At 36.7% G+C, this 54,970-nt stretch overlaps 2 protein-coding genes and 1 pseudogene across 2 annotated transcripts; 2 read left to right on the top strand and 1 right to left on the bottom strand.

Moving 5' to 3' along the window:
- Window positions 1–8,123: 8,123 nt before the first annotated feature.
- LOC149140328 (uncharacterized) lies at window positions 8,124–27,714 on the bottom strand. The gene is made up of 4 exons (XM_089450951.1): window positions 27,672–27,714; window positions 9,740–10,114; window positions 8,842–8,869; window positions 8,124–8,757 (listed from the first exon to the last, which is right to left on the bottom strand). Exons 1-4 carry the CDS (start codon window positions 27,712–27,714, stop codon window positions 8,580–8,582), a joined length of 624 nt encoding a protein of 207 aa, XP_089307077.1. The 3' UTR covers window positions 8,124–8,579.
- A 65-nt stretch (window positions 27,715–27,779) lies between these two features.
- LOC149140327 (alcohol dehydrogenase-like) lies at window positions 27,780–28,649 on the top strand. Its single transcript, XM_089450950.1, has 4 exons — window positions 27,780–27,824; window positions 28,003–28,098; window positions 28,196–28,357; window positions 28,530–28,649. Exons 1-4 carry the CDS (start codon window positions 27,780–27,782, stop codon window positions 28,647–28,649), a joined length of 423 nt encoding a protein of 140 aa, XP_089307076.1.
- Window positions 28,650–48,902: 20,253 nt separating this feature from the next.
- LOC149140326 (F-box/kelch-repeat protein SKIP4-like) lies at window positions 48,903–49,682 on the top strand (annotated as a pseudogene).
- The last annotated feature ends 5,288 nt before the right edge of the window (window positions 49,683–54,970 follow it).

Raw genomic sequence — 54,970 nt, 5'->3', positions numbered from 1 at the left:
ATTTTGAGTATTTTAGTCCAGAATGCCAAAATCTTGGAAAAGCCTTAACATAATTTCAAAAAGGTAAAAGAGAAACAGAAAATAACTATTTGGAAAAGAACATAAAAGTAAAAAGGAAAAGTTGAATAAAGATGAGGGTCTCTTGTTGACTTCCATTTCTGTAGAAAAATTCAAAGAATTTTAACATAACAATCCAGCCTCACTGTAAAGCCAGATTCTCAATTTCCAAATAAAAAAACTGAAACCCCAGGTAGAGTCTGCTTGGATCAGGCATATCTTTACCACATCTTAAAAAACGCTACGTAGGAAAATTTGTGGCTAACCATCTATTCAGTCAATACCATGAATACCGTTTTGTTCAAATTAAATGGCAATCTGCTTTTGCACAATACTACACAAAATAGCTCAAATCATTTTCCAATTACTGGTATTTCCCCTCCAATAAGGATTCTTTTATTTTATCTTATAACTAACTGGTGTATTAAATTATCTTGTGATTCGTTTAAATTATGAAGGGGTGACATTGCCATACATCAAGAGAGATGACCCATTACTTATGTTGTAATCAATTGATTAATAGGCACATAACAAAGGCCCTTCAAACACTGTAAAACTCTAGATGGTTAAAATCCTTACCAGAATTACTAGGAGGCTCTCCATAAATGTCTCGCATTGCTTCCTCAAATGAACTATCACTGTGATTCTGATTCACTACAGCAAAATACAGGAAAATGCATCAATCCACAAGCCTAAGTCAAGTCAGTGATATGAAACTGTAAAGAAATATACTTATATCCTCAACAAAACAAAATGAAAATAATGGATGACATACACTCATCAAAGAGAGAGTATCTATAATATTGGCTGCAACCAACAAGCAGTAAATCAACTGCAACTCTATCCCTTGTGGTGAAATATACAGCAGTTGAATCAAGGTTCTGTGTATCAAGAAAAATACCTGCAAGCTGACAGTTGTAATTTCCTCAAAGACTCAACAATGAAAATAAGAAAAATGCAGATGTGTCCGAGACTCAAAAGCTCACAAAGATTAGAACGTTGCGCACAAAATACTGAAGACTCTTTGCCTTGCAAATGTTTCCATAGACATTAAGAACAAAAGATAAAATACATAATGGAGAATAAAGATGAACTGTGTACCAAAATTTTCCTTATATAAGGAAGTCGCAAGAGTTCATATGCATGTTCTTTGTATTCTTCAACGAGGATAGTGCATAGTGAAGCAACCTGATCCAACAATAAAAATTAAAATTTTTAATAAGAAAGCAGTATCCCCTAAAGAATACAGTTATAACGACTTTCTTCCAGTTAAGGAAAGATTAATTATAAACAATTTACCCTTCTTGGATTGAATCAAGAGGCTACATATTTACAAGTAAAAAGGAATTCACCTCATCTTCAAGGCATCTTGTCCAATAACCATAATGCTAAGTTGTCGAGCATGAACAAGACTCTCCAGGTCCACCTGTCACCAAATCAGAGAGACATTTATGATCATCTTAATCAAGCAGTACTTCATTCTCCATTGCACTCTATCCCTTCAGTATGAAACTTTTGCAGAGAGCATCAAAAAGTACAGCATTGTCTTTCAACAGGGACAGCTCTAGAACCAAAATGTTTGTCCAGTACTTTAATACAAATAAATTAAAAATAGCATGCATCTAAAGAGAAACAGGGTAGCAATAACTAATTTAAAACACATTAATAGAGGTCAGTAATACAGAACCTGCCATGACAAAGGCTCTGTGACTGATTCTGTTTAGCACAGTTATTGTTAGGAGGAACAATAACCCCCTGAACTTTCATACTCTACCCCTATTGCTATACTAAGAACCAGAGAAAACACCAAATTTCATCGCGGTAGCCATACATTAGAAAGTAACTTTAAATTGCAATGTTGCACAAAAAAGAAACATAGTCTCAATTAAAATTTATGTCCACCTGTACGGACAATGGGTGTGGATTTACAACATCATCCTGGTAAAATATATATCCTGTCTCTGCCATTATTCTATTTATTTGAATATTATATCTCACTTGTCTTGTATAGTTAAATGCTTCATGCTATTATTCTATTCCTTTGAATATCATTTTTCCTTGTTGTGTATGGTATATGATTCATTGCCTGGTAAGGAATGTCCATAAATATGAGATGCTAGCCCATGGACTGTAAGCTATCATAGCAGGCTGCAGAAGTTCCTGCTAGTGTGGGAAAACAAGAAAAGCAAAAGAAATTCATCAAAGAATGAACAACAAAGTGTAATTTGGTGTCATTCTGGCTACTAAAATTTTAGATAAAGCTCAATAACAAGAACTGAATCCAAAATGGATCCATGAAGTGGATGCTAAATCCATTGAGACTAAGGACTGAAGCGAAGACAAGATCAAGGCCCTTGTTTCCCAGTATTACAGCTCATATTAGTGGCATGAAGCCAATCCTTAATAAAACTATGGTAAAACTGGGACAAGTGCTAATGGCAAGTACCGAGTTGCACCAACAAAGAGAGGTACCGATGGGTCATCTAATCTTCATGTAAGGAAGCATAGAATAGACTGGGGATAAGCTTTATGGAAGAGACTGCCTCAATTAATTTCAATGAATAAGAAATTACTACATACTTCAATCCCATCAAGCCCATTCATCAAGCCCATTCTGATTGCATCACCCCAAATTACTACATACTTCAGCGGACTTGAACCCCAATCAGACCAGACCGTTCCCCTCTGTCATAAAGCCCTGCGTTAGTTTCTATTCTTTTAAAAACCTCATTGACCAAATACAAAAAGATGCTATTTACAGCCCAGAACATCAGCATCAAAACAGTGCACAGCATGAAAAGAATTGTTACACAAATTAGACAAAGGAACCATCAATTCCAATCTTATCAAAACAATCATATATATTTTATTTGTAGAAATTCAGACAAGTAAATAGAACATTTAAAATATTTGCATTGTTTTGCCTCTTAAAATGCTTGAAAATGAAAGTTTGAATTGTATCTTGAACAGAGCATAGATTAATAAGTGCTAAAAGCTTGCTTTGAGGGCCAGAGAAATACATAGTGTTTTGAATGGTGGGTTTGCCAAAATGGAATCTAAAACCACTATATTTGAGGACTTAAGTATGTAAAACAAAATACTTTGAAAAATACAATACATGAATTTAAAATCGGTTTCAAAATTTTAATAATGTTAATGTTTTACTTCTACTGTCAACCAGTAATGTAAGTGATTTGTTTTAACATTTGCAAATCACAAATTTCTCCACTTTTCATTTACCATGTACAACAAAGCATGCTGCCAATAATCTATTGAACCTATTGAACTTTAAAAGTATGAACCCTCCATGCATCTCAGTCCATTCTTCCCATTCGGACTCCTCATCTCATTCCTCTCCTTTTATTTCTAATATCTTGGATGATCACAATAGTAACAACAAAATTGTGATTAATAATACTAATAATAATAATAATAATAATCTATTTTCTATTGATTCCTGCAACAATATTAATAATAAAAACAAAATTTCTTTCACCCCTTTTAATAATAGAGTTGTTAATCTTTCTAGTTTTTCTTTTGATCCTCCTATTTATAGTCTTTTAGAGAAAGGTTTAAAATTTTCCGATGCTCCTAGAAAAATAACATTGGAAGAGATTATCTGTGACATTGAATTCGGGATAAGGGACTTACCGGATGCTACTAAGGATATCATAAGACAAGACTATGCAGTTTTTGGAGAAAGGCTAATCCCCCTAAGAACAACCTTAGCAAACTTGAGTTTGAGGCTCTCAAATCTTTGAACAATAACAAGGACATCGTTGTTCTTAAATATGACAAAGGGGGAGTTGTTGTTATCTTAGATAAGGATGATTACCAGATAAAAATGTTAGATCACCTTTGTAATAGCAGGAGCTACAAAACACTTAATAAGAATCCCTTAAAGAATATTTCTAAAACAGTTTCTCTAGCCATAAAATCTAGTAGCATTGTTAGCTCCCTTAGCTAGAAGCTAATTGAGAGTAGCCCTCTCAATCTTAGGATTTATGGTCTTCCAAATATCCATAAGGAAGGGGATCCCCTGCGCCCCATTTTCAACACCATTAAAGGGTCGACCTATCTTCTTGCTAAGTTTCTAGCCAATAAGCTAAAACCTCTTATTGGCTGGACTGAATCCTTTGTCAAAGATTCATCTTCGTTTGTCAACGAATTAAAGGGTATAAGTCTGGATCTAGGTGATAATTTGGTGAGTTTTGATGTGGTCTCCTTGTACACTAATATCCCCGTTAACGAGGCGATTGAAGTCATCAAGTGCATTACTGATATAGATACAACATATTTGGTTGAAATCCGTCTTACTTCTACTTCCTTAAGTTTTGTAGGTGAATTTTATGAACAAACTTTTGGCGTTGCCATGGGTTCCCCTCTTTCCCCAGTTGTGGCTAATTTATTCATGGAGGAATTTGAATCTAAGGCCTTGTACTCAACTCTATTCCAACCTAAGCTTTGGAAAAGGTTTGTGGATGACACTTGTGTCATCTGGTCTCCTGGTCGGGAAAAGTTGGAGCTCTTTTTCCAGCATCTTAACAATCAATCTAGTTCCATAAAATTTACTATGGAATGTGAAATCGATGGCATCCTACCTTTCCTTGACGTTCCCATTTAAAAAAGAGATGATGTTTCTTTCTCCTACCAGGTTTTTCGAAAGAAAACTCACATTGGACAATATCTTCATGCTAATTCACATCATTTCCTCGATCAAAAGTTAGGTGTTCTCAACACCTTAGCCACTCGGGCATTACGAGTTTCTAATGAAAACCACCTCAATGATGAAAACACCCATCTCCTTAATGTTTTTAATAAGAATGGTTATAGTAGGCAGCGGTGTCTTATAGCCTTCCTTAAGGCTAAAAAAGGTCATAGGATTAAAAAATATCTTAAAAATTAGTTTTTAGGGGTACATCTTCCGTTTATCCAAGGAACCACTGATAAGATTGCTAAGATCCCGAAGAAGCATAAAGTTCCTTCGACATTTAGGCCCCTAAACACTATCTGAAGCTCCCTAAGACTAGTGAAGGACCTTGTGAACCCTAAAGATGGAAAAGGTGTTTATGTCATCCCATGCTCCTTTGGGACTTCGTACATTGGTGAAACTGGCCGCTCAATTAATTACAGAATTCATGATCACACAACTGACATAAAAAATGGAAGGTCCCACTCCTTCGCTTTGGCAGAACATGCGGAAAAGACAAAACATCACATCTGCCTTGAATAGGCTAGGGTCATTACAAGGAATGATCATTTTCATCATCGTAAGTTTAGGGAGGCCTTGGAAATTGAAAGGAGGCATATCAATCTGAATAGAGATGTTGGTTGGAGTATTAGCAGGTGTTGGATCCTTGCCTTGTCCTCCTAAGTTTTTATAATAATTATTTACTTATTTAATCAGAATTTATGGTATTCCTTTATTTCATTTTTTGTTTGTTTGTCAAGTTGTTTGTGATCCTCCAGGCTTGACCTGTGGCTTGAGGAGCTATGACCTAGGGGCATCTAAGTCGTTAAAGTCACTCGGGGACCGCACGCAGCCTGGGCCACACCAGCCCTTAGCTGACTGGATATTTTAGCATGTATCCTCCCCCTAGCACAAGGCACAATCACCCCCCATGAGGTTTGATCCTGGGTGGCCTTGCTGACGAGGCCCATCCTTAACCAATTGTGCTAGCGAGATTTGATGTATTCCTTTATTTCATATTTATTTAATTTTTATTCAATTTATTTATTTAATTTAATTTAATTTTTAATTTATTATTAATATTATTTGAAATAATTAAATTTGACCTTATTATTTAACTTTCATTTTTCTATAAACATCTTCCTTTTGATTTAATTAAATTAATTCATTTTTTTGATTAATATAATTAATGTGTTTCACATTTAAAAAAATAAGCATCACATAAACTAACTTACAAAATAAAAACAAAGAGACCCAACACATTTAAGAAGTGGAATGCCTCAACATAACATAATTATATTTGATAGGAAAAAGAAGGCCACATAGTTTCTGCGTACATTCAATCAAGGAAATATTATATTTATATACGTAAGAGGTATTGACATTTCTATATACGAAATAAATCCCCAATTTCAAAACAATAAACCCGCACCCATACCCAATACCAACAAATCCTTTTAACCTTTATAAGAAACAAATTTTAAAAACGAAGTTGCACAAGGAAGCGAGAATGCCAAGGTGCCCCAGAATATTGGTTTATTGGCCTGTTTCTCAAAAGTTTAATAACCACATATAAGCATTTAAATGAAATGTATTGCTGAGCTTTAACTGAATTTTATGTCTGTAAGATTTAAAATATAATATAATAAAAACAGTCAGATATTCATTTGTTTGTCATCATTTAAATGTTAAATGAATATAGTGACAGTTAATTATTATAATAGAATTAAATACATAATTTACCATTCCAGATCAATTATTGTCTAAAAGTCCACCACCAAATCGAAAAGAAATCCAGCATAAAATAATATAGACAAGTTTATCATCAGTTAAATGAATATAATCGAAAAGAAATCCAGCATAAAATAATATAGACAAGCTTATCATCAGTTAAATGAATATAGTGACGGTTAATTATTATAATAGTACTAAATACATAATTTACCATTCCATGTCAATTATTGTCTTTAGATGTTTTGTTTATATCTATATTACAAGGAACACATTGAATGTCTTATTTCATTTCTGCTATCCTTACTAATATCCTCTCCGTGTTTTTTCTTGATCAATTTGATGAAATATTCCATTATCCTTTGATCAAAGTCCTAACCTGCATATTAGTGTACATCCTGGTAAGTTCAAAGCTCGAAAGCCAACCAAAAAAGTAAATCATAGCCAACATGCACGTATTCAAATTCATAATGTAAAACTGTTCACGTATTCAAATTCATAATGTAAAATTGCCAGACAGAGTTCAGACAGAGTACCTCCAAGATGGGTATCACCGTTTGTAGCCAAAACCTCAAAAGCTCTGTTGTCAATAGTTAGAACACTGACATCAAACGTGCCACCGCCAAGATCAAAAACAACAATATTTTCCTCTCCACCCTTCTTGTCCAAGCCATAAGCTATTGCTAAGGAAAAATATTTACAAAGCTAATAGTAAAACTGTACTTGCAGAGTGATAGTTCTACTTGATACAGAATGAAAGTTCTACATCATAAAAATTATGAAAGGCAAACCAAACTGCAAAAGGCCTGAGACCCAGTACTCTGAAAACCAACCAGATCGATACAACCTGAGACCAAGTACTCTCAATACCAACCAGATCGATACAACCTTTTGTATGAGCTGAATATCCATGTATAAGCAATGAAACAATAAAGCAAGAACTGTCCGACAAGGCTGCAATTTTTCTTATAAAAATATCTCCCACTGCAACGAGTTCATAATAGAAATTTAATGGCACTCGCCTGCACACACAATTTACATATTAATACTCCATTGCATGCATGCCTGCTTCTAAATGGTGTCCAGTCCACACTCTTTGCTTAAATGCCAATATCTATTAAGAAAAAACTACTGCACTATTACCATTATGTTGTGTTAACAACATATGACCAGGCAATTGGGTATTTAGATATAGCTGTTGGTTCCGGTGAAAAATACATCCCCACCGATAATGCACAGGAAAATGCAAAAGACAGCTAAAATAAATATTTGAATGAAGGTTAGCAAGAAGATGAGAATGAGATACCATTCTTTTAAAACAGTTTTATTATCAAGGTCCACATCTCCATAGTTGTCAATTACACTGTTTGATGATTGATCCATCCAAACAACAACATCCAGACCCCAAAAGATGAGCATGGCTTTGAATACAAGATGGATTTTAATAACAGTGATAATGATATACTTTGTTTGCTTGAGTACCAAGAAGCTCCTAGAAGAAATCTGCTACACTATATCATTTATTGGATTTTAATTGATACAGGCATTTAGGTCTTCAGAACTGGCTACTGCTAGCATTTTTGCTTCTACCAACAATGTTCCAACACACAGGAAGATGCAACTGAAATAAGTAGTTGTTGCCACATAGTGCTCACACCTCAGACACTCCTGAGGCAGGACAACTGCAGAGCTATTCTGCTGCCAAAGTTTGTTAATTAAATTCTTAATTCCGAAAACTAAGGAGTATAGCATGAAATCAGGACGCTGCAGAAAATGGACAATTGTTTGCTCTTGTAAAGCTTTTACTTGATAGTGAACTAAAAAATGTGGAACCAATTTGTCCCAGTGAAACCTGCATACCAACTATATTTAACCTCTCTTTCCTACAAAGTGAAAGAATTACCTGAACTTCACTGGTGTACCCATTTTCAAAGTCTCTCCTAGCGTTCCCCCCATTACATCAAAAAAAATGTTGGGACAAATGGGATCGAACTCCGAAGATTTTTTCCTGTACATCCTCTAGCTCTCTGTCTACACTAGCTATTCCAACTAAAACATCTTGATGTTTCTCCTCGATTCACCCAATAGAGATCGATATCATCTAAAGCTGTTTTCCGACCATCATAGATACAATCAAAGAAAACAAAGCAAAGAAAACAGGAACACAGAAGAATATGGATGTTGCATCACCATTATTGCCCGACGTTGGTGGAATACTAGTACCACCCAAGCCACCAGATGCAGGTATGCTTGTATTAAGAAGTGATGAACTGCTACTGCTGCAAGTAATTTGGAAAAATCAGAATGCTACAAAACTATAAGCTGAGATATAACATAAAATATATCAAAAATCCAGTATATACCTTTGTGGAAATGTGCATGTCCCAGTACCTGTCATCACAAAATCCATAAAGGAAGATTTGCATGAGTGCAATGCATTCTCCAGTCTCACACAATTTCAAGGCTCAATTTGTATATCATGTTAACCCATGAAGGGAAGATTTTCGAAAATGTATAATGTCAAGCATATTAATCACAGTCAAATATCTTGAATCTAGCAGAACCAAAACGGTGCACAAAAAACAAAAATGTCTTTTATATTCATATAAACTGGAACAGTAAAATTTGCAGAAGACAGAGTGGGTATAAAGGAAACTTAGTATGCATAACCTTAGCTTCTCATAACAAAATCAATAAAGAAAAAAATAATATGCAATATATCCAGGCATAAATGAAAGTTATGTTGTATGCAGAAGAGCAGATTGCCTACAAATATAACTCTCTGTTAATACATCACACAGTTCCATCATTAAACCAAAAGGAAATATCCTGAACAATACAAGTTATCCATAACGAGTGTTTACATTTGAAGGTTGCATGCAGTTTTAAGACAGACAACAGGCAGGAAATGGGTCTATAATCATGTCACTTACTTATCATGGTGGAACCTACAATGGGAAAATGTATATCAGCGGAGGATGTCTTTGCATTCAGATGAGCTCAACCAGGCATGGAAGTGGGTAGATGAATCATAAGAATGCAACTCAACTATCATCTAACACAATGTAAAGATGAGACTCAACGGAAGGTATCCAAGAAGTTGACGCAGTGAAACAAAACAAGTAGACAACAAACTATGTAAAAGTGGGTAAAACGTTTATCATCACCACAGGACCATAGGAATCCATATAAACTGAGAAATTCAATGAAAAGAAAAACAGGGGGCAAAAAACAAACTTCGCATAAGGGCATATAGCTTACTTGGATCTTGAGTAGTCACAATTGCATTGCCAGCAAAGTCACAAGTACCAGGGGCCATGCCATTCTTCTTGTAGTAGCTGTCAAAAGCATAGCAAGCATGAAAAAAAACAGTATCTGGGTTATAGCACGTGCCAATTTGTTGAATTGCTGTACAGTCTGCACCTCCAAGCCCGCAAGCATAGTCCAGAGCAACCTGCAAGCTTGAATCAGGGGTACCAGGCTTTGCTACACACCAACTTTGGCTTGAGCTGGTTGTCGGTGTTGTTGTGGTAGGTGTTGAGGGAGGGGTGTAAGGGGTAACTGTTGGGGTGGTAGGGGTTGTGATTGGGGTAGTAGGGGTTGTTGGTGTGATTGTTGTTGGAGGAGGAGTTATTCCTAACGCACAGGAAAATGCAAAAGACAGCTAAAATAAATATTTGAATGAAGGTTAGCAAGAAGATGAGAATGAGATACCATTCTTTTAAAACAATTTTATTATCAAGGCCCACATCTCCATAGTTGTCAATTACACTGTTTGATGATTGATCCATCCAAACAACAACATCCAGACCCAAGAAGATGAGCATGGCTTTGAATACAAGATGGATTTTAATAACAGTGATAATGATATACTTTGTTTGTTTGAATACCAAGAAGCTCCTAGAAGAAATCTGCTACACTATATCATTTATTGGATTTTAATTGATACAGGCATTTAGGTCTTCAGAACTGGCTGCTGCTAGCATTTTTGCTTCTACCAACAATGTTCCAACACACAGGAAGATGCAACTGAAATAAGTAGCTGTTGCCACATAGTGCTCACACCTCAGACACTCCTGAGGCAGGACAACTGCAGAGCTATTCTGCTGCCAAAGTTTGTTAATTAAATTCTTAATTCTGAAAACTGGTGGATGATTCGAACACGGATGATATAATTAAGACATATCAGCTGGTGGATGATTCGAACACGGATGATATAATTTCATGGAATGAAGCGGGTACAACGTTTATTGTTTGGCGGCCTGCAGAATTCGCCAGAGATTTATTGCCGAATTACTTCAAGCACAACAATTTCTCAAGTTTTGTTCGCCAACTAAATACATATGTAAGTATTTTGCATTTAAATAGTTTATTCATGTTAAGAGTATCAAGCACAACAATTTCTCAAGTTTTGTTCACCAACTAAATACATATGTAAGTATTTTGCATTTAAATAGTTTATTCATGTTAAGAGTATCATTTTGACAGAGCAAGCTAAATATGAAACGTATTTCGATTTGTGCAATTTGTTACACCTTTCTTTTTCGAAGTTTTAAGCATCCGCGAAGGATTCTGAGGTATTTGCCAAAGGGTTTCTTTCGATAAATTTTTGTTGATTTCAGCAACTATTTTGTTTGCCATCGCTTTTTCTTTTTCTTTTTCTGTCCGTCTTCTTAAAACCCTATCCTACTGGCTTATCTATCTTTAGGATTTATGAAGACACATAAGTTTATTTCGCTTAAGAACTCTGTAATGGTTTTTGGTTTGTTGAGTTTCGATAATGTTTTTACAGAGCTCTTAATAGCTACTCTTTATATATTCTTATTTTTGCAGAATACATATAATATGCTTGGCTAGTCCCTGCCTGTAAAGAGTTATATATGTGTGCGCCTGCCACAAGACAACTCTTAACATAGAGTAGCTACTAAGATATTATAACCAGAGCTCTTTCCTATATAAGAGAGTTGCCTTGTCTATAGAATATACTTGTGGCTAATCGCCTTAACGAGTTGTGTATAGATGAGACATAAGACAACCCTTAACAGGGATTAGCCATTCAGATATTATAACAAGAGTTGTCTTTTCTATGGCTCATACCTGTTTAGAGTATATATTAATATAAAAGATAGTAGACAATTTTTAACAGGGATATTTGTTTTTTCCCTCATGTCTAAATAGTTCCGTTATGTAATGCTACATATTAACTTTATTATTTTGGTTTTTGGATTGATTTCATTATCATTATTTTCCAAGGATGTATATCTACATTCGCAATAAGACATTACGAAATTGTCGCCTGTAGTGTATTGCTTTTTATCCATTGGTGGCAACGAAACGCCGAACCTTAATTTGATTAATCAAAATAAGGGCTGCTTCCGACCTTCTTATCAGTTAAGTCACAAGATCGTAAAAGAAACAGTCAAACGCTATAGATTTTAGTTAAAGTTTTGTGTTTTTAACTTCACAAAGTGCTGCAGAAGAATGTTGTGGGAAAGTAACGTGGATCAGTCCTAAATTTATTTGAACCTACCCTCCTCTGTAAATGGCTTATACAATCTCAACTCTGAATTGAACCCTTAATACATGCCAAACATACATAATGCTGGTTAAGAGTCTCAGTCCATTCTAACGTGCAATCCCCGACTTGGAGCCTTAAAACACGTATTGTAATCAGACAGGCATTCTTTGCTTGAAATAAGATGCATAATATTGGTCAAGAGTCTCAATCTACTGTAACATACAACCCCAGACCAAACAACAAACCTATGATCCATCAGAGATGTTTCGTGCCCAAGGTTCTAACTTATGCCTCCAATGATTTTGTAGATGTTTAAATTTCCATTTTAACTCTCAGCTATTTCTTTGAACTATGGATACTCTGAATTTGTTATTGTTGAGACTTTTGCATATTTCAAGTTACTACTTTTCTGTATATTTATGTACTACACTGTTGATAATTTTAATTTCTGGGTAATACGTATCATTAGAAGTATGAAAGAGTATCACAGGATGCTTCCTTACACTCAGGTGCCAATACCTGTCAAAAGGTGGGATGCATTGCTGCACCGTATGACAAATGCCATATCTGGCCCTATTTAATGTCTCTGTGACAACGCCACTATTTCATGGGGTGAAACATTCCATACACTTGGGAGGGAATTGAACCCTGCTGAAGGGAATATCACTACCCACTCTGAATCTGTTAGTCAAGCTCCTCGTGGTCTATCATTTAGAAGTATGATTTTGTAGGTTACATATTTCTGCACCTTTCTTCAAGCCTACAAATTTTATTTGAAATCCCAAACTTTTTGAAACCTACTGAACTTTTGGAAACTGATTACTATGATCTAAATGTTATTTTGCAAAAGATTATATAATTTTTAATATAATAGGTATATAAATTAAATTCTGCCATAGAGTATTTATTTCTTGTTGAATTTAGATGAGTATAAATTTAATGTTAAATAAATAGTTTGTTATAATAATCAGTTTTTTTAAAAATTATTTATTTTATTACAATGATTTCTCCTTTGGTGATTTTCTCAATATTTTTTCCTTGCTAATTTTTGTTATTTAATGGATTTGGTTAAATCATTTTCCTTAATAAACTTTACCTATATTATATATTTTCACAATTCAATTTTAAATCATGATGCGATAAAAAAATAAAATAAAATAAAATCAACACGACAATAAATAAGATTCTCTTTTGTAATTACAATTTGAATCACAATTTAAAATTATTAAAAAAAATTAAGAATATTTTTCACTCACAGTGTGTGTAACCAAATTTTTTATTTTAAAATATTAAACATTGTAATTTTTTATAATAGATATTTAGGCCTATAAACCTTTCTTTTGAATCTGTTAACCTCGCAATTTCATCTACCAATTTTACTAGCTCATGACACATGTACAATAACACATTCTCGTGACATCTGTGGTTACACCAATGATTTCCTCTAACTCCATTTTCGGAACTTCACATTCTGCGAGTGAGTGCCATGGCGGTGAGTTCGTTGGGATTATTTGTGGGTTTGTTTACAATATTTAGCCAAAAAAATACTAAAGCATATCATCATTTTAGCATATACGTGGAAATATATTACGTTGAGTACAAGCCAAAATTCAAAAGGTTTCAGTGTGCAGTACATTTAATTCAAAAGAGAAGAAACAGTAACTGCGAGAAGGTGGTAAGAGCATGACAACGGTTATTTACTTTTTACTAAACCATGAAAAGCAATGAGTAATTTCGTTACATTTACCATAACACTTTTTAAATGAAACTGTTGAATATTTATTTTATTACATATTTATTTATATATTTTCTGCTAAAATTAATTAATTAATTAATTATATATATATATATAAAAACCATTTTGACATTTCGTGTTTAATTCCAACAATTTGAACTACTTTCTCATTGCATATTAACTGGAACAACATTGTATTTAGCTTAAGTTTTATTTTAATTATTTTATCATAAATATTTTAGCCAAAGTATTAATGATTTCTATTTTTCTGTATTTTAAACTTCATTATTTGAATGGTGAGATCATGTTTATATTTAGGTTGATAGGCTTTTTTTTGAATCCGTTAACCTGGCAATTTCGTCTACCATTTTTACTAGCTCATGAAACCTATATAATAGCTCTAGCTCTATTCTCGTGACATTTGTTGTTACACTTATGATTTCCACTAACTCCATTTTCAGAATTTCACACTTTATGAGCGAGTTCCATGGCAGTGAGTGCACCGGGGTATAGCCTCAAAGAAGTTATTATTTGCTCGTTTGCTAAATAAAGGCGAGAACACAACTCTCAATTATAGTTAAAAGCAAACAAATAGAATTTTAAACCAAGTCTTCAAAGGCATCACATCCGCTCAATGTAATTCAAATTTCAAACTAGAATAGCCCACCAACCAAGGCGAGAAGCGATGGGGCATGTGTACAAGTGTACACTTGCATGCTTGCTCGGATGATTGTTCACCATGTGACATGAGAATCAAATGACTCAACCCCACTCACCATCTGTGGTATGGATGATATGTATTCATATTATCAAACACAACAAGAATCCCCATTTATGTATTATAATGTATGAGCCTTTCTAAACATGTGTGGGTCCCGCCCAATCCCAAAGCTCTAGTGCAACACCCTCCTCCTACATCTACCCAAGCAACTAGCCAACCAAGGTAAACATGCGACGAGAGGCCAGTATGATATGATTCGACCTCCTAAGTGTTGGCATTATGATACATATGTTGTACTTGATGGCAACCCACTCATCTCAGATGATAAATTATAGTGCAACAAAGTTCACGCACTTTCATGAAGATAAAAGTTTCTTTCATGTAGAGAAAAGTTCACGCACTTTCATGAAGATAAAAGTTTCTTTCATTTAGAGAAAATTTCACGCACTTTCATGAAGATGAAAGTTTCTTTCATGTAGAGAAAAGTTCACGCACTTTCATGCAGAGAAAAGTTTCTTTCATGTAGAGAAAAGTTCACGCACTTTCATGCAGAGAAAAGTTCCCTTCATGCAAGAGAAAAGTTCACGCACTTTCATGATTGGTTCATGGTATTAGTCCGATAGTTTTTGATCCTATGGTTTTGGTCTGTGGTATTACATCCAAAAGTGTTAATCTCACGCACTTTCATGGTTGGTTCATGGTGTTAGTCTGACAATTTTTGATCCTATGGTTTTGGTCCGTGGTATTGCATCCAAAAATGTTGATCCCAAGTATTGGGTCCGTGGTACTGTGTTATTATGGTTTTGGACCGTGGTATTGTGAAAGGCCTAAGACTATAAAAGAGGAAGGAGATCATTCGGCAAAGCATCATCTGAATTATTGAATATCTGATAAAGTGCTAGATCTGGAATACTGTGATTGGGTTATGGTGCAAATCTGGATCTAAGCTAAAGAGTGATCTCATCGGTTGATGGAGAACAAGATCTAAGGATAGATCGGGATCAAATTGCTTGAAATGAACTATCTCTATATAGTTGATTATGCTTATTCTAGATCTGTATACTAACGCTTGTAATGATCTGAATTGGGTATAACTTAAGTTTGAAATCACTGCAAGTCATTGTTGAATATTTATAGATCTGTACGCGGGTTGGCTTTGGTGAAAGCGCGTATGTACGCAGGTTTGGTTCATTGTAATAGCGTATACCATTTGAGCTATGATGTTTAAAGTTACAGGTGGTTCAGGTTGTTGATGTGTTCTGATGACTGTTTAATGGTGTCAGTATTCTACATATTCAGTTTGATTGATTGTGTTGATGGATGAGATCTAATAATGGATCAGGATCATAATGACTCATATTTATGTGATCTAATGGACTAGATTGGGTTGCTAACACACATATTATCCTTGATCTGGTGATTGGGTGATTCAGAAGATTGATTGATTATGTGCTTCAATGATATTTTGATGAAACGTGGCCTTTCAGATTATGTGTTGTGCTTCAGGAGTATCCAGTCTGAAAATGTATGAAACATGGTACCTGGAGGAGAGAAGATTGTAGGCCGGCGCCTACGTACTAGTATCTTAGCTAGTACAAGAGCTAAGGGGGAGTGGTAGCTCCCTTCTAGTAGCAGTTGAAAACTTTGGATCATTGTAGCAGGTAGCAGCCTGCGTACTAGTAAATGGATCGGCTAGTACAAGAACTATGGGAGTTGTAGCTCCCTTCCAAGAGGGACTGGAGAACGAGAGAGGGTTGTAGCTCTCTACAGGTAGAAGCCTGCGTACTGGTATAAGACTGCACCAATACAAAAATATTGTAAAAGGATTTTCTTATTAAGAAGAAGATTGAGATGACTTGCAGCAGGCGGTTTTCTTCCACATTGGGTTTCCACCTTATATCATGGCGTTCATGTGTGATGATCTGTTCTATTTTACTGCACCTGCTTGCTGTTAATATGGTTGATAATGTTCTAATGCACTCATTGAAGATCAATTAACTAAATCATAAGTTCACTGAATATACGTGGGTGTTCTTAACTGAAGCAGCATATATGAATCAGAGTATGGAAATGAAAAAGTTTTATTGACTTGATAATACTGATTCCCCCCCCCTCTCAGTATTATTTCCAACACTAAGTCACGTTAAGAAAGTGGAACCGATGAAAACACACCATTCAGACATTCAACATCAACATTAGGACCCTCAGGAACCAACCCAACCTTTTTGCTAGCCAGCCCCTGGGTCCCACTAAGATTTTGGACCACTTGACCTCTAGACGCTCTCATGCTATGGGCATGCTAGTGTCCATAGACCTCTGAATTCTCTCACATTCCTACAAGCCAGCGTCTAGAGACTATTTTGTACAATGCTATGGCAACGTCCCCAGGATTTGAGCCACTTTTTCAGGACCAGAGTTTAAGTCACTACCCAAAATTGAATGATATCTTCAGAACAATAAGATAACATGGAAATAACAGTACTAATGAAATTACTTGAATAAGACCTTAAATGGACCTCTACTAGCCATGACAAGCATTTTTTCAAACATATCATAAATATGTAATCTATAGGTGTAAACAACATATATAAGCATAGGGGTATTACTTATTTGAGATTTGCTATGAGGCATTGTTTCCTTATCATTTTAGCTACAATTTCATACATTACGCCATAGTTACATTGTTCACTCATATACAAGTAAAAACATGATGGAAGCCATGCATAGCCACAATCATAATACATATTCATAACCAACATAATAATAACAGAAATACCAAGGAGACAATAGCCATAGAATCCACATATAAACCAATGTAATACTCATGAGATAAAAATGAGAAATAACCTCATATTAATGATGCAAGATCCAACCTAGTATGGGACTAGCACGTTATACCCAACCGTAGAATGGCTAAACCAATTATCTCTTCATTCATTCACCCCCATGCCATATTCCAAGCATGAATGTGGGATCTCATAAAACTCACCAATCAAAACCATCCAGGGCTTCTAGAGGCCAAACCACCTCAACCCTTCAAACAATGATTCCACCTCATGGTTGAACATCACAAAACCTTCATTAGATTGGTCTCCATCCAAGCCTTCCAAGGCTTCCAGAGCATTTGTTCCAACCAAGGCTTCCAGGACTAGTAACTCAACCCACAGTTGTCGTCGGGCTTCTAGAGTGTTTGTCCAACCAAGGCTTCCAGGACTAGTAACTCAACCCACCAAGGGCTTCTAGAGCGTTTGTCCAACCAAGGCTTCCAGGACTAGTAACTCAACCCAAGTTGTTACAGGGCTTCTAGAGTGTTTGTCCAACCAGGGCTTCCAGGAACTAATAACTCAACCCAAGCTAAGGAAACATGAGAACCAACAAAAAAAAACAAGAAAATAAACCAACAATCTCCATGGCTATCTAGGAAATGGAAAGGCTAGGAAAATCCACTCTCAATCCAATAAATCCTCCATGCCCATGACAAATCATAACCAAAAAACCACATGCATATGTCATGCATGCCAAAACTAGTGAGAAAAACATACATTCAACTCGGTACCTACAAGAAAATCCTGCTATAGTTGTTGATCCTGATGTCCTCTTGCGCTTTCCTGCTCTTCCTTTGCCTTCTTGCTCTAAAAAAAGTATGCCACACCATCTAAGAATTCTCCAAGAAAACTCTAAGTATCCAAGAGTATGAGAGAGAGAGAATAGAGAGAGCTCCAAAACTGAACTGCCCAAGCTTACACTGACCAAGTCTGACCACTAATCCTCAAAAGGATTTTTATTAATGAGGCCTCTATTTCTTCATTTCCCATTACTTTCCTTCATTTTCCTCCTCACATGCAACCTGTGACCTTTCACCTTCCTTTTTTGCTAATTTCCTTTATTTCATAAATAATATGCCAATTAATGCCTCATGCCTTTCCAAAGCCTTTGCTAATTTCCTTAGCCATAATAAACCAAATGAACACCCACTAGGATGTTTTGCCCACCATTCAGCTTGGAATATGTGTCACATGACCGTGGTCTTACATATTTTACATGGATTTTTAACCAGGGATGTTATAGAAACCCTCCCCCATGGGGAAACACCATCCTCGGTGTTTAATGACACCTATAACTAGCAAGACCACTGAAAACAAAACATACTGCCCATGGAGCTTTATAACATATCTCGTTGCAATATTTACAATGACCATCTGCTAAAACATGAAAAACATGCCATTTAATGGAGATTTATAACCCATCTCATTACAGTATTTATAATAACAACCACATATACTTAAGCACATTTGCTTCAACCAACAAATAACCATACTGTCTATGGAGATTTATAAACCAGCTCGATACAATATTTACAATAATATACACATATGCACATTTTCTCAACCAACAAATAAAAGGATATGATGCCTGCATCCACAACAAGGGAATCCAGAGGCTCACACCTCCACCCTCAAAGTAGTACCAGGATTCACCTCCTTCCTAAGAAGTCTAAAATCCACTACAAAAGTCAAAGTCTGCATCCAATGTCCAGTGCTACAATCCTGCGCCACATTCCTCACAGCGAACAATTACTGACTCATTTTTCCATGGCGCACACCCAATGTGCATATGATTCCATATGGCAATGCTAATAACCAAAACAGGAAACCTTCCCTTCTCTATTACACAGTCCCTCAGGCAATCCGGTCACCACCTTCTGTGCAGTCACTCACCTTCCACGTTCCCCAACATCCCTTGTAATGTCCCAAATGAAGAAAATTTGGAACAGATAGTGATATAGGAAAGAAAATGTGATTCATACACAGAAAAATTAAACGAACAACAAATGCTCAAAACACAATAGAAATGTGAACCATCTAAGCCATTTTATTAATAGAGTGGAGCAAGTACAATAGTGTGGAAAATGTACTTGGGCTTACCTCAAGGGCAAGCTTGACAGAACTCAAGTGTCAAACATTAATCTCAATTTTGGAAAGAACTGCTCCTCTAATGATTTGCGTTGTCTCCTACTAACCACAATTGTTGGTTGGAAAGGATCTGCAAAAACCCTGCCTCAGATGCTCAAAAAGTGTTGAAAATTCAACCACAAACTACTTGGCCAAAACCCACACAAACCCAGAAATGGTTTGGCTTGATTTTGACCTCCCAAAATCGACCCCCAAAGGCACTCTGCAATCCCCAACAATTCTACATTGTCTGCTGCAAAGATATGGATGAAAACCCCACTTTTGGTGCTCAAAAATTCTAAAACTTTATATCTGGGATCCTTGTCAAAAATCCAGAAAAACGTGGAAATGGTTTGGCAATATTTTGACCTCCCAAATTCGACCTCTTTTATGGCTCACACCCTCCAAACAACTCTAGAAATATGGCTTGCAAGGAATGACCACAAAGTCCTCTTCTAAGCTTTGAAATGGAAGAAAACACCACTCCAAATATCTCCTCTAATCTCCACAGCAAATCTTAGTCTCAAGGACTGATACTCTACCCACCAAATGAGCTCCCACACACTACCTCTGCGCTAGCCCAGGTAGTGCGAAAGTCACACTGCCAAGCCAAAAGCTCAATCAGCTCCCAAAGTCTCCTAGATGCTGAAAATCCTCCCTAGCCTCCTATTCGGAAAAGCTCACGTCAAATCTCCACAGCTAAGCACCACCAATGAACTCGACCTCCTCTCCATTGCATCCCCTAGTAATATGCACAGCCTAGAAGGGAATGCTACTGCTAGGAATCACAATGTGATCCTACTCCTGAAGAAATGAAGAAAACCTTCCTAGGGTGGCACTCGAATTCCCCCGAAGAAAGGGTGAGCTCTTCACCTAAAGTGTTGAAAAGGGTGCAACAAGAAATGCTTGTTGAGAATGCAACAAGATGATGGATCTTAGAGGAAAGGAGTCGCCTTCACTAAGTGGTCCCGCGGGCAAATTATGACGCAAAGTCTATTTTTGGATCACAGCAGGAGTGATCACAGCAGGAGTGACCACAACAGGAGTGATCAGAGTCTATTTTTAGACTGCTAGTCAAAAATAGAAAAGTGAAATATTGTTGTCTCATAATAATATTTAGACTATAAACTTTATCTTATCCTCTTGGAGCACTTCAGTTTGAGCTACAGATGTGGCACATGCAGCTGTCAGAAGGAAATACATTTTCTTATGTGTTAGTTGAGCTATGCATGCAGGACATTAGTTAGAACTCATGTGGTTGAGTTCTGTGGAGTTGGATGAGTAGTTAATGGAGTTGTGTTCAGTTTGACTTAGTTGAACTAGTTGTATTTAGTCTAACTGATCAATAGACTAAGTGATGAGTTGTGTGAATTAGTTGTTAATTAATTCACTAATTATTAACTCATAATGCAACTGAAGAATACATCAGTTAACTCAGTGCATGTACAGTTCAGTGGAGACAGGTGTTAGAGGTTGAGATTTCTATCAATTGTGCATGAGATTTTGCACATGCATGGGATTGAGTTATGCCAATCATCTCTGCATAGTGTGGGCCAATACCAAGTGAAATATAGCTTGTGCTCAGGTGATTTACAGTGTGGGTGATTTTCACAAGGTAAATAGGAGTTTGGATCAACCATTCTCATTCATTCTCTTGCAGGTATTGTGCAGTGGAGGCAGGCAAGCAGCGGGGGAGATTTGGAGAGCAGATCTGAGCTGTATTGTGTGTAACATGTGGAGATAGTACTGAGTACTTGTGAGGAGTATTGTACTATGTATTGTTACATGATTCAATCAATATAATATACAGATAGTTGGGGTTTTTAGCGAGATGCTTTCCCCGGGAAAATACTGTGTTGATATGTGTGATTGATGCTTCTATCTGCACATGTTATTGTTTCTGCTTCTGTAAATTGATGATCAACGTAGAGGAGGTTATGTATTATGCATGTTTTCCGCAATAGTGTATAATCGGGATAATCTCTTTTGAATAAGTGTCATATTATTCAAAATTTCTACATGGTATCAGAGCTGGTTGATTTGTAGAAAAAGTTTTACAGGATATCAAAGCAGGATTGATCATCAGATCTATTATTCAGAAAGTGTTTACATTTTATTTCTTCAGGCAGAGTCCATAATCAAGCCAGGTAGCCTTTGGATTCATCCTTCTTTTGGAAGGTGATATATCCAGTGAATTCCCATACAGTTGATCTCTGTACGAGAAATACTTTGTTCCCACGAATTTTAGATCAGAAGCGGTTAAGTTTTTGAGCTATGGAATTGCGCTCAAGGATAAAACTCGGAAACATTAAGTGGGAGAATGGAGACAGTATGCCCTAGTATCTCACGAAGTTCACCCAATGCCGGGATGAGTTGGGAAGTGTGGGGGTAACTGTTGAGGATGAGGATATGGTGAGTCTAGCACTCCTTGGCCTTCCTAAGAGTTGGCATAGCTACTAGGACTCGGTGAATGGAAGGGAGAAATTGCCAGGATGGGAGAGACTTTGGTCAGATCTTGTGCAAGAGGATATTAGACGGCACACCAGAGACAGTTCTTCATCTATGCATGATGAGGATAACTGTGCCTTAGCGAGTAAGGTGAAGAAGGGGAAGGGGAAGGTTTCTCTTTCCGAATCCAGTTCTTTCAATGATGGGAAGAAGGTTGACAAGTCGAAGGTGAGATGCTTTCGTTGCCATGAGTTGGGCCATTATGCTACTAATTTCCCAAAGAAGAAATCCAAGAAGGGATCCAGGGAAGGATCTAAAGGTGAGGCACTTGCTTCATAGTTTGAGTTGGATTTCACACTCTTCGCGTGCATGGTTTCATCCATGGTGGGAAGTGGTTGGTTTCTTGACAGTGGAGCTTCTTTCCACATGACCGGTGACAAAAGTTTGTTCAGTACTTTGGAGGAGAAAGATCTCCAGATACTCATAGGGATGGGTAATGATGAGAAGTATAGTGTCTCAGGTGCAGGCACTGTTATTTTTCAGAGGGAGCATGGAGCTCGCCTTACCTTGACCGATGTCAAGTATGTACCAGGACTGAAGAGAAACTTGGTGTCGATTGCGATGCTGGAAGACAGAGGCTATGATGTAGTCTTTAGTAAGGGAAAGGTTTTCCTTAGACACATCATCATTAGACAGGTGAAGCAGATTGGTTCACGGGTCAAGAACCTGTATGCTCTTGAGTTCAAGATGCATGCAAAGCCTTGAGCAGTGAGGCAACTAATGGAGACTTGGTGGTTGAGAGGGAGCGTATATTACCTCTCAACATGCAGAGCCAGAAGAAGTCTCAGACGATTGTGGAGGAGCCACGATTGGTGCAACAGCTTCAGGAGGTTGTGGAGCAGCCACAACAAGGGAAGCTGAGAGGAGATCGAGTAGAGACATCTATTTATGCAAAGACCTCCAGTAGGGGGAAACTTCGAGCCAGGTGGGTTGAGGGATCGCATGCAGCCATACCTCCAGGTAGGAGGCGGGGTGATGTGGATTGATCGTCCCAAGGAGGAGGGGCAGGATCCTTGAGGTACCCAACCTCTTGGATGAGACCTTGCTACGGGAGCCCTGATGTGGAGTAGCAGGAACTGACTAACTGGGTAGAGACAGATGCGGATGGAGCGACAGAGAGAGCGACAGTGCAGGGAATCCCAGGACAGCGCATAGCATGCAGGCTGCAACAATGTGAGAAGCACAAGTGTCTTGCACAGTGCTAGGTGGCACAGAGAGGTGTGCAATGGTGTGAGATGCATGGAGATGTTGCAGTAGCGCAGATGTTAGAGAGGGAGCACTTGTCAGCAGCAGGTAGAGCTTCAGCATCAGAGTATGTTCCTAGCCCAACAGAGTGGTCAGTTGGGAGTGTTTTTGTTCCAAGTGTTGTTGGAGCAAAGTGGACCGGGCAGATGTGTTGCATGCAGAACATTCCAGAGTTACAAGATTGGGTTTGAGAGGAAGCCTTTCTTGTTGAGAGGGAGTGTTGAAAAGTGTGCAACAAGAAATGCTTGTTGAGAATGCAACAAGATGATGGAGCTTAGTGGAAAGGAGTCGCCTTCACTAAGTGGTCCCGTAGGCAAATTATGGCGCAAAGTCTATTTTTGGATCACAGCAGGAGTGATCACAGCAGGAGTGACCACAGCAGGAGTGATCAGAGTCTATTTTTAGACTGCTAGTCAAAAATAGAAAAGTCAAATATTATTGTCTCATAATAATATTTAGACTATAAACTTTATCTTATCCTATTGGAGCACTTTAGTTTGAGCTACAGATGTGGCACATGCAGCTGTCAGAAGGAAATACGTTTTATTATGTGTTAGTTGAGCTATTGTATGCAGGACATCAGTTAGAACTCATGTGGTTGAGTTCTGTGGAGTTGGATGAGCAGCTAATGGAGTTGTGTTTAGTTTGACTTAGTTGAACTAGTTGTATTTAGTCTAACTGATTAATAGATTAAGTGATGAGTTGTGTGAATTAGCTATCAATTAATTCACTAATTATTAACTCATAATGCAACTGAAGAATACATCAATTAACTCAGTGCATGTACAATTCAGTGGAGACAGGTGTTAGAGTTTGAGATTGCTATCAGTTGTGCATGAGATTTTGCACATGCATGGGATTGAGTTATTCCAATGATATCTGCGTAGTGCGGGCCAATAACAAGTGAAATATAGCTTGTGCTCACGTGATTTAAAGTGTGGGTGATTTTCACAAGGTAAATAGGAGTTTGGATCAGCCATTCTCATTCATTCTCTGGCAGGTATTGTGTAGTGGAGGCAGGCAAGCAGCAGGGGAGATTTGGAGAGCAGATCTGAGCTGTATTGTGTGTAACATGTGGAGATAGTACTGAGTACTTGTGAGGAGTATTGTACTATGTATTGTTACATGATTCAATCAATATAATATACAGATAGTTGGGGTTTTTAGCGAGATGCTTTCCCTGGGAAAATACTTTGTTGATATGTGTGATTGATGCTTCTATCTGCGCATGTTATTGTTTCTGCTTCTGTAAATTGATGATCAACGTAGAGGAGGTTATGTATTATGCATGTTTTCTGCAATAGTGTATAATCGAGATAATCTCTGTTGAATAAGTATCATATTATTCAAAATTTCTACATAAAGAACTTGTGTTAAACAACCAGTGACTCGGCTAAGCAGCTCGAGCAACCAAAGAGAAAGCAATATACTCCAATAAGATGAATGAAATGAGGAGAGCTACCTTCCTTATATAGATTTCGTGGAACAATTTTCCCTCCAATTTTACCTCCATCGTGGGCCCTCACTTAACCACCTAAATGCAAAACTTAACCACCTTCATGCAAACCGAACTAGGAAGTGTGTCTTTCCCTAGTGTGGATGGCCCCCATGTCTAACTTAACCACAAAAAAATAACTTCTCCTAATAAAAAACGAATGGGCCCCATCACCTCCAAAATTGACCCCAAAATATAGAAATTATTCATGTTCCAAAATAATTTAGGAAGGGACATCTACACAGTCCCTCGGGCAATCCGGTCACCCCCTTCCATGCAGTCATTCACCTTCCAAGTTCCCCAATATCCCCTATCCCGAGTGATCCATCCCTTGGCAAGGCTTCCTCGCATTGGAAGGTTAAACAACCAAGGCATATACCTGTCTCAAAACCATCATATCGGTCATAACATGCTCATGGAAATCAATGGACACTATTGGGTACCAATGTCCCACAATGGTCCTACTCCTAAAGTGCTTTATCAACATACTGCTGCTTGTTCCAATTTCTTTTGTTGTTGTTGCTAATTATTGTAGGTAGTTTCAACCACCCAACCAGGCATTTCATGCTTCCTGTACCAAGCACATAACTTCCATTAGATTCAAAATAAATTGAAATAAATTCACATCATACCTCATTTGTAGCTCGTTAATAAGATATTCTTGTAATCTTGTTTACTTCCTATCACAACAAGTCAAACTAGCATCTTTGATCAATTATTATGTATAAACATATCACATTAGGTTAGCTCAAAACACAACCATCATAGATCAAAATCATAAATCACATGTAACCATCATAAACCAGAATCATAGATCACATGTAACAATCATAGACTAGAACCATAAATGACATGCATAATAAAGCTGAAATAAAATACAGATACTTATCCTTTAGTCAACTCTTAGCTTCTACCTTTGTCCTTATTTTGTACGCACACCGAATCGGTTGCCACACCCGACAAACACCCAGTGGCTTCTCCTCAACCATGTGCACATACATCTAGTGTGCATCACACATATACAACCACACACGACATACAATACTATGAAATACATGCATCTACACCTGACACACAACACATTACATGTATTACATAAAGTACACATACCGAGTACACATGTCACGATACCACAAGTACACAATGCACTTACATAGTATCGCATGTACACAACACAACATGTACGACATGCACATAATACCACATGTACACAGTACCACTGGTACACCATACCACCTGCACAACGTGTATACAACATCACATGTAGACGACACCACCTGCACAACGTGTACACAATGCCACATGTACATCGCACCATCTATAAAACGTGTACACAATACCACATGTACATAGTACCATATGCATGACATGTACACGACACCACATGTACACAACATCACATGCACGACATGTACACAACACCACCCACACACAATGCCACTTGTACAACATGTACACAACACCATTTATACAAACATGCACACAACAACATATGTAAATAGCACCATATGTACAACATGCACGGAACACCACATGTACATAGCACTGCATATCCAACATGTACATAACATCAGCTGTCCAAAACAATGCATATCCAATAGGCGCACAACACCATATGCACACATCACTGCGTATCTAACAAGTACATAGCATTATCTATACCCATCACTGAATGTGCAATATTCACACAACCTTATCTGTACACCCCGTACATAACATTGCATAAACAACATGGACACACACATTATATATACATAGCACCGCATGTGCACAACATCACAGATGCAACATGTACAACATATACAACATATGCACAATAGTAGCACTGCACATCCAAATCTACATTGTCTCTACCAAGCAACCTTGCTTCGAGTGTCTCTCTGCCATCCATGGTTATTCTAGCATGTCATAGATCATATTGATTTCATTTCACTGATGTATCCCTTGGTATAGCTTGTCCATAATATAGACATAATATAATCACATAATATCAACATATAACCACATGATACTGACCTCATAGATTTGTCAGGGCTACTCCTCCCAATTTAAGACCAGGAACCTCTTCATGCCATTCACCTACATAAGAAATCATTCCTCCACATGAGTGATCCCTGACAATCCTGTCATATAGTGACATAGATACATGGATACATATATAAAAATACATAAACACTAGCATAAAACAATCATGATCATGTGAGACAAAAACATACACACACACATATATACATATATAAATTAGCATTAAACAACCCTAATCCAAGACGACCCTGTTAGAGAACAACATACATACATGCATACATCTATACATATATAAACATCAACATAATCATGATCCTAACATAATTACCAGATATCATAAGGTCAAGGTTAAGAGAACTCCTTTTATTTGTTCACAACAAGCACAACATTGAGAACAACAATTCCCAACATAGCCAGGGCATATTCCACCTCAAATCCATTCACCTTACCTTTTCTTGATTACCTTTCCAATAACTCTCCTGCCATCATCCATTTACACCAATCGACCCAACTAGTCCAACTGCTTGTCATAATCTTGCGTTCAACTTCCTTTATACATGCATCGACTTCATCTAAGTCTTATATTGCCTACTGGATTTCATTAAGCTCTCTGTGAGCTCCACTAAATTTCCTCTTTCACAACCAATTTCCAAGACTCAAAATTTAAAAGGAAAGAACAAGAAACAAACAAGTAGAAAACCATGAAAACTAATAACAATATGACACCACAAACAAAGTGGCATGATCATGCACTAGACATAACAAAACTAAAAAATCAAGCACAAGCAAATCACAAAAGACCAAAAGCACAATACTAACAATAGAAACCATGACTCAACCCCCATGGTTCCTAGTGCTTCCAAAGGAAAGCTCAACCTGAGCCTTCTTCATGATTTCATGGCAGTCTCTTTTCATGCAATCCCTTGCATCATATTTCCATGAATGCATAATTGATAGTGGATAAATAAACATAACAACAAACTAGTTACCTTACCCTGTTGTGCCAATAACATTGCCTTGTAATTGAACACGTCCATGCCATCTCTTAAGGGGCTTCAATTCCCTTGACGAATCCATCTCTTGAGAAAATCTCTTTGTTGTAATGGAATTTATAAACCCACTGGACTACAAGAAGCCTATTCAAGAGGTTGGTTGAGCTGCCTACAATGATTTCAACTTCTCTTTTCCTTTGTCTCTTTCAAATTTATTTCTCTTTGTTGGTGCTTAATAGATGTGTAAAAGAATTTATGTTAAAGCTCAATTCAGTTTTGTGTTGTATTCGGAGAAATGTTTTAAACTAAAACTAAATTTTGGGAGCTTATTAGGTTATCGCCAAGAAAACTGATGGAGGGGTGGATTACAGCAATGAGTGCACATGGAATGTCAAGGTCATGATTCAAGCCTTCGAATCCTGCCATGACGTATTTTCTCTGCCTCCCCTTTCTTTTGAAATTGCAAATATGCGCTCAATTTTAGCAACTATGCATATGCTGATCATATGGGCATGTGTTTGTTCAGGGTTGGGGTGTATCCATTTTAGTGGGTGTCCCTCATTTAGACGCAATCTTTGCAACCAGCCCCGTGAATTTTCTGAACGAAAGGACGTTGAAAGGAACTTTCTTTGGAAACTATAAGCCCCGTACCGATTTGCCAGGCCTTGTAGAATTGTATTTGGATAAGGTAGGACTTTCTTTCATTTTTTATTCTAAGAAGATTAATTCATTTGCTTAGATTTTAGGAAAGAAACGGCTCTCTCAGGCCATGCCGACTGCTTTCCTTTCCTGGAAAACATCACTCCTCTTTGATCTCCATGTAATTAGTCTTTCAAGCTAACTTCTTTATTATTTTGCAGAAGCTTGAATTGGAGAAATTTATCACACATGAGGTTTCATTTGCCGATATCAACAAGGCATTTGATTACATGATTAATTGCGAGAGTCTGAGATGTGTGATAAACGTGATTAGCAATTAAACGTTTGGGAGGAAGTCAACAGTAATATCTTAAGTTTTCCCAAGTTTCCTACTGATTTTGTGGTGGATGGCATCTTTGAAGTTAAATTCCTTGACATATAGAGGTTCCCTGAATTCAATACATGAAAGGGTTTGGAGAAATAAGTTAGAATTTTAGTATTGTAAAAATTGTTACAATTTTGAATTTTAAAAGTTTTGAACTTTGAATAAGCGTTATTGTTACGAAGAATCTATGTTGAAATTGTTTGATCTTGAATAATTAACTTGGTTATAACAAATTAATTGGTGCAAATTTTGAAAATTGTTTTTATAAAAAATTTACAGTGAAAGTCTGAATGGATGTGGAAATTTGAAAAATGTTGTTAATTTAAAAGTGGAATTATGATTAATGCATATGGTTATGAAAAGCCAAAATAGGCTTTGTGAAAATTTGAAAGTGCTTTTATAGGAAATCAAAGTCAGAATCTTTGTAATAATGTCTTGTCATGTCTATCAATTCCACATATAACATCAAAAATTCATTTACAAAGAATTGCACTCTTTTTTATTGCGCTTCACATTTCACTCTAGGTTTGAATTCAACAGCATTCTCTGGGTTCAATTTTAATGTTGATGTGTACTCTTTGGAATATTCAAATTTGCTGCATTAAGTAAAAAAATCTCTTCCCAAATGCTTTGATGGGCTAGGCTTTCTTGGTCTTTGAAGTTGAGTTCAGTTTAGACACTTACTCGAAAAAAAAATATATTATAAACTAGAGGTCACTGTAAATTGCATACCAAAGTTTTATGGATTTAAAAAAAAACTACAGTAACACTTTGTTGCCATATACACGTTTTAGCGGACGTTGGAACCGAAGTGGTTATCCACACTTGTTTTAGGTATTACACAGACTTTAGTATTGAAAGCTATGAACCCCGATTGTATAAGCAGAAGATATTGGGTAAGAATAGAATAAAAATCACTAAATTTATCTGTGATTGGGTAAATTTGAGGTATCAATTTTGTGATGCTTTTTAAATCAAAGTAGAGTAGTTGATTGTTAGGTAAAGAATTTTTTTTTTTATTATAAATTTTAAAATAAATTATTTCTAAATGTACCTCTCATCTATTATTTGGGAAAGCAAGTCTTTTTTTATGTTGGTTCAATGATATTACAACTAGTATACTACTAGATTCAATTTAACTTTTGATTTACTACTAAGGGCAGAGAGGAATTAGATGGATATATGTTAGTTTTGAATAACACATTAATAAATTGTTTTAACTATAAGAAATTTTTAATTTTCAATTGCTAATAATAATAGTTTCAGGTTGGTTGTGGAGCATGAAAAAGCAATCACACCCTATGTAGGTGAAACCTTGAGAGTTTCAACTCTAAAATTTTCTCTACATTACATTGATAAATTACACGTACATGCTTATGTTACTTTTGGCATTCACACATGTAGATTTAAAGAAACACAAAACATACAGGAAATACCTTAACAAAATTAAGGAGGACAAACCTTAACACAAATTCCTTGTGGTTGATAATTTGCCTAATATCATTGGATGTTTGGAAGCCATTCTAGATTGTATGTGAAGAGAAAAGTGACTTTGTTCTTATGATACCTTTGGCATTCACACATGTAGATTTAAAGAAACACAAAACATACAAGGAAATACCTTAACACAATGACAGAGGACAAACCTTAACACAAATTCCTTGTGGTTGATAATTTTCCTAATATCATTGGATGTTTGGAAGCCATTCTGGATTGTATCTGAAGAGAAACATTGGCTTTGTTCTTATGATACTTTTGGCATTCACACATGTAGATTTAAAGAAACACAGAACATACAGGAAATACCTTAACACAATGACGGAGGACAAACCTTAACACAAATTCCTTGTGGTTGATAATTTTCCTAATATCATTGGATGTTTGGAAGCCATTCTAGATTGTACATGAAGAGAAAAGTTGATTTTTTTATTACTATCATTGCATTTTGAGAAGTGAGAAGTTGATTTTCATTGTATTGTTGCATTTTGAGAAGTGAGAAGTTGATTTTCATTGTAGTTGTGATTCTCCAAAGAGGTGTGAGTTGACATTTAATATTTCAAATTTTATTTTTTAATTATTATAATTTGAAATTTGATATTTCCACTTTTCTTTATTATTATTATTATTATAAATTTTGAGCCCACATAACATTATATGATGTTACATGACTTTACAACATCTCCCTTATATTGGGATATAGAGCACCTCTCAGTGCGATTATATGTCATTCGTGCTCAAAAGAATATTTATTTATTTTGTTACTAGAGAATAACCCTTGATGTGTTGCAATGTTGTCTATTAATCTCTTAAACCAAATCAATTCCTTGGTAGCATTTTTTATAGATATACTCTACATAGATGCTTGGTTGCTTGGATCTTCATGATATTATTCCTTCAGTGAATTTATAAAATTAATTTGTTAATCTCCTAAACCAAATCACCCCATGTAGGTGAAACCTCCAGAGTTTCAACTCTAAAATTTTCTCTAGAATACATTGATAAATTACACGTACATGCTTATGATAATTTTGGGATTCACGCGTATAGTTTAAAGAAACACATATGATAATTTTGGCATTCACACGTGTAGATTTGAAGAAACACAAAAAATACAGGGAATACCTCAACATAGGACAAACCTTAACACAAATTCCTTGTCGTTGATAATTTTCCTAATATCATTGGATGTTTGGAAGCCCTTCTAGATTGTTCGTGAAGAGAAAAGTTGACTTTGTTATTACTATTGTTGCATTTTGAGAAGTGAGAAGTTGATTTTCATTGTAGTTGTGATTCTCTGAAGAGGTGTGAGCACAATATTTAACATTTCAAATTTTAATTTTTAATTATTATAATTCTTAATTTGATAATTTCATTTTTCCTAATTAATAAATATAATTATTATTTTAATTATAAATTTTGAGCATACATAACATTACATGATGTTACATGACTTTACAACATCTCCCTCCTATTGGGCTATAGAGCACCTCTCAATGTAATTATATGTCATTCGTTCTCAAACGAAACTTTATTTATTTTGATACTAGATAATAACCCTTGATGTGTTGCAATCTTGTCTATTAAATCTCTTAAACCAGATTAATTCCTTGGTTGAATTGCACATGAGATACTCTACTTAGATGCTTGTATTCTTGGTTGTTCATGATATTATTTCTTCCATCAATTTATAAAATTAATTTGTTAATCTCCTAAACCAAATCAATTCCTTGGTTGCATCATTTTTTGAGCCACTCTACTTCAATAATTAGATGTTTGGCTACTTAGTTTCTCATGATATTATTCCTTTAATCAGTTTGAAACATTTGTAGGACCAAAATCTTTGATCATCCACATCCATTGCTCAAATCTCCATCACAAAATTCTACTAACTTTAATGTATCAATTTCCATCAAAAGTAATGTCCATGTTTTAAGAAGTGCTACACGGGGTTGTGTTCCTCACCATTTCAAGATGGAAAAAATCCATGTTGAAGGTTTCACATTGTCTCCCTAAAAGAAAACTTATGGTGCGAAAAGTTTCCGACTGGGGACGCTCAACCTAAAATCTTAAAATGCAAGGGATGTCTTAGCATATCCCTTGATGCATTTTTGTGTTTTACATTTCCATACCCTAGTAACTTGGTAGGATATTTGTTTTATGTACCCTAAAAATATCTTAAAACTCTCTTGATTGATTACTAATGGTGTTAGCCCGAACCTAAAGAAAATTAGCTCAATCAAATTAAACAAAAATGATGTCTAGTCTTGTACATACCATAATATACATCATGCTGGAATTTGCATTCACAAATAACACTTTTTCATTTCTTGAAACTCAACCTACATCTTTGGACTCATGTCTTTAGATAATTGACCATATGAAATTTAATTGTGATGTTGGATTTCAACTTTTAATATCGACAAATGTTTGCAAAAAAAATTGCATCATTGCTAGAATTTAGAAGATTTAACATGTATACTTGAAATAAGTATTTGAATCAATAGGTGAATTCTCTTAAATACTTGTCCCTTTAGGTACACATCAATCCTTTTGCAACACACTTTGGAAGATTGATTTAAACCACACGAAACCACCTACAATCTGCAAACCAAATGTCATCTTGTGGATTTGACATATGCTTTAGGCTAAAACACGTATATCTTCTCTAACTCTCCATTGGGGAAATTTGCATTTACATAAAGTTGATACACATTTATACCATGTAATTTAGCAAATATGAGCACACCTTAATTGATGACATTTGCACCACGAGTGAAATATTTTTTTGGTAGTTGACTCCTTTAGCTTGAGCATACTATTTTCCATAAAGTGTTCTTTATCCAAAATCATTGAACCATCTTAATTATATACTTTCATCCAATTGTTTTATTTTGAGAAGCAGTTCTACAAATCTCCAAACTTAATTTTTCTAAACAATGATTCAAACTTTTTATACATGCCATTGTTCCAACGCCTTCTACCATCACTTACGAGGCTTCTTTGATAGTAATAAAATAAGTATGCTTGACATTATAGAATAATCATGGAACCATTGTGATGGCCTTTGAAATTTATTTTAATTATTAGTGATTCACTATTAATATTTTCCTTTTCCTCAATGCTCATGAGCCCTAGTTTTAACTCCTCTACACCCTTAATATCCTCCGTATCCATAGATTCCTCCATTGTGTCTCATATGGGAATTGACTCCCCTTACAATGTTGATGGTTTTAAAAGAACTAACACTAATGCTGTCACCCCTAAATTCCAATATTTGCATTGGTTTCTTAGTATCAGTTTCCATGTCACAGCTTCCACTCCTTTAACCAATAATGTAGGTTCATCAGATACAATTTCCCTACTTTTGATAAGCTTCTTGTTTACTAGATCTTAGACTCTATAAATACTTGAATAACCATCATATTTTACCATAAATCCACTTCATACTTTCTCACCCAATGCCTCTCCTTCCCATATTGTACATGGAGATAAACATGGTGCCCAGACACCTCCGCACATAAATTGCTTGGCTTCCTCCCATTCCATGCCTCATAGGGATGCATGGATTGTAATAACCCAAGGTTAAAGTTTCATTTAATAAAGGATAATAAAGGAAAAATAAGACCAAGGTCATGGGACACATATTCCAAGTTGAATATTGAGCAAACACTTTAGTGGTCATCACTTGTGGTTCAATAACGGCTATGGAAACTGACAAAGGCATTGGCAAAGGCAAAGAGGCAATAAATGACATTTAATTAAGGAAATAAAAAAAGAAGAAGGAGAAAATGAAGGTGAAGAGACACAAATATGCATGCAAAGGAAATTAAAGAAAATGAAGGAAAATGAAGAGAAAGGATACATCAATGATAAAAAGGCACCTAAGAAACAATTCACATATTTTGGTCAGTGTTGGCTTGGATCAATTTTATAAAGAGAGAGAGTGAGAGCAAGCAAGAAAATAATGGAAAAAAAGGAAGGGAAAGGACAAGTAGAGGAAAGCAAAGGAAAACATGGAGAAATTTGGATCAAAAACTTAATTAGGAATATTTTATAAGTAATAGGTTGCATGTGTGATTTCCTTGTTGGGATGCCAATGCATGGTACATGTATTTGTTTATTTGGTTCATTTGTTGTCATTGGCATGGGTTTATCCTAGTTTGACAATGGTTTTAGCCTTTCCTTGCCATTTCCTGGATAACCATGGTGTGATGGGATTCATTCTTGGTTGAGCTTTGGATTATCGAAAGGTTTTGGAACCCGGTGAGGTGATCTCAGGAAAATCCTAAAGGTTGTGGTTTGACATGGTTTTCTCTAAGAAACCCTTGACAGGTGGGTGGAGAGACGAAAATTCCTCAAGGTATGTTGAAGAAATTCTGAGGCATCCAAGCTTGGTTTGTTTTTTGATCTCAGGATTGGTTTAGGTGAGATCACAGTAGCTTGAGGGTGGAGGTGGTTTAGTGATGCAGGAGCATTCAACTCAACAATGTCATTGTATCTTAGTAAACCTAGGTGTCTTGTGTTTTCAAGGAAGTTGGTTTCCTATGTTTTGAATTAATGTAATTATTAAGGTTTTGAGTGATTTTAATGAGAAAAGTTAGAATAAGGATTTAATTAAGTATAGTGAGGCATATTAGCAAATATTCTCAAATGTAGGAGAACATGAGAGAATCAAGATACTTGAGAGATTGAGAAATTTGAGAATTAATTGTAAATCTTAGATTAGGAGCTAATTCATGATTTTGTGGATTAGAGAGGATCCTTAGAGATAAGGAAGAGATTTTAGGATTTTGTTGAGAAGATTATGGATCTAAACCAAGAATTGGTTGTAGAATCCCTTTTGTATAAATGTAAGCCTAAAAGGCATAGTCAGAGGTTGGTTAGCTAGTTAGGCAAGTCAAGTTAGTAGTTAGAGGTTTGATTGTAAGCCTATGGGAAGATTTTGAAACAAAGGCCATTGATATTGGAAATCAGGCCTAAGAGAAGAAACTGTGTAAATACATGTTCATTTATACAAACAACTCAATTCCGAGTGCATGTGTGTGTATGGAGTAACACAATTGTAACCTGTGTGAACTAGAAGTAAGTTCTATGTAACGGAGTTGCATGTGCAGAATCAGAGGCGAAAGTATAGGAGAAAGCCTTTAATGTATTAATGATGGTGAAGGAAGCCTAAAGGTGTGAGCGGACTTGAGCTCAGGAGGAAGTCGTGATGCAGAAGAGCGAAGGACCAGAACTCTGAAGAAAACCGGAAACACCGAGGAACATTGAAAGAATGACATAAAAGAAAAGTAAAGAGAAGGCGAAGAAATGAGGAACGATGCACAGGAGTTGTTGGATCTATAGATCAACGAACGAGGCTGAAGGTGATGGGCTACCAAGATTAAGTCGTGACACATAAATAAAAGAAATGAACGACGAAGATTAAATCTAAATATTTGTGGAAGGAGAAAGGCGGGAATCAATCTAGACTGTCGAATCGATAGATCTAGTAGATTAACGGTGATTAGTAACCGCAGTGGGGGTAGAGAGTACGGGACGTCCTTATTGCAGTTGAAGGCCTGCAATCAATTTTGGCCGTCGATCACAAATCCAAATGCTTACTTCATAATCAACTACGAGGGTTGAGAGCTTGATAATCCCTGTGCTTGTTGAAGACTTGCAGACCATCGAATTGAATGCGTAGATCAAGCGTGCGTTGATCAATCGGTGGAGGATGGCGATCAGATTGTTTTGGAGATCGGGACAAGTGATGACCGTTAGATCTAGAGAGAGAAGATCAATGGCGAAGAGTGAAAGTCAACGTGGGGTGGAACTGCTGTTCAATTGGTGAATTGTTGTTCAATCGGCGAAGTGTTGTTCAATTGGTGAATTGTTGTTCAATCGACGAAGTGTTGTTCAATTACGGATTGTTGTTCAATCCTTAGCACTGTTCAATTACGGATTATTGTTCAATCCCAAGTGTTTTTCAATTACAGATTGTTGTTCAATCTTGAGTGTTGTTCAGTTGTTGTTCAATTGATGTTCAGTTGCTGTTCAATTGACAAATTGGAAAGGAGCGGACCCAAGAAGGTTATAGGTGTGGGTTCATGCTATTTGAAGTCTGGTTATGTTATTGCATATCGCATGCGAGAGGAGAGAAAAGTGATGAAGTCGTGTGATGTGATATTGCGGTAGCCATTGATCTGATGGACGAAATCAACAGTGGAAAAGGCAATTGCATGTCGCAAGTTAGGAGTTCTGAATGCACATTCTATTGAGTCCTTTGAACTCCGTGATTGCAATAAAGGACGAGTTGGCATGTAAAGGCGGGGTTTGGTTAATATGAATGGTTAAAGAGTTAACCACAATTGTTATAAAGGTTAAAGGGGTGAGTTATAAGGTTCTGCGGAGAAGGATTACCAAAGGGTTAGACTGCGTTAGTTATTAAATTGTTCCGCATGAGATTTGATTAAGGGGCCTTAAACCTTAAGTAATGAAGGTTTGACCACGTAGGTCATTGAAATTCCTGGGGAAGATAAGATTATGCATTTTATATGCATACTGTGGGTAACGCAGGTTTTCCCTGCGTCATTTGGTATCAGAGCCGAATTGTGATTGAAACATTTGATATTAAAGCACAAAGAAATTCTGTATGAAAATTTCTTTGAAAAGAATTTAGAACAAAGTTATGTTCTGAAGGTGTGTATATAGGCGAATGATGATGAAAGTAGGAAATAGGATATTATATTATAATCTGACAGATAGTAAGCACACATAAATAAATTATAGCAGAATATTGGGAGAATTGGAGATGCAAAGAAAGATAGGAGAATCCATTCAAAGTGCAGGTGAATGGTAGAACAAGATTGTGCAGAAGTCTTGAAGGTGAGATGGTATGTTTTTATTTTAATTTGATTTGAAGATTGGACAGTGTGTGGTCTTTATATTGATACACAGGAACAACAAAAGAAGGTGAGAAGTTTGCAGCGACCTAGAGCAAGGAATGCTCAATTGGTTCCAAAGGAAAAAACCAGAGAGATGCTAAAAGACTGAGCTCAGAGGAGAGAAGCTTAGTAAGGCATATGTAGCAAGAAGGAGACTTGTTACTACAGAGGTATTGTTGCAACTCATTAGAAGATCATAAGGGAAATTCCATAGAGGATGTGAGTAGAATTGCTAAGTAATGAAGGAAGCTGATAAGACTTTCTAAGTGAAAGAAGAAGTGGTCAGAACCAAGTATTTCATTGTGATTGAAATTTGAGAGGACAGTTGTGTTCTTAGAAGTTGCAAATGAGTTGAAGCCTAAAAGGAGTAGAGAGAATTGCTCAAAAGAGGTTCCAAAGATAGAGAACCAAGAGCTTGCCAAAAGACCAAGTATAGCGGAAATCTTGGTGACGTAAGTGGTAGCAGGGAGGACTTGCTGTTGCAGAGGCTTTAATGCAGCTCATAGTGAATGAGTGAGGAACTCATAGAGATGGAGGAGAAAATGACTACTGATAGTCATAGCAGAGGTTCTGAGGAAGACCACAATAGAAGAAAAGTGAAGAAGGAGGATGCCAAGGCAAATGGCAAGAGAATGAGTCAAGAGGAATTTGACAAGGAAATTGCAGAGATGAAAGAACAACTCGATGCATTAAGAAGGATACTGGAGGAAAACCAGAGATTAGGTTGGGTATTAAAGAAGAAGTCAGTAAAGTGGCATAAGATACAGAGAAGGATATAATAGAGGCAAGTAAAGTGGCTGATGGGAAAACTCAGAGAAGAAGAGTTAGAAATGGAAGTTTCCATTTGTGAACCAGAATAGGGTGAAATTCTGGGTGAAGATGAAGAATGGAAATCAATGAACTATTGGGATAGTTCAGAGCAGCATATTGAAGTGTTGCCAAAGGAAGAAGAGACATTGAAGTCTTATGTTTTTAATTATAATTATTCTTTTGTGAGTGCAGGTTTTGCAGAGGATTGGTAGCCTTATGAAGCTATCACAAAACTTGATAAAAACTACCAGAGTTCAGAGGAGAACTTGGATCAGCATACTGATGTACTGACAGAGGATGGAGAATACCTTTCAGAGGATAAGTATTCTAGAGTATAGTATGATGAAGAATTCCTCTTGAATGAGGAAAATTTTGAATTGTTGCAGCAGAAAGAAATTATTGATGAATTGATATTTGGAACTGTTATAAAAAAGGACAATTCCTTGTGGAAGAAGGAGATGAAGATCAGTCTGAAAAGCTGATATGTGAAACATTAGTTGAGGCTATTGAGCCATACGTTTTTCAAATTGACAATTGTTGTGTGAATACAGGGATTATAAGTGTTGAACATGAACTTATTTCTGTGGATATGAATGAGACAAAAATGTCTATGGAAGGCAGTCCAATCATTGGGAAATAGTGACCGTGTAAAGGATAAAGCTAGGATGAAGAGCATTGTAATAAGATGCTTGCTAAATGTAAGGAGGAAATTGAATTGCTGGAAAAGTTGTTAGGAGGAAATGGAATTAGAAAAGAAGTGGTTACAACAGTACTTAATAGTAGCAGAGGGTCTTTAAAAAACATGGAGACATAAGAATGTTTTGGTTCACAAACCAATAGTTTGTTTGCAGGAACAGAGAATAGAATGAATGAGTGTGATGCTGTGATCGAAGAAATTGAATATAAGTTATTTGGAGATGAAATGGAAGTTCAGAAGAAACCAGAGGGTAAGGATGTAAGGGTGGCAGTAAGGAAAAACAACTACAAAGTGAAGGTAGCCAGCAGAAGATTAAAGGAAAATTTAAAGAAGAGACTATGTTAGCTAAAAACATAGTAAAGGATCATCATTCCATCATGATGATAGGCACAATGGAGATAACTAGGGAAATTGTTGAAGCAGTAAATAAAGAAGAAGGACTAAACTCTCATCAAAGGATCAATGAATGGGAGAAATAATTGGAGCTACTGGAGAAATGGCTGAAAGCACTAGTAGGGAAGAAAGAACTTGATGAAGATTGCAAAGGATATGCAAGAGAGGAAGAGGAAAGAGTCCAGCAAAGAAGTGAGTTGGACATAGAAATTGAATTGATGATGGATTTGATGAGAAAAGAGTCTCAAAGAAAGAAGACAACAGAAAGAAAGCAAAGCAACAACAAGAAAAAGACAACAGCAGACTGTGAGAGCATAACTAGTGGGGAAATGCAACATAAAGTGTGGAGACTTGGAGAACAACAACAAACAACAACATCAACCAAGGACAGCCTACAGAACAAAATATGGGATCCAGGAGGATGCAAATTAGAAGCACATGATTAGGATATCATGATTATTTTCAACCTTGAGAGCCTGATGTAGGAGCATTCAGCTCAACAATGTCATTGTATCTTAGTAGACATAGGGGGTCTTGTGTTTTCAAGGAAGTTGGTTTCCTATGTTTTGAATTAATGTAATTATTAAGGTTTTGAGTGATTTTAATGAGAAAAGTTAGAATAGGGATTTAATTAAGTATTGTGAGGCATATTAGCAAATATTCTATAATGTAGGGGAACATGAGAGAATCAGGATAGTTGAGATATTGAGAGATTTGAGAATTAATTGTAAATCTTAGATTAGGAGCTAATTCATGATTTTGTGGATTAGAGAGGATCCTTAGAGATAAGGAAGAGATTTTAGGATTTTGTTGAGAAGATTATGGATCTAAACCAAGAATTGGTTGTAGAATCCCTTTTATATAAATGTAAGCCTAAACGACATAGTCAAGGGTTGGTTAGCTAGTTAGGCAAGTCAAGCTAGTAGTTAGAGGTTTGATTGTAATCCTATGGGCAGATTGTGAAAAAAAGGCCACTGATATTGGAAATCAGGTCTGAGAGAAGAAATTGTGTAAATACTTTTTTTTATACAAACAACTCAATTTTGAGTGCATGCTTGTGTATGGAGAAATATAATTGTAACCTGTGTGTGAACTAGAAGTAAGTTCTATGTAAAGGAGTTGCATGTGCAAAATTAGAGCCAAAAGTACAAGAGAAATCCTTTAATGTAGCAGTGAATGTGGAGGAAGCCTAAAGGCGTGAGTGGAACTAAGCTTAGGAGGAAGTCATGATGTAGAAGAGCGAAGGACCAGAACTCTGAAGAAAATCAGAAACACCGAGGAATATTGAAAGAATGGCATAAAAGAGAAGTAAAGAGAAGAATAAGAAATGAGGAATGATGCATAGGAGTCGTTGGATCTATAGATCAAAGAACAAGGTTGCAGGTGATGGGTGACCAAAATTAAGTCATGCCACATAAATAAAATAAATGAACGACGGAGATTAAATCTAAGTATTTGCGGAAGGAGAAAGGCGGGAATTGATCTGGACCGTCGGATCGATAGATCTGGTAGATTGACGGTGATTAGTAACTGCAACGAGGGTATAGAGTACGGGATGTCCTAATCGCAGTTGAAGGCCCGCAATCGATTTTGGTCGTTGATCACAAATCCAAATTCTTACATCATAATCAACTACGGGGGTTGAGAACTTGATAATCCGCATGCTTGTTGAAGACCCGCAGACCGTCGGATCGAATGATTAGATCAAGCATGCCTTGATCAATCGGTGGAGGATGGCGATCAGATTGTTTTGGTGATTGGGACAAGTGGTGACTGATATATCTGGAGAGAGAAGATCAATGGCGGAGAGTGAAAGTCAACATGGGATGGAACTACTGTTCAATTGGTGAATTGATGTTCAATCGGCGAAGTGTTGTTCAATTGGTGAATTGTTGTTCAATTGACGAAGTGCTGTTCAATTACAGATTGTTTTTCAATCCCAAGCACTGTTCAATTATGGATTGCTATTCAATCCTAAGTGTTGTTCAATACCAAGAGTTGTTCAGTTGCTGTTCAATTGCTGTTCAGTTGTTGTTTAGTTGTTGTTCAAATGACGAATTGGAAAGGAGCGGACCCGAGAAGGTTATAGGCACGGTTTCATGCTATTTGAAGTCAGGTTGTGTTATCGCATATCGCATCCAGAGGAGAGAAATGTGATGAATTCGTGTGATGCGATATTGCGACAGTCATTGATTTGATGGACGAAATCAATCGTGGAAAAGGTAATCGCATGTCACAAGTCAAGAGTTCTGAATGCACATTCTATTGAGTCCTTTGAACTCCGCAATTGTGATAAATGACGAGTTGGCATGTAAAGGTGGGGTTTGGTTAATACGCACGGTTAAAGAGTTAACCATAGTTGTTATAAAGGTTAAAGGGGTGAGTTATAAGGTTCCGCAGAGAAGGATTACCAAAGGGTCAGACTGGGTTAGTTATTAAATCATTCTATGATTAAGGGGCCTTAAACCTTAAGTAATGAAGGTTTGACCAGGTAGGTCGTTGAAATTCCTGGGAAAGACAATATTATGCATTTTATATGCATACTATGGGTATCGCAGGTTTTCACATATTTTGGTCAGTGTTGGCTTGGATCAATTTTATAGAGAGGGAGAGTGAGAGCAAGCAAGCAAACAATGGAAAACAAAGGAAAGGAAAGGACAAGTAGAGGAAAGCTAAGGAAAACATGGATAAAGTTGGATCAAAAACTTAATCAAGAATATTTTATAACAGGTTGCATGTGTGATTTCCTTGTTGGGATGTGAATGCATGGTACATATATTTGTTTATTTGGTTCATTTGTTGTCATTGGCATGGTTTTATCCTAGTTTGACAATGGTTTTAGCCTTGCCTTGCCATTTCTTGGATAACCATGGTATGATGGGATTCATTCTTGGTTGAGCTTTGGATTGCTGAAAGGTTTTGTAACCGGGTGAGGTGGTCTCAAGAAAATCCTAAAGGTTGGGGGTAGAGATGGTTTTCTCCGGGAAACCCTTGACAGGTGGGTGGAGACAGGAAAATTCCTCAAGGTATGTTGAAGAAATTTGGAGGCATCCAAACTTGGTTTGTTTTTTTGATCTTAGGACTGGTTTAGGTGAGATCACAATAGCTTGAGGGTGGAGGTGGTTTAGCCTTTGGAGTCCTTGTTTTCTTATGTCTTGGTTTATCCCATGAGATCCCACATTCATGCTTGGAATATGGCACAGGGGTGGCTAAAAGAAAGATTTTTTTCAGCCAAATCTATGGTCAGGTGGTATGTGAAAGTCCTTAACTTGGTTGGGTTTTTCATATGCTAATATGAGCTATTCTTCTAATGTAATTAATGAGTACATGTACTTGTTATTATGTGTATTTTAAGGTTTTTTAGTCATGGTTTCTATTATGGTTATATGTTGGTTATAAGCATGGTTCTATGATATACTCTAGCTCTCGATCTTGTTCATGATATGATAGTTTATGGAATGGTTGATGAATGAATGGGCTAACAAGTGTTGTTGTAGCTAGCTTGAGAGGGCATTGAGCCTTCTTGGTGATTACCAGATGAAGTTTAGAAGTTTATGATCAAATATGCATTCATAACCTATAGCTTTGATGTTTACTATATGTTTGATGAAATGTCTATCATGTATTACGCATGTTCCAATCAATATTGTGTTCAGGTTTTGAATGGTTAGCCTTGTTATCATGTTATTTATGTTTATGGAAACTTACAGGCAATTTTGGGTAGTGGTTTGAAGGCTTTCCTGAAAAAGTGGCATAGATATTGCGACCGCATGCACATCACATGGGATTTTTTGTCATAACAACATGCAGGCAGGCTTATGGGTGCGGTTGGAGCCTCATAACCACACGCGTAGTGTGTAAAAGGTGCGGTTGGGGTGTTAAGTCAATGAAAATAGTTTCAGCTCAGGGATTGATCACCAAGGGTGGTTTTTGGGCTTCTGAGTGGTTTGAAGTCTCTGATGGATGCCAGTAAGCTGTTGGTTTGTAGGCCCCACTACCATCACTGGAATTTGGAGGTTGGGTCATGTCATAGTAGCACTCAGCTCATGTTTACCCTGGAGAGCTTATAAAAGCGAGTAAATGTGGGAGGGGTTGTTACAAGGTGGTATCAAAGCGGGTATCATTCTCTTTGAGTGATATTTGATACCACAGGTTGGTATCAGAGCTTTCAGGTTCAAACACATGGATTGGATGGGATAAATGTATATTGTCATATATGCATTGTGATGGTTATGGTTATCCCGCATAAGGTTATTATTGCATTCTTGTGTCATCATCCATGGTGTTTATTTGTTGATATCATGATGTATGTATATGTATCATGCTAATATGGACTGATTTGTGTAGATGTGATAGCCTCCCCTAAACTTCACTAAGGTATGGTTTGATCATGTTTCTATTTGGTTTATCTAACATAATATGCTTGCAGGAAGAAGAAGATCAGAGAGAAAGAGTGGAATTGTGGGCTATAGTTCATGTGACTCTACATACAAATCAGTTTAACCGCAAGGAGATGAATATTCTCCTAATATAGAAAATCTATTGAGAAGTTTGAAGGCATACATAAAAAGTTGCAAGGAAAATAATAATAGGATAATTGAGACACATGAAAGGATTTGTAATAGCCCCGGGTTAAAAGTTCATGTAATAAAGTTAATAAAGTTAAAATAAGACCAAGGTCACTAGACATGTATTCCACACTAAATGTTGGTCAAAACATCCTAGTGGGTGTTCATTTTGGTTTTTATTATGGCTAAGGAAATTGGCAAAGACATTGGCAAAGGCATTGAAAATGAAAAGAGGCATTAATTGACATTTTATTTATGAAAATAATGGAAAATAGGAGAAAAGGAAGGTGAAAGGTCACATAATTGCATGTGACGAGGAGATTGAAGAAAAATGAAAGAAAATTGAAGAAAATAGAAGCCTCAATAATAAAAAGACTTCTAAGGATCAGTTCATAAATTTTGTTGGTTAGCCTTTTTTCAATTTTAGCTCAGAGCTCTCTATATTCTGTCATACGCTTGCACACTTAGAGCATTCTTAGAGAACTCTAGCATTAGAGAAAGGAAGACAAAGGAAGGACAAGAAAACAAAGGAAAGCAAGGATTAAGCAAGGAAAATTTGGATCAAGCATCTTCAACAGGAATACTTGTAGGTAATAGGTTGCACGTGTGATTTCCTTGTTGGTTGGTGAATGCGTGGTAAATGCATGTACATATTTGGTTCTCTTGTTGTCATTGGCATGGGTTTTTCCAGGTGTGATAGTGGTTTCAACCTTGCTTTTCCATTTTCGAATAACCATGGTGTGATGGGGTTCTTTCATTTGGTTGAGATTTGGATTTCCTAATGGTTTTGGATCCAATTGAGGTGGTCTCAGGAAAATTCCCAAGGGCCTAGGAATCCCTTGACTGGTTTTGGTAGGATTACTGTAAAGCCTAAGGGTGGATGCATGCAAATTCCTCAAGGTATTGGTGAAGAAATCTGGAGGAAGACAAGCTTGCTTGGGCCTAGGAATCCCTTGACTAGTGTTGGCAGGATTGCGATAAATCCTGATAGTGTATGTTCTTGTTTGAGCCTAGGAATCCCTTGACCGGTGTTGGCGGGATTGCAGTAAATATTGATTGTTTAGGTGATTGTTTTGGGCCTAGTAGTCCCTTGACCAATTTTGGCAGGATTGCAGTAAGCCTGAGGAATCCATGGTTGTTTTGTTGTGAATCCCACATTCATGCTTGGAATATGGAACGAGGGTGATTGGTTGAAAGAAATATTTGGTTTAGCCCAATCTATGGTCCGGTGGTACGTGGAATTCCTTGACTTGGTTGGATTTTGCATATGTTAATAAGAGCTATTTTCCTCTTGTATATCATCATTATTTATACTTTCTATTATGTGGCTTTGATGGTTGTTCTATCATTGTTATTATTCCGGTTATAAGCATGGTTTCATGACAGATTGTAGTTATGGCTCTTATCATGTTTTGATTAGTAAATGAATGGTTATTGAAGGCATGACCTAATGTAACAACCTCGAAATAAAAACATGTAATTAATTAGATTAATCACGCGATTTAAAATCAACACGCAATTTATCAACTAATTAACATCAAATTTCAAAAATATGAGGAGAAACAACTTATCTGTGGTGATGATGTTTCTCACTTGTGATTTCAGGGCTGAACGCTAGTTGAATTCTGTTAACTGCAACAAAGTCTTGGGGACGGCTCTCCACCCAACCATAGGCTCAATTGCACAAAATATTGCTACAAATGGCCACCCCCGAGCCCTCAATCAACGTACTACTGCCAGGGATCTTTTGTCTCTCCCAACAGAATGGATGCTGGAATGCCTCTCATCTTCCTCACCATCTATTAAATAGAGCAAACATTGGAAGGGAAACCACATGCACACATGCCATGTGTCAACATGCAACTTTACTGCTTTCTTGTTTTATTTCTATTTATATTTATTTAGAGATTTAGTATTGTTTTTTATTATTTATTATTTATTATTTATTACTATTTTTTCTTGTATTTTAATATTATATTATATTATTTATTATTTATTATTAAGGGACATTACACCTAATAGTTGTTATTACAACTATTATGATAGGGCATTAGACCTTCTTTATGATTCTCAAATAAGTATCATACCCCTATGTTCTGATATGCATTCATGACTGTAGATTACATGTTCATAATGTGTTTGACGAAATGACTGTCATGGTTAGGCCTTGTTAGGTCAAGTCTTTGAGAAAATTCTATATGGATATATTTGTATTGATTTCATTTATCATTATGGAAAGTCTCATTGAGTTTTGGGTAGTGGTATGGAGGCTAACGTAGAATTTAGGCTCAAAATTCGAGATAGCATGCTCTGAACTGAAATTTTTAGGCTGCAACCACTAGGATGCAGGATTGTGGGAGCGGTTGGAGGCTTCCAACTACATGGAAAAATTTCTGTGGGAGCAGTTGAGAGCCTTAACCGCCGATGGTTAGAAAGCGAGCATTATTAATAGTAGGGGATATAATTTGAAGAGAGAATTCATATAGACTCGCCCAACGAAGAGCACTATCTAGAATAGACTCCTCCCCCTATCAATACAGATACAACAAACATCCTACAAAAAAAGATACATTGCGACTAGGCCAGATCAATATGTCCCATCACGGTAAGGCAAGATCTGTTTAATAGTAGGGGTAGCCGTTGAGATTGACTAGTCTGAGATGGACATGTGTTGGGTGGGTTGGAAATATACCGTTATACTCTGAGATTGGGCCCTAAAGCCATGATTGATATCGACCTTATTAATAGATAGTAAGAACACCTATTTATTTTCAGGTAGGAACAACCATGATCAATACTAAAGGGTATACACATCCATGATTACGAATGACCTGTGGAAGTTCACATCAGAATCATTAGTCCCTGGGCGCCCAACACCATCCATGATACGATGGCTAGAGGTAGACCTAGTCATCTGCAATTCTGATATATTTGGGGAGGAAGCTCTTATACGAATAGGTTCGGAATGTACACTGGCCCGCCCATGAGACGAATAGGATGCAGGGTTTAGCCACCTAGGGTGGTTGTTCATCCCCTGAGTGAACTGTAGCTCTTGTAGGAGGTTTCAAGTGGCTAGTTAGTGGTCATTAGTCGATGCCACTTCCTTAGGAGGACTTGGGAGGTTGGGTCATATCATAGTATCTCTCCATCTCATGCTTACCTCAGAATATCTATGAAAGTGGGTAAATTTGGGAGGATGGTGTTACATGTTGGTATCAGAGTTAGTTTCATTCTCTTTGGGTGATCTATGATACCAGGATGGTATTAGAGATTCCTGGTTCAACACTTGGACTAGATAGGAAAAATGTGTTTGCCATGCATGCATGTTATGTGTTTGTTGTGCATGCATCATGTTGGTCATTATGATTTTTATGATGTTGTTGGTATGTTATGAGGCTAACATTTTTGCTAAGATAGAGAAGGAGATGTAGATCATCAAAGCAAGGTTGCAGCATTAGACCTCGAGGTAAGCACAAATTGTCATACATGTTTGTATGTTTGGCATGCATGTATTTTGGTTAATGGTTGTTATAAGCATTATGCTTATGTACATGTCTATCATTCTATTACTATTGTGGTTACATGCATGATAAATTCTAGTTGATCAGTGTGGTCATATGAACAAGCATTGAATAGTCATAAATGGTAGTGACTTGTTGTTGTATGCATTGCGGTCATATGCATGATGATTATGGTCATTGCATTTAAGATCTTGATGCTACTATGTATCGTTCTACTTTGGATTGGTTTGTGCAGATAGTTATGGTTATGATATTTAGGTACGAGTCTATATACTTGTGATATTGTGTCATACTAATCTAGACTGACTTGTGCAGATGCGATAGCCTCCCCTAAGATACATTGAGGTATGAGTGTGATTGTAATGCCCTACTTAATCTTATCATGAAAATTTTATTAGTGTTTAAATTGCCTAAAAATATTAACTTATAATTATCAAGAAATATTGGTACATACCTACATTTGTGAAACTGTAAATTTATTCACTGATATAAATTTTATTATTGTTATTATTCAATTCCCAACTTGTCTTCTCAAATTTATTTTGGATAGGATATGGTCTCCTTCCATTTATTCCAATTTAAATATCCATATCCCAAGGTGTCATCTCAAAATCTACTTGGGAGAAGATATGGTATTCTTCAATTAATTTCAAAATTAAATATCCATATTTTATCCCCAAAATGTCTTCTCAAATCTACTTTGGAGAAGATATGGTAAGAAAAGTCAAGGATACTAAATAAAAGGATGAGGGGGTAGTCATGACATTAATGATAGGCGGTTGAGGTGGATGGGAGGAAGAGGCATAAAAGGGGAAGGATGATGAGAGGAGAGGGGGATCCTTGGTCTTGGTTTTGGTTTGGTTCTATTTTGGAGGATTTTGTTTTGGAGGAGGGATGTGGAGAAAGGGGAGGGAGATCAAACTTGGATTTGGAGAGTGTTGGTTAATCTTGGACACACTACATCTGGTTGGACTTGGGCTTGGAGGGCTAGGGAACCTATGGAGGTTTCTTGGGTTAGGAAATACTTCCTAGTTGGCTAGGAGGAAAATCCAGTCAGGTAGTCCAGAGGAGCATCCCAACAGATTCAGGAGCTCAGGAGCATCTCAACTAAGCTATTGGAAAAGGCATTCCTTCATTTATTGATTACTTATTTAAATAGTTACAATGAAATTCTTGCTTAATTAATTTGTGGTAAATAAATTTTAATGGTATATTATCATCAAATAAATGTTTAGATAGAAATAAGTTATTTCCCATCTTATTGTGTTTAAAATTAGGGAAATTTAGTTTTTAGTTAGAGGACCCTAGGAGGGAACCTCACACCTAGTATCAGAGCCTAGGTTCAAAATGGACCTTGAAGCCTACCTACTAAAAAAAATAATTATTGTAAACAAATTTAATTATATTAGAAACCAAAATAAATTGAATTATTAAATTATTAAATGACATTGACCATAAATTTAAATGAATATATATATATATATATATATATATATATATATCTTTTGCAAAAGAAAACAAAATATCCAAAATTGTTTCATAGCTTGTGCTTGATATGGAATGCGAGGCTTTACACTTTGAGAGTTGACACCAGTAGGATTAATCCAAGGGTAAAGTAATTTTCTGATTATTTCTTTCAAAACAATAATCCACATTCCGACTCTTAGTATTCCAGCGATGATGCTGGGCATCTTGCCTGAAATATGAGTACCTCTGAGTTACACCACAATGAACAAATATTAATTGAGATCCATTGCAGCAACAACTTTTATGGCTATTGTTGTTTGAGGTGAAATGGAGGACGATGAACCAAAGAAATGGAGTAACTTAACCGTGACAATTTTGTGTGGATCTTCTTCCCCCCATTCTTCCAATCCTCTGGTATTCCTAAATCTTCCGAACCATATTTTGGCGAAGATCTTGTGCAAGCTGCCTCGCTATGGCTGCGTTCTTGCTTCTTGAGTGTGTTGTTCTTGGAGAGATGCCCTCCTTTGCTCTTTAGTAACCTGTGACCAAAAAGAAGAAGAATGCCTTTGCATTTCTGTGCTCAACAAGACCCGGGAAATTCAAGGATGCATTTGGAAGGATGATTACAGATGGATCTTGTTCAATCCAAAGAGAACCCGCAACAAAACTCTGATACCACCGCCTGTCCTCTACCATTTCTCAGTGGGGGAAATACGGAGTCTAGACAATTTCTCTCCGCAAAAATCTCTTCGTGTTAGGCCTTGGATTCTTCGATGAGGTCTACGATTCTCTCTGTTATAAAAATTGCATCGGATATTGGAGTGTGCTGCCTCATCTAGACACCAATCGGTGTTTCTTCACCTGTGCTACTCTGGGAAACTTTGTCTATGTCACTGGTGGCAACGATTTCATTAAAAAGAATCTCAAAACAGTTGAAAGATTAACATTGAAAAGAACAGGTGGGAAACCCTTCCTGACATGATTAAGGCTAGGGATCTGTGTTCTTCCTTCATCTTGAATTATATGGTCTATGTTGTAGGAGGGATCCTCACACGTGGGATCCTAGGTGGGTTGCAATGGCTCCAGTGGTTGGCCCAAGAATATTAGTATAAGGCACACTGAGAGTGCAGTTGGTAACTAGTTGGTATAGTGTATGGGTGGTCGAGAGTTCGAACTGTGGTGGGCTAAGAACATGGTCCTTTAGTATTAGGTTTTAGTTATACATGCAAGCTAAAATGACAGTTTATATTATTCATGTTTTTTCACCCGTTTTTGTTCTTAATGGGTGCATCAGTTTTATGCAAAACATTACTATACATTTCACTACTGTGTGCCATTCATACGAGTTCCTTCTGAGTTTACAAAGAGCGGTAGTTGCCAAGTTCGAGGGGTGGAAATTTCACTTGGACTTGGTACCCAGCTTCATCTCTTTCAAACTCATGCAATATGCATATGATTGAACATAGGAGCAGAATCTTGGTTAAGAGATTAACACTCCATTGAGCGATTAGACCATTGCCAGATTGGTATTGATGAATGGTATAAATAGAATATAAAATGGAATAAGATATTATTAACTCCATCACTTCATCGTGTTTACAAATGAGGGCACATGAATCATTTAAATGGTTCTCATTCTTGATACGGAGCACCTCTCTGCAAGACTCACTCATAAGTAGGGTCGTGGCCTTTGCAAGACTCATGCAAAATCACAGTCACTAGCATACCATTAGGCTAAACGTTAACTCTCCTCTTCTATTATTATGACTTGACACCATCGGCATGGATGAAGAAATTTTCTTTAGGGGTTTAGTGTTAAAATTCCATTTGGATTTTGATTGGTATCTTCAATAAAGTTTTTTCTTCATTTCCTCCATGTTTTTCTATTATCTACTTAAGTACTATACAATGTCACTAAAGCTTTTATTTTATTTAGAACCCACTATGCTCAAGGAAATTCTACTTGCTATAATGTATCTGGGGTAAGGGTTATCTGTCCACTGTGAAAGTGATGACTCCACTGGACCTTCCAGTCCCCTGGGGTCCTAACATTTAATTTGACAACATTAGTATGGATGAGTAAGTTCTCATTGGGCCTTAGTTGTTAAATATCATTTGGGATTTGATTGTATCTTTTATAATTTTTTTGTTTCATTTCCTCCATGCTTATGTGTTATTGTTTTCTTACCTAATATGCTACTCTTTTCAAGCTTCTATTTTAGTTTGACTCAAGTAGGTACAAGGGAATTAGGTAGGCTAGAATGCTCCTTGTATAAGGGTTATATTCTCATGATTTTGGAGTATATGTTCCGTTTGCAAGTGATGAATCCCTTTGAGCTGAGTTGGCAATAGGTATGAATTTTTCATGCTAGAATGATGTTAGGCATCTAGTGTTATTTTGCTGCAAAGTTTGAGCTCTCTCACAATTCTACGAAAACAGTTCTTCAACTGTCAATTTCAGTTAGAGCACGAGCTCCTCAAACGCTTTTAACTCAACAAAAAAATAAAAATATCTACTAATTACAAGATCATTATCCACATTAATAGCTGTTGGGTCCCTATAATACTAGTGATTACCCCATTACTATTGTAGTTATACCCCTATTTATATTGTTGTGCCCCTATTACCCCCATATTGTTATTTCTGTGCCCCATAGAATCCCTCTATTGTTATTTTTGTGGCTTTATATTATTATTGTTAGGTCGGCTGGATTATATTGTGACTCCTTAGACTCCTATATATAGAAAGGAGGTTTTGTCATTTGTATCATCCAAGAATTGTTCATTTATGTAATGTAAAGGAGGTTGCCCCCTCGAAGAGGCTGAATTCTAAGGCGTGGATCTCTCTTTTCTATCTTTTTGTGAGCTGGTTTCATAACATTTGGTATCAGAGCTTTGGATTCTAGGGTTTCGCTGCTCCAAACAGGTCATCGTGGTATTTTCGCTATAACTTTTTTTCTGTGACGTTTCAGAAGTCGCAAAAAAAACCCATTTGAGAAGAAATCGCGCTGAACCTTGGGTCTGAATTTCAGAGCTTTTCGTGCGATATTTGCGGAGATATGATCTGAGGAAGTTGGTCTTTTTGCAGACTCCTGAATTACATTCAAAACAGGTGACCTGGGGAAAATCGTCATAACTTTCTCTCTGGGGATCGGATTGAAATTTCGTAAGAAGTTACAGAAAGAGGACAGACTTTAGTTTCTTGTATGTGTGTTTCAGATTCAAAGGTTGAAACAGTGACTCGTGGCACGTCGTACAAGTTCGCTCTACTGAACCAGTCTAAAAGCAAGTCACTGTGGGAGATTTCACATAACTCTTCCTTGGAGAATCCAATTTGGCTCAGACTTGTGGCATTGGAAAGAGGACGCAGAAGGCTACTACAGGTAGCAATTTTAGAATTGGATGATCCGAAATTACAGAGATACATCAGATTCAATATCAGGCTTCTATAAAGTGAAAAAAGGTGTGTAGTTTTAATTTTTTAATTTTTGTGTAAGCTTGGTTTAACGGAATTCAAAGGGCATAGTAAAGCATTATTATCGGTAACTGATGCCCCGAGGAAAGAAAATGCAAACACCTAGTAAGGAACCTGAAAGCTCTAGCATGACTCATGAAGAAGAGGAAGAAATGCTACATGATATATCAAAATTACAAGAACAAGTGCAACAAATGTCACGCTCACAAAAGCTAACAGAAGCTAAGATAAGTGGTGTGGAATCTAAGGTAAATGGCGTGGAATCTAAGATAAAGGGCATGGAAGCTAAGATGGAGAATTCGATGGCAAATTTGAAGATAGATTTGAATACAAACATGGAAGAGTTGAAGAAGTTGCTACAAGAAAGGGTCACTAATGGTGAAAAGGTAGTAAAGGAAACTCATGATGAGAACAAAAGAAATGTTAATCATGATTCCATAGACTCTAATGTTGGATCGAAGACTCACCATGTTCCAAAAATCGATATGAGGAAGTTTGATGGCAAGGATCCCGCCACATGGATATTACAGATGGAGCAATTCTTCGATCTCAATAATGTGCAAAACACACAAAAGGTACGTATGGAAACTTTATATTTGGAACCAAATCAGTTTGTATGGTATCAATGGCTTTGTTCTCGTAAACAATTTATCACTTGGGCAATTTTTACGGAAGAATTGATAGCACATTATGAGGATACAAAAAGCAACACTTTTTTTAGCCAATTGATAAGTCTCAAACAAAAGGGTTCAATAATGGAGCACATTGAGGAGTTCCAAAAATTGAACATAAGGGTAAAAGATATTCCAGAGGAGCATAGGATTGATGTGTTCATAGGGTCTTTAAAGGATAATATCCAACATGATGTGCGCCTTTGGGAACCTGATTCATTAGAGAAGGCATTCAGGTTAGCAAGAAAAATGGAAAGCAAAATTATGGCAACTAGGAAGCATACCATTCACAACTATAAAGATGGAAGTGTTGTTGCCCATAGTCTTCCACAACCTACAAGGTTGACACCACAACAATTGGAAGAAAAAAGAGCAAAAGGGCTTTGTTACAATTGTGATAGCAAATACACAAAAGGTCATAAGTGTGCTGAGAAGAAATTATTCTACATAGATTGTGAAGAGGAAGAAGAAAAGGAGCAAGAAAGGTCAAAAGAAGAGGATATATTCCAGGAACAAAGCCTAGATGAAGAACAAATAAATCCGACCATATCTTGTAATGCATTGGCGGGAATTACCACTCCTCAAACCATCAAGATAGAAGGACAAATCAAGAAGAAAAAGGTAATAGTGTTGATTGATTCAGGAAGCACCCACAATTTTATTCATTGTAGGGTAGCAAAAGAATTGAATTGCTTCCTATATCCAGCACCAGAGTGTCAAGTGATGATTGCAAATGGAGGAACAATAAATTGTTCTGGAAAGTGCCATAATATCAAGCTATCCATGGGAGAATATGTATTGACTAGCCCAATGCTTTCCATTCCAATGGGAGGTGCTGATGTTGTACTAGGAGTCCAATGGCTACAATCCTTGGGTACAATAGCTTTTAATTTTCAAGAACTTTTCATGAAATTTTCTGTGGAAGGAAAGGAAGTTGAATTAAGGGGTATTGCAGGGAAACCAGGAAAGATAATCAGCTCTAATGGAATGACAAAGCTTCTAAAAAAGGAGCAAAGAGGTGTAATTGCACAATTATGTTCGCTAGATGTTTCCACATTGGAATCATCTATTTCTCCAGATCTCCAAAAAGTCCTGGACAATCATTCCAAGGTATTTGAGACTCCCAAAGGTCTCCCACCTATGCGTGATCATGATCATGCTATTCATCTGATTCCAGGAAGTGTTCCTCCAAACATCAGGCCGTACAGATATCCATATGTCCAAAAAAGTGAAATTGAACGTATGGTTGCAGAAATGCTAGAGGCTGGTATAATTCAACCGAGTCAAAGTTCTTTCTCAGCTCCAGTAGTATTGGTGCACAAGAAGGATGGATCATGGCGCATGTGTCCAGATTATAGGGAGCTCAACAAGCTCACTATTAAAGATAAGTTCCCCATTCCTGTTATTGATGAATTACTGGATGAATTGCATGGATCAATTTACTTCACCAAGTTGGATCTTCGTTCGGGATATCATCAAATCAGAATGAAGATTGAAGACATTCCGAAAACAGCATTTAGAACTCATGAGGGTCATTATGAATTTTTGGTCATGCCTTTTGGCCTTACCAATGCACCTTCAACATTTCAAGGTTTGATGAATTCAATTTTCAAACCATTCCTTAGAAAATTTGTGTTAGTATTTTTTGATGATATACTAATCTACAGCAAGTCTTGGAAGGATCATGTTGAACATGTTGACAGGGTGCTACAACTATTGGAGGAGAAACAATTATATGCAAAAAGATCCAAATGTTTCTTTGGAGTCCAGGAGGTGGAATATTTGGGTCATATTGTATCTCATGAAGGAGTTAAGGTAGACCCTAGCAAAATTAAAGCCATTAAGGAATGGAAAATCCCCACATCCATAAAGCATCTGCGAGGATTTCTTGGGTTGACAGGGTATTATCGCAAGTTTGTTAAGAATTATGGGAGAATAGCAGCACCTCTAACAACATTATTGAAGAAAGATTCATTTTCATGGACTTCGGAAGCAACAAAGGCCTTTGAACATCTTAAAGAGGCAATGTGCCAAGCACCGGTCTTAGCTACACCGGACTTCACAAAAACCTTTATTGTGGAATGTGATGCTTCAGGAAATGGAATTGGTGCTGTTCTAATGCAAGATGAAAGACCCATTGCTTTTGAAAGTCGTCCAATCAAGGAAAGTTTTTAAGCAAAGCTATTTATGAGAAGGAAATGTTGGCAATACTCCATGCACTTAAGAAATGGCGACCCTACCTAATGGGA

This window comes from Pinus tabuliformis, chromosome X (assembly GCF_031772625.1).
Source record: "Pinus tabuliformis cultivar Carrire ecotype Pingquan chromosome X, CPIR1, whole genome shotgun sequence".
Classification (NCBI taxonomy): Eukaryota; Viridiplantae; Streptophyta; class Pinopsida; order Pinales; family Pinaceae; genus Pinus; species Pinus tabuliformis.
Note: the sequence above shows the minus strand (reverse complement) of the source record. Positions and strands in the feature narration are given on the sequence as shown.

Coding starts and splice junctions, on each gene's coding strand:
- LOC149140327 (XM_089450950.1), top strand. CDS start 27,780: ATGGAATTTATAAACCCACTGGACTACAAGAAGCCTATTCAAGAG. Junction 27,825..28,002: donor ACAAGAAGCCTATTCAAGAG/GTTGGTTGAGCT, acceptor GGAGCTTATTAG/GTTATCGCCAAGAAAACTGA. Junction 28,099..28,195: donor CCTTCGAATCCTGCCATGAC/GTATTTTCTCTG, acceptor GTGTTTGTTCAG/GGTTGGGGTGTATCCATTTT.
- LOC149140328 (XM_089450951.1), bottom strand. CDS start 27,714: ATGGACGTGTTCAATTACAAGGCAATGTTATTGGCACAACAGG. Junction 10,115..27,671: donor AATGTTATTGGCACAACAGG/GTAAGGTAACTA, acceptor CCTGTGCGTTAG/GAATAACTCCTCCTCCAACA. Junction 8,758..8,841: donor ACATGCACATTTCCACAAAG/GTATATACTGGA, acceptor AATTACTTGCAG/CAGTAGCAGTTCATCACTTC.